This window comes from Lygodium microphyllum, chromosome 3 (genome assembly GCF_053477565.2).
Source record: "Lygodium microphyllum isolate KBCC chromosome 3, Lygodium_microphyllum_v1.1.10, whole genome shotgun sequence".
NCBI lineage: Eukaryota > Viridiplantae > Streptophyta > Polypodiopsida > Schizaeales > Lygodiaceae > Lygodium > Lygodium microphyllum.
In genome coordinates, this window is record NC_141137.1 from 119,338,893 (window position 1) to 119,410,981 (window position 72,089).

Sequence of the window (72,089 nt, forward strand, 5' to 3'; positions counted from 1 at the left end):
ACATAAAAGTTCGTCCTCCAGCACATCCACATAATAAGATGTAATTTCTTGAGGCATATCCACTACTTTATGATGAGAAATAAGCTCTTCCCCCCATTTATCTTCCCAATCTATCATTGTAACATAACAAGAGACAATTCTGCCATTCGAAGGATCATCGTTATCATCTTTACAAGATAGAGATTGGAAAGACCTACGACTCCTATTACTATGGGTTTCTTGTATTCTCTCTCTCCAATAATGGAAGTAGAGCCATTGAATAGACAAAGATAATTAATCAAACCCAAATGGAATCTCATCCATCTTTATAGGAGCAAAGGTAGTAGTAGGTGGAGTCTCCATTACCATTTCATTAATCTCCAAAAATATTGTAAACTCTTCAGTATATGTTTCATCACCTATCTCCTCTATTTCATCCTCTGATTCTTCTTCTTGTGTAATGATTCGAGAATTAAACTCAAAGAAGAAATCGTAGAAATGATCATTCTCTTGTATTACATTGATAGTTGAGCTTGTACACTTATCCCTCACTGAGCTTCCAACATCAAGGCTCAAAATCTCCCATTCTCCAATCTCATTTCCCTCATCCAATGAAAACTTCCAAAAGATCGGGTAAAGCATTATCAGAAGTAGTCAACTAGTTAGCTATATCACTATCACTATCATCTTCTGAAGAATAGCGCAGAGTATTCCCCCATTCCTAAGGGTTTTCCAACATTCTTTTGGTGCACCATATTGACTATTGTCTTATCCCCATCTAACGAGGCTCAATGACGCAGATCCCTATATAGCCAAGCATAATTTTGCTCATTCTTTTGAGCTCTCATTAATTTCATCCTCTGTATTCTAGGGCCATCAAATTGATTCGTATCCATTCTCTCCTCCATGGGTTCATGCAAAAACTCCCTCGCCACAACTCTCAATTGTACCTGATCATGCTTGGGTCCTATCATTATAATACCTTTGTGCAAGCTTTGGTCGCACCAGGACTACAACAACCAAGGTCTGTCCAAAAGAATTGGGTATGAAGTAGCTCCTTAAATAGGTCGCACTACTAAAAAGTTAATGCTAAAGTCTAACCCTACGATCACAATCAGAATTTGATGTAAGAGACCTAAGAGTATCACTTTCCGTTGATCAACTAAACGTAGAACAATACTTGTAATCTCCTTCTTGTCATTCAACCCTAATTTAAGCATCGTTTCTTCTGTCATTAAATTCATTACTGATGGATGTGATCCCCACCAGACATACATAGAGCTCCACCATCCAATCAAGCCCCAAATATCACGTGCTTCATCACTTCCATGTCTACAACTAGAGCCCTTGGATCCAATAATAAATCCACGATTCTTACAGACTGAACACCTTTATCCATATTAGAAACTTTTGTATTTGGTGAGATAGTCATAGGATTGCTCGTGTTAGCCTCGCTTGTTAACCCTTAAACGAAACGGAAGACAAAGATGCACAAGGAGAAGAGTCTTAAATAAGGAAGAAAGGCGCACAAGGAAAAGCACAAGTCAAAAATTTTGTAAAAGAGCGCAAGTGCATCATGGTTTAATTCAAGGAGCGTCGGGCTCTCACTCGTGCAATTTGTAAATGTAGATGGGCGGTGGAAAGGAAGCTAGGAAGATAGAAGGACAATGGGAAAAAGAGCCTAGGCTACAGCCGGCCATGTAAAAAAGGGGAAAAGGGGATGAGCACCCAAAAGGGATTTAGGGTTTTGTATGTAAAGTTGAAAAGTGAATGAGAAGCTCATTCTTTTGTGTGGCCAAAAGTAGCTCTCCTCTTCTTCTTCTTCTTGTTCTTGTTCTTGTTCTTGCTTGCTTAAGCTTGTGCTTGAGAGAGGGAGTGAGTGTGTGAGGGTGAGGGACCGGGGAGGAGAAGCTCTCCATCTTCTCCTCTCTTCTTCTCTTCTCTTCTCTTCTCTTGTCTTGCTCGCGGCAATAAGCCCACACTTTCCTAGAAAAATCATCAATGAATGTAACAAAGTACTTCGCGCCACCCATAGACATACACGGCATGGGCCCACAAACATCTGAATGCACCAAAGCCAAGGGCTCACTCATGCATGGCCTACCCGATTTCTTATGCGTAGACCTATTCTGCTTACCATAAAGACAATGATCACACGAGTCAAAACGTGCATAGTCCAAAGGCGGAAGATACTGCAAACCAGATAACATTTTCATTCCCTTCAAAGACATATGCCCCAAACGGGCATGCCAAAGTGATACATGTGGGATAGAGCCCACTGCCAAAACATGGTCTACAGAAGACCCAGATACAACAAGAGGATAGAGGCTGCCAGCCTTGGTGCCTCTAGCAAGCACAAGTCTGCCTTTGGTAATCTTCCAGGCAAAATCCCCAAAACAGACATGAAACCTTGCATCATCCAACTTTCCTGCAGACACAAGACTGCGCGTAAGCGCAGGTACATGACGTACATCCCTAAGCAAAAAGGAACTGTCAGTGGAAAACTACAACTGAATATCTCCACAGTCCACAGAGATCGTCATCTCCAAGTCTGACTGATCCAGATACAGTACGGTAAGAGTGAAACCACTCACGGTAAGGCGTCACATGGAAGGACGCACTTGAATCCAATAACCAACACTGTGCATACATACTAGGTGTCTCAGTCAAGTGTGAAGCATCATAAGAACTAGCTGCAAGTATGAACTCATCACTACCATCGGAATCCTCCGTCTGCATGACATTAATTTCTTCAATCTTGACGCTGGACTTCGTAGGTACTATGTTGCGATCAGAGGACTTCTCCTGCACTTTCTCTTTGCCCTTATCCTTGTGCTTCTCATTGTGCAACTCATGACACTGTGGTCTGATATGGCCCTTTTTCCCACAATGATGACAAGTGACATTAGCGTTGCGCCCACATGACTTCCACGAGATTTAGACCGACCCTTCTGCGAGTCACGGCCACGGTTATTACCACGATCATTCCTGTCATTCCTGCCTCTAACTGTCAAAGCATGTGAAACACAAGAGGTGTCCAAGTTTTTGCGATTAACCTCTTCCTGCAGAAGAGCACTCTCAACATCATTCAGTTTCAGAGTAGCACTAGAGGCACATAGGGTAGTGCGGAATACATCCCATGACTCATTCAGAGTCCCAAGCAAGAAAAGAGGAGTTACTTCCTCTCCAAAGGTGATATCCTGCGAAGTCAAGTTCTTCAGTATAGCATGGAACTGGCTCAAGTGAGCAGACATAGTCGCATTATCCTTCATGCGCAGATCCATAAGCTGCTTCAACCAGTACATCTGACTCGCCGGACTTTTCTTATCATAAAGATTCTTGATCTTATTCCATAGATCCCATGCACTCTGTGCTTCCTCAAATACATTATAATGTACCTGTTCAGTGAGAGACAATACAATCGTGGACTTGCATAGCTCATCAAGTTCAAGCCAGTCATCATTGTCCATAGTTTCAGGCTGCTCCCTACTCAACCGAAGTGGCTTAATCTGAGATTTCTGCACCAAGACCTACCAAATTTGACTCTTCCAATAAGAGTAGTTGGTACCATCCAACTTTGTGATGTTAAATATGGCATTATCAGTCGAAGAGGACGCCATAATGCAGGCTGAAAATGCACAGACAATGTAAAACTGTTGGCTGTTTTACTGCAGAAAATGCCCAAAATCCACTGAAATGAGCTCCAAATGGTGAGAAAAGTGTGCCAAAAGATGCTGCCCACTTAGTACTAGGTGCGCTACACCAAATCAGGATATTTCAGCATAAAAAATACTGGTCAGTCCACCAATAAATGTTTGCTGTAATAAATTTCAGAATTGCAATAATGAGAGCAAACTGTCCCAAAACTGGATCTAATGTCAACTAAACAATGCTAGGTCCAAAGCCGGCATAAAGAGGACAAAGCAAAGCCAAATGACAGTGAAAATACATGAGCATAACACCGAGAGATGTCAAATAGCATTTGCTAGTAAGAGGCACACCCCAGACAATCTGGGCAAAATATAGAACCAACTGCCAAAACCTGACACAAATAGGTGTCTGCTCAAAAGAAAGCAAATCCAAAATTGAGACTCAGCTCATAAGCATCCTGTGAACCAAGACATATACTCAATGCAACATCCAATTGTCAGAGTATAATCCCAAAGTCTCAATACATCCATAACTGCTCAATGACATAGACTGCTCCAATAGCATGTAATCCCTGCTCAAGGTCAAGTAAGCATGCAAGATGCTCCCACTGGCACAAAAGGCGTACAATCGAGTTAAGGGCTCAAGCAACCCAAGACAAAGTACCAGTGACAAGTGACCAAGTCAATGCGTCATACGCTTCCCAAGAGCATGACATACATGAAGCAACTGATGTAGCAACCACTACGCAAGACATAATCCCAATGGCAAGATCTCTGTCAAGTCAATACATCCAGTAGCAAGCCAAAGTCAATATCCCTGTGAGTCGAAAGTGCTCAAAACATCCAAATCGGAGCTCCAAAATATCTGTCAAGCATGGACGAACTAAGAGGAATCAACCACGGACCAAAGCATGTAATGCATAGAGCTTATCCGTCAAGTATAGACAATAGGCATAAGCGGCCTAAATGCTAGTCAAGGCGACCAAACTGCCAATGACAAACCAATAACAACGGAGCAAATGCGATGCTCAAAAGCATTCCGGAATCACGATCATGAGTTCGAAGTCGATCCCCAAAGTGTAATACATCATGACATAACCCATAGCATACATCCGGTATCGATAGAGAAGCAATACATGTGACAAATGAGCTTCAGCCCGCTCATATACAGCAGCTCTAAACAGTCCAAAACTGTCAATTTCCAGCCCAAAAACAATGCCAAATCATGGGCAAATCGAATGCATACATTCCCAAGACATTAGGCATCATGTAGACCGCATTTGCAACTACTCAAAGTTGTAGTCTTTGTAGGACTCCACACATCAGAATATGTCAATTCAAGTGGGTTCTTGCATACATGTTTTCATGTGGAAACACATGCCTTGCTTGCTTTCCAAATTGACATGCTTCACATACTTTATGCATCATATCAATTCTAAACTTGGGCAAGCCATTCACAATCTATTTTGACGGTATGTTTTACAACTGCTGCACATTTACATGACCAATTCTCTTATGCTAAATTTCAATATCAGTCACAACATCTGAACCTTGTGCAAATATGAAAATATTTAGGCAAACTTACATCAAGAGTAAAGAATTTACCAGCACATTTCCCTTTTGCAATCAACCTGCAATCATGTTTGAGATTTTCTACATAACAACCATCAGATGTGAATCGAACTTGCAATCCCTATTCTACCATCTAATCAATAGAAACCAAATTTTCTATCATATTTGGTACATGCATCACATCAATCAAGCTCTTAGTTTTGCCATCTTGCATACTCAAAGGAACATTTCCAACATGAGTAATGGGATGAGCTATATCATCACCTATCTTCACATTGCCCTAGAGACTTTGGATTGTGCATCTTTCTAAACCACTCTCCATAAGAAGTCATGTGGTTAGAATCACCTAAGTCTACATACCATATATCACTCTTTAATGAACCATTAGTAGTCATAATATTCATAAAGTTTTACATGACAAACAAATGTTTAATTTTTTCATCATTCTTTTTGTTATTCGATGCATAATTGTCTTGCTGCTTTTTTCCATTTCTGATTTCAATCTTTTTTTTCAAAGTAAATATTAGAATTGTGACCTTTCTGACCATAATGCTAGCACTCTCTACCACTATGACCACTAGAGTTTTTTTGCCTATTAGAATCTTCAACTTGGTTTCTTTGACTTCGCTTTCCTCAAGATTGTTCTCCTCTATTTTGTTGTGAATCATAATGTTGGCCATGGCCACCACCTTGGCCTTTGTCTCATGACCTATACCTCTACTAGTAAAGTAAAACGCATGTTTAGACTTGTTCTTTCTTTGAGAAGAAGAGACATCCAAGCCAAGGTTATTTTCCTTAAGTGTCAACGTAGAAATCAAGTCTGCAAAATCACGGATATCATCCCTCGCATTCATAGATGATCTAAAGCTATTGTATTCATCTCCAAGTCTATATAAATATGCGTGCACAACATCATCATCATCATCATCAACTACCACACCAATATATCCAAGAGCTTCCACAATACTCTTGATCTTCAAGGCATAATCATTAATGGACACATTTTCTCTTTTCACTTGGTTTAGCTCTGACTTGAGCTACAATTTTCTGGCATTGTGCTAACTTTGAACAGCCTTGCCAAATTCTTTCATGCAATAGCCAGAATTTTAGATTCCTACAAATAGCCCCATCATGCTATCTTTGACACTAGCAAACAACCAACAAACAACCAATTCATAACTTTACTCTATGTTTGCTCCCAATTTTTCTTAGTCTTTACTTGTTTTGCAATAGCACTTCATGCAGGAACCTAAGGTATTATTTCCATGTCTCCTTCAATTTTATTCCAAACATCTTTGCCCTTCAAAAAGCACATTTTGACAAAATTGAAAACCTTACAAAAAACTACAATCTACAAGCAAGCTAATACTAGATGCACACAACTAAACAGCCTTTTTCATTAACTATACAATAATAACTACGATTTGCAATGTGTATGCAAATGCCTTCATGTCTGCAACACATCAAATATTTGAAACCTTATAGATTTGAAATATGTAGCTTGTGCACCTATAAACAACTAACACAATTGAAACTATAGTACCCAAAAACTACTATCATGACCACTTAGAGGTCTAGAATGGAGGCCAAAATGATCTTAGATGCCAAAAATCACAATGAAAAAATCCTAAAGGGCTAATCTACAGTATATACACCATTCTTCCTGCTCAACAAGGTTCATTATAGTCAGAAACTACAACCCTACTAGCCTCAGGAGCCTCCTATGGCTATAACCTAAGGTAAAAGTCGAGCAAGGTGGAAGAGCTTCTTACTTGTTGCTTGCTTGCTTTCATGCTCCAATGAAATCACCTCAACCTTCAATCGAGCTTCCCGCAGTTGTGTGATGATTTTTTTTCAGGTTGCTAAAGTATCATATATTACCACTTGGAAATACCATGCCTGAGTCTCGTGATGATGCATGACATGTTTTACGAAAGCTTGGCATGGACTACAATAGCATCCATGCATGTGTCAACGATTGTGTGCTGTTTCGAGAAAAGTACAGGACAAGAAGTACAAAATCCTATATTGATGTCTTGAATCTACCATGGCTAAGGTTTCCATAAAGATTCAAGAGCTAGCCCAAGGGAAATTCATGTCTTGCTTAACATGTTGTAAGAGATGTACTCAACACTTATTTATGGGGAGGAGAATCCTCATACCAATGACACATGATTCCCCAAGTATTAGGCAACAAAACATAAGTATACGGACATCCCGAGAAGCATATATGAGCTTCTTCTTCTTTATTCTTCTTCCATAAAAATGAACTAAGTCTATAACAGGATAAAAAAACTAATATTAAAGTGCCACAATATATGTATATGTGGTCACTAAGTGTGAACCCACTAAGGAAAGAAGAGGTAGGACAATGAATGCACCATAACCAAGGATGGGGACTATGTGGGTGTAGTCCAACTATAGGATCATTGGCATATCCTCATGTCAGTCACCTAACATACCAATGATCTTGCCATATCACCAAGACACGTAGTGGAAGCCAACTCATGTAGAGCTCAACATCTCAACACAAGTATAAGGCAATGTTAATAGGAGATGGCAAGCTACCATTGTGACAAAGCTAGCCAACTCATGTAAAGCACAACATCTCAACACAAGTATAAGGCAATGTTAATAGGAGATGGCAAGCTACCATTGTGACAAAGGTAGCCACATAGCCTCGATGTGCCCTCTAAAGCAATAAGAAAAATATGATGGCAGGGTGGAGAAAAGGTCCCCTAAATTGACATTATGTAATGCTATTCACATCACCCCAGATGAATTACTCTAAATTAGAAGGCAATTGCACCCTTGTATCATTGAGTCTAATCTGCAAAGATTCCCTTGAGTAGGTGCTTTGTGGACAAAGGGTCATTGTTGATTCTATACTACAGCTGGCATAACTCTCTTTTGATAAAACATAAACTCTTATGTATCCTCACAAATGTCCTAATGACATCTCAAAGAAGTAGCATGAAATTCTTGTCTCTTGCTATGATGCAACCTCTATTTGTGTGTGTCTCTTTTCTAGCTTAATCGATGTTTAGCTACAAAGTTTTGTTTATTTCTCATTATGCTTGGTGGATGATTGTGTTTATGAGTTTTAAGTTCACATTGCATTCATATGAACAAAGTGGTGTGCCTTGGTGCAATAAATTACATTTTGTATCTAATATGACTAACATCAAGTTTAGATCTTCCTCATTGCTTGCTTGCAAGGAGGAAGCCCTTCGTGGGAGACAAGAGTGCACAAAAATAGCCGGCATTGCATAAACCCTTTGTACCTTAATGTGATTTTTTGATTATAGATATAATAGTATAGAAGATTGGTGGTAAAAAATGTTTGGGGTTTTGTGGAGTTGGAATCTAACTTTCGTTCTATGAAGGCATGCACACCACCTAAGAGTTGATTGATTTGCCAAAAATTTACATATTGTTTTCAAAGAAACTCTTATGCCATCACACATTCTAAAAGTTGCCATTCAACACCTTGCATTGTAACAAATGGCTTGACAATCTTAATGTGCATTACAAAAACGGTTAACAAAGTCCTTGGGTTGGGTGCTATGTCTTTGAGAAAGACCGTTACATCATAAGTCCCTCAAGTTGATCCTAGTGGGTTAAGGCTAAACATTCTATTGTTGTGAAGTAGACTCGAAAGTCACCTGACCAACTAAATTCATAAATCCTAAGAGGTCCAAATAGTGTTGCTCATGAAAGGCATTTAAGTGACTACCAAATATCCTCTTCCTTGGCTCTTGGCGAAAGACTGCTACATCATAGTTTGTTTATTTTAAGATAAGAAACATAGTAGGTGGTACATTTGGTATATAAAAGAAGCTATGTGACTTGTATGAGAAAGAAAGTGTTGCTTCACATGTATATTGGTTTAAGGAACTCATTGAACTCTATATGGAGAAGGGGACTTTTATATCCAACCATTTCAATAAGTTTATTTCCTTTTTTAATAAACTAATATCACTTTTCATGAGTTGATTAAGGCTATGTTATTGTTGGTCACCTTAGTTGAGGGTTGGGACATTTTTAGGATGTGCCTCATAGGTCAACTAAGGCTATATTCTTGCCTCAAAGAAGCATTCCAAATTCTTCCTACAACAAGGCTTACTCCTTGAATTCTTGGTTTATTTGAAACATAGAGCCTGAGTGGAAGCACACAAGTGGAAGCAAGAGCTATGGTAAATGGAGCAAGAGAGCAAGAAAGAGAGAGAGATGTGGGAACTCCAACAAGTCACAATGTATAACTAGCCTTCCCTTATTCAATGGTCACTGAAAAAATAAAGAATGCAGTGATAATGATGGCCACTACTACCTACAGTGTATAGGTGTGTGGTCCTAATGTGTGAAATAAATATAGGGTATCGTAGGCATAAGAGCCTTTTTTCCCCAATAACTTCTCACTTAAAGGAAAATGTGCCTCTAGTGAGGAGAGAACAAGAAAAAGTGACAAAGTACAAATGTACATAAAGTACAACATGATGAGAAATAGATGTCATCTCATCCTATGCCCATCATCTTGTTAAGGAAGGAAAAATGTTTCGTTGAGAGACTTTAAGTAAAAAGATCTGCAAGATTCTCCTCAGTCGAGATCTTGACAAAGCTTAACAAACTTGTCCTCTACCACCTCCCAAATGAAGTGATAGTGCACCTCAATGTGCTTGTCTTCGTATGGGAGACCAGATTCTTGGCCACTTGAATAGTACTCATACATAGAATTCTAATGTAATGTAGGAGTAACAATAATACCAAGGTCTGGCCTAACCATAGGGCTTCCTTACATGCCTCAATAGCTCCAACATACTCTACCTCAGTAGTGGATAAGGCCGTGCATTTTTGCACCTTGGACATATAAGAAATAGCACCTCTAGCAAAAGTGAAGACATATCTAGAGAGGTAGACTCTCTACTATCTGCATGTGCTGCATAATCAAAGTCAGTTAACCCACAATCGTAATATCCTAACTACCATATCAAATGCTCATATCTATAGTTCCTTTCAAGTATCTCATGATACTCTTCATGGTGTTTCAATGTCATTGGCTAGGTGTAGCCATATAGTGTGCCATAACTTCCACTACAAATGTTATATTAAGGAGCAAGTGGCTATCATGGCATATATCAAACTGTCCACTACGGATGGATAAGGAATCTTAGCCATCTCGGCCTTCTACTCATCTAACTAGGGATAATCTTTGTGAGACTGACCTTCACATGGAGAGGTAAAGGACAATCAATGGGCTTAATATATTGCATATGGAAATGCTCAAGGACCTTCTATATGTACTCCTTCTATGACAAGTAAAGGAGTCCCTTAGAGCAATCGTATGTGATACGCATCCTAAGAATATGTGAGGCCTGCCCCACATCCTTCATCTCAAATCTCTCATTGAGCTGAGTTTTCAAAGTATCCAATCATCGTCGTGAGCTCTCCCGATAATCAACATATCATCCACATGAAATACTAAGATAATAAGGCTACCATCACGAGTCTTCTTCGCATAGAGACATGGATCCATATCATTGTGGGAGTAAGACTGCAATCACATAAATGCATCAAACTTGCACATTAGGTGTTCCCTACCCTTTTCCTAAAAGCCCCTAAGTTACTACATGTAAATCTCATCATGCAAGTCCTCATGTAAGAAAGCCATATTAAATTCCATCTAATAGAGATATAGATCTAATTAAGCAACCAATGCTAATACTAAGTGTAGTGTACTCATCTTAAAGATAAGAGCTATGGGGCAGTCAACATATACTTAATACCCCTCTTATCATAAAATCATTCAAATGCTTTAGAGACATATTTATCCCCATTATCTAACCTTAGGTATTTCACTTTATATCCAAATTGATTCTCAACAAAACAAGCTAACACTGAAAGGTAGCCAATACATTTGATTTCTAATTTATGGGATTTACCAAGACCTTATGCAAATAAGTAACAATGAGAGTCACAAAGTACTTCGTGCAACATAGTGATTGAGAGGGCATGGGACCACATACATCAAAATGAATAAGAGCGAAAGGCTTACCCATGCATGTAATGTTAGACTAGAAGATATTGTAAACAATAAAGTATTTTCATTCCTTTTAAGTATATTTGTCCAAGGCAACGATGCCATAAAGGTACATGTGGTATATCAAGCACATCCAAAACATGGTCAATAAACTGAGGTATAAGCAAGGGATAGAGACTACCAACCTTGACATCTCAAGCAAAGACAAGATTTCCATGGGTAATCTTCCACACAGAATCACCAAAAGATACATGATATCCTACATCATCCAACTATCCAACAAAGAGTAGGGTTTTGGTCAAAACTGGAACATGGTATACATCATGCAAAACAAAAGTACTGCTTGAAGCAAACTACAGTCTAATATCACCAATGCCAAGTCATTTCCTAGTCTCACAAAACCTATCATGCTGCGATAGGAATGAAACCAATCCCTATGCGGGGTAACATGGAAAGAAGCTATCAAATCAAGTAGCCAACATTGAGAAAAAGTGAACGAGAGCATCAACAGAAGAAGCTGCCAATATGTAATCATCATCAAACTCAAGCTCCAAGGCATTTATCTCCTCAAATTTCACATTGGATTTATTAGGAACAATGTTGCGATCATTAGAATTATCTTGCAATTTGCCCCTGTATTTCTCCTTGTGCTTATTGCATATCTTATGGAACTATGGCCTAACATGACCATGCTTCCCACAATAATCACATGTAAGAGAGGCCTTACGACGACGGGACTTATTGTGAGACTGCTTGCGAGACTAAGATCTTTGTGAGTCTCTACCACATCGATCATTATCACTTTTACCATCATGTCTGCCCCTTATAGTCAATGCATGAGAAGTACAAGCTACATCCATATTTTTTCTATTTATCTCCTCTATGAATAAGACATCCTCAACATCTTGGAGTTTCAAACCATCCTTAGGTATATCGACACACATGGTAGTATGAAAAGTATCCCATAACTTAAGAAATGTCATAAACAAGAACAAGGGAGGAAGTCAACTGGTTGAAAATTGAGTGAAACTCATTCAAATACATGGACAAACTAGTCCCTTCCTTCATGCAAAGGTCGATGAGTTATTCCAACCAATACATCTATAAAGTAGGACTTTGCTTGTCATAAAGATTGCATATATTTTCCCATAATTGCCAAGCATTATCTTCAAGTGCCACACTATTTAAATAAGATTGTTTAGATAAAGATAATATAAGAGTGAATTTACATAGCTCATCCAAGTATCCTAATCAATTCCTTCAGGCTTTACACTCTTGGTTTTCAAAGGACTAACCTACTTCTTTTGAACCAGTACCTACCATATCGCATCTTCTAATAGGTGAAATTTGTGCCATCGAGCATTTCAATATTGAAAGTAGTACTATCATTGGAAGAACTAGTCATAATGATAGTATATCAATGTAAAATCCAAGAGAATAGGCTATTGTAAATTATTGCAAATTAGTCCACGAAACTCAACCAAAATTAGGGTAAACTAGAAGGGAATACCAAAGTATAGAGCTATCCAAAGACTATCACGAACTCAAAGTGTTAGTAAACCATACATCATGTAAGCATTATACATCACTGGCAAACTATTGACAGAGGTAAGTGCTAGTGTCCAAAGCATATAGAATCAAATCATCCCACAAGTGGAGGTAATTGTATCCAATAGCATACAAGAGAGCATACACATGAACCAAGAGTCCCATTGTCTCAAAGAACCAAGCTCAATTGCATAAAGAATCCAATGCTCTAATGCCAATAGCAAGTAGCTCCCACTGAAGCAAATCCGAATGCCAAATAAGAAATACAAGCTCTAGACATCAAGTACATGACCATCTAGAATCCAATATACATCCGGGAGTATGGAACCCAAATAAGACTTCAAACCTGCAATGTCAATGGCTAAAGCAAATGAAGCATAAAGCCAAAGTATAGAACACTTAAATCTAATACCGTGTGCAAAATTTATGGCCAAAATATGAAAGTGTTGTCAAACTACTGTGGTTGTCCACATGACTTCTGAAGCATGCTTTGTATCCACTCAAAATGGATAGAATGGCTACTCTTCAGCTCAATAAGCACTAAACAAAGCTCAATTAAGCCCTAGGAAGCTTCTTGACAAGCCAAAAGCAAGTTGAAACAAGCTGGAAGAACGAAAGACTCAATGCATACCTTTGGAGGAAGAAACAATGGCTGCCATGAAACCTTGAGTTGAAGCTTTGAATCTAGGCTGAAAAAAAGGATGAAGAAGCTCCTTGAATGGTTGGCTCTAATACTAGTTGAAAGGTAGACCCCAAGTAGAAGCACACATGTGGAAGAAAGAGCTATGGCAGACAGACCAACAGAGCAAGAGAAATAGATAATATATGTGAGAACTCTAGTCACAATGCGTGGCCAACCTTCCCTTATTCAATAGTCACTAAAAGAATAAATAATAAAGTGATAGTGATAGGTGCCCACCACATATAGTATACAAGTGTGTGATCATGGTGTGTGAAGTAAATACAAGGTAGTGTAGGGATAGGTGCCTTTACTCCCAACATTATTTTACTAATGGGTCTTGGGCTAAAGTTATGAAGTCAGTAGTACACTTGATTGATAAGTATCCTAGTAAGCAATTGGATGGTATCACATCTTACAAGCATAAAGGCAAGATGTTGGATAGTCCTCTTCTTGTTTTATAAGCTTTGACCTACCTTAGAATCACTACCTCTCACATAGTTACCTACACTCTCCCTCATATCAATTATACATCCTACTTTCATACCCCAAAAGCAAGAATGAAGATTGATGATGAGTTGAAGCAAGCTCATCTTCTTACCTTATGTGTTATAGTCAAGACTCAAAAGATTCAATGATGGCTCCACTACTTGAATGGTACCTGTTTGAGTTGAGCCACTACTCCATAGACTCCAAGAAGAGGAGGAAAATGATGGACATGAAGCAGAGCTTCTCTTGTTGATTTCACACACACACACACACACACACACACACACACACACACACACTCTCTCTCTCTCTCTCTCTCTCTCTCTCTCTCTCTCTCTCTCTCTCTCTCTCTCTCTCTCTCTCTCTCTCTCTCTCTCTCTCTCTCTCTCTCTCTCTCTCTCTCTACACAAGTGCAAAAGAGGATAAGCTAGAAGCAAGAGTAGTCAATCTCAAAATTGTACACACAAAAATGAGCTTTTTCATTCACTTTTTGATTTTTATACATAGGGTAAGGTTAGGCACCCTACCCTTCTTTTTGGCCCGTGATGAATTCTCCTCTAATTTATGCAAATCCATTGGCTAGTTGAAGCCTTATGCTCACAACCACATGAAATAATAATTATGAAAGGCATATCAAAGTGCATATTACTTATATTTAGAATTATAATAATGATTTCATCCACCCGTTCCCCCCCCCCCCCCAAAAAAAACCCAAAACTGGGCACTTTTCTAGACCTTGTTTGTGGAATTTGTGGCTAGAAAGCAACTCAATTGCTTTCCATGGCAAATATTTTGATGAGTATATGGATTGAGGTTTGATTTATGGCCATGTGTACTAAAGAACAACGATGCAATCATTAAGGAAGAGGGAAGGAGAATAACTAAAAGTCTCAAAACACTTTCAAATAGGAGGAAAAAGAAAGAATCTTAGTTGGCAACTAACATGCTTGTGAATAATCGTCTAAATAAAATGTGGATGCTTTAGATCTAGGATGTACTTAATGACAAATTGGATATGATAGAAACTATGTTTTATGAAGGTTATGTCTCCCTTTCTTGTTGTTAGGTTCTACACTTGACCTAAATATTTCCTGTTTCTAATATAAATCACATTAATGTCCTCATACAAAAAGATGCACCTTAAGCTCTTGCACAAGGCTCAATTTCCCTTGAGCCATCAAGTTTATGAATGATATAGTGCATATTGATGAATGATCAATAATTGCCATATGAGGACAACAGTGCATGCAAAGAGAAGAAGTAGCGATTGGAATATAAGAGATGCACATGCATGGCAACAAATCTACACTTCTACATTAGATATTGTTGCTTTTGGAGGTAAAATGAAAACGATGAAGACGAACATTGCTAGAGACCATAGTGCTTCAATTGTCATCGAGAGAATTTAGTACAATGTCAGTGCTCCAAAAGCTCTCAATATTAGAGGGAATATTCAATACAATGATTAGTATTGCATGCAACGATGATCGTTGTACCCGTGCTAAGTTTGCAAGTTCATTCTAACAAAGAAGACTATTCTAAACTATTATTTGTCGTTGGCATTATGTTATCATTATGTTTGTTAAATTTTTATCGAATTTGGTTTTGAAATGGTTATGTACCCCATCTTTAACTAATTCTAATGTGTGTTTTGTATGTCATTCCAAATAGAAAACAAATCATGAAGACCAGTGATATCTCAAAATAATGGCGATAATGTGGGATAACATCTTCAATGCACGTGATAATTGATGCACACATGTTATGTGATGAAGCCCTACATAGAAAAGAAGGCTTTTGTAGATGACTTGCAAAAATTAATTTTAATGTGTTGCTTTTATTAGGCTTTACTCATGTCTAGTTTCCCATTGTGGCACTTCATTTTTGACATTGGGTCTTAAAGGACTATGATTTGGTTAGTGAGAAAGGTGTATTGAAGCTTCACGATGATACCAACAACAACAAGTCAACTAGACACATGCAAAGGGCACCCTTGTCTGTCACCTTCTTAAGTCAACATGGGAGATTCCTTGTCCAAAAGTGGATAGGGAGTTTATGAGTTTAGCATGCACAACATGTCCCCAATGTGTAAAGGAGAGTGGGCACTCAACTGCTAAATAAACATTTTGATCGATTAACATCTTGTAAAGTGAGTGACTGTTTGTCACTTGGTATGTAACTAGCCTAAGGTTGGTTTTAGTCTCATCTAGAGGGATGGGCCTGAAATGGTGCGTCTCAATCAATTTAGCAAATGCTAATCTAGTGCTCAATACGAAAAAGTTGTCTGCATGTTGTTAAAAGTGGGTAGCTCGAATACGGTAGTCTAGAGGCCAATTGAGTTTTGAACCATCGTGTGTGTGTCTATCCCTTGGCATGTAACTAGCCTAAGGTCAAATTCAAACTCATTTGGATGGATGGGTCTGAAGGGCATGCGTTAGTTGATTTGGGAAATGTTGATTTGGTGATGAATATCAAAAAGTTGTCCTCATGTCGTAAAAAGTGGGTGGCTTTTATGTCATGCTCAAGAGGCATTTTGAGTTTTGAAACACCATGTGGCTAGTTAGGGTAAGGGGGCCAATAGATTGCCATGAAAATGTGCCCCCCTTGATCATGTGTCTCTCTACCTTCCATTACTTGTTGACCACATAGATTTTGATCACAAGCTTCATGGAGGGTTGCAAAATTTATTAGGGCACTCATGATGGAGGGAAGACATAGATCCAAGCATAAAGCTGCTACATGACAGATGAGATCCAAAAGAGGAGCATAGAAATTGTTATGTCAGATCAATCCAAAAGCATTGTTTTCTGTGTGAGCCAATTATAAGCGAAAGAATTTGCTACTCTATTGGGGCTTCACCTGTGGCTCTAGAGGGAGCTGACCAATGCAAAATCATTATTTTCTGTGTGAGCAAAGTACATGCGAAATATTTTGCTACTCTATTGGGGCTTCATCTCTCACTCTATTAAAACCGAAGTGTGAAAGCGTGCCTGGACAATCTCATATAGACTTGTCCGACGAGCAGGGTGTGAAACGGGCCTAATAAGTCTCCGCGGAAACAACCCGCTCAAACCCGAGGGCCAAACGTCCTGCCCGAACGAACGATTCATCTGTCTGTGTGGATTGCAGAGAAAATTTCCGCTCCGAGCTTCCATGGAAAGACAATCACTAGCCATCCGCCACGGACGATTAATCCGACTTTGCTGAAGGTTTGAGCTCACGGAAAGCTGCTGTCGACACTACAGAACCACAAGGATGTTTTAGGAGATCGTGTCAAACTGTCCTTAACACTACATAGTCAGAAGCATAATTTATGGCTGCATTGGCTATCATCAAGCTCTTCTGTTGGCAAGCCGTGTATCTTGCTTTCTCTTTGTGCTCTCTTTTTTCCTGTCTCTTCTCTCGTCTCAATTCTGCGTTTCTTCTCTCACCACTCCGCAATCTTCCCCAAAAGCTTCCTTCCCACATCGCCATTGTCATCGACAGTGAGGACGTTAATAGGAACAAGTGCAAGATCGTGAGCTTGCTTCGTTTTCTCGTGCAATCGGGTCTCCAGCGCGCCTCTCTCTATGACACTGAAGGTGCTGTTTGAATGTTTTCTTCTATATTTTACTCACTTTAATTGCTCAAAATCTGCCTAAGTCATATGTTTATTTGTTAATTTTTCCTGTCAGCAAGCTGTTGTTTTTGAAGATATGTAGCGCTTTTAGTTCTTACATAAAACGTTTCAGCAGCATTGCAACCCCTCAAGTTCAAATGTCTACATGTTGTCATGTTACCTCTCCAGTTCTAACGGATCTCCGGTTACTTTGAAAGGTCTCTGAATGATTTTTCTGTGAATCTCTAAGATCAGTTTTGCATGCCTATTCCATTCATTTTTAAATGAGGTTTTCTCTGCTAAGTTAGTCGGTGAGGTAAAGCTGTCCATTTAGAACGTTGGCATGCTAAAATAATGATCATGATGCTTTCTGAATTTCGTGCTTGTTCCTAAATTTTTAGCGGGTTCTCTGTCGCCAGCAGGTATTCTGAAATCATCAATGTCTGATCTGGTGGATGCATTTCAGAAGGACTCAGCTGTCGAATTTCACGTGCATAATCTGGTGCAATATCCTTTCAAACTTGTAAGTTTGTTAAACACTTGAATAAATTTGTTCTGTAGCTGATTGGACTTTTGACGTACATTCCTTGTTCTTTGGCCCTTACATGAATCAAGATGCAAAAATATCTAATGCACATTTGAAGAAATAAGTACAGATACTAGCTTCTATTCTGATAATTTGACCCGGATTAAGATGCCACCAACCTAGAGCTCCAAATGAACTTAAGAGGAAGGTTAAACGACAGTATCTAGAAGGATTAACTGCATGAGTACAACCTTTCTAGACCGTTGCTGGACCACTACATCCATAAGGTGACATCTGTGTAGCAGAGTAGTTCGTCCATGTTTTTTGGCAATAACTAAATGCTAACTACTTTATACAAGGACCTAAAGAACATGCAATTGCTTAACACCATGGTCTGAGCTGAAGGGAAAGCTCCGCACTAGGTCTGGACTCACCTCGCCGTTGCTGGACCACTACATCCATAAGGTGACACCTGTGCAACAGAGTAGTTCGTACATGTTTTTTGGCAATAACCAAATGCTAACTACTTTATACAAGGACCTAAAGAACATGCCATTGCTTAACACCATGGTCTGAGCTGAAGGGAAAGCTCCGCACTAGGTCTGGACTCACCTCGCCGTTGCTGGACCACTACATCCATAAGGTGACACCTGTGCAACAGAGTAGTTCGTACATGTTTTTTGGCAATAACCAAATGCTAACTACTTTATACAAGGACCTAAAGAACATGCCATTGCTTAACACCATGGTCTCAGCTGAAGGGAAAGCTCCGCACTAGGGCTGGACTCACCTTACATTGAACAGGGGGATAGTAAATCCAACAAGGGTGACACCTTGTGTTGAAGAATGTGCCATCTTGCTAGTGGTGTAAATGGCTGTGGAACTGATCCCAAGATCCTTGAGAGCGTGGATGATGGAACTACACCTGAACTAGAATAGCAAGCACTGCCGCATGTGAGAAGTAGTGGACCTTAGATTTTACTTAATGGGGAGTGCTTGCAATGCTAACCACAGCGCAAGAATTCTTCAATGCTTGTGGTGGTTTTCATGCACTTTGGTTTCACAGAGAAGGTGGTGCCTTGAAATGGCAGATTACCAACAGAAGGGTCCCCAAATGATGGATCCTAGACATAATGGCAGACAACCAACAGGGAAGGTTCTGCGTGGGGAAGCTCGAGAGGCAGTGCATTGTGGTCTCCGAACACATAATACATCTTTGGCAAACCTTGTCCTCTTGCATCTGAACCAATTCATTGGCCACTGAAATCCAATCGGGATTGTGCTATGTGTATTTTCTTGTGAATGATTCTCAATCAATTATATAGAAAACCTCATTTGTCAAAAGCATGCCTTGGATAGCATAGGACAGTAGACAACATTGCCAACATTGCTGCTATTGATTTGCATGGGGAACAAAAGCAGTGCTAACATGTAAAGACTCTAGTCTCCTAATCCCTCAACTCAAAGAAGATAAGAGAATCCAAAACCAGAAACGAACTGCCTATTAACTTTATTACAGCAGTAATGTGGATGTGCACAAGGGTAAAGGCTGCCAAGGATTAATGATGAATCCACCTCACCCTCCAACCCCACAGTGCAATCTTGCACTATCACATGCTTGTAAACCTCAAAGACAACTTACTACCTTGTCTAGAGCATAGAATTCTGTCGCTTGCACTCCTTGATCCATGTGCACCCTGTCTCACTCATGCCCTTGCTGTTGTTGCTTGAGGATGACCTTGATAAACAATCATCTGATCCATTCTCTATTGATAATTGATTGATGAGAACCAAGGGTGGCTTTAAATAGCCCAAAATTCTTGAAACCACTTTTGACCATTAAAACAATTGTCTTGGAAACATATTTAAGAAGATGATTGCTTGTGTTATCAAGGATGTTGCCACATCATAAGTGCACTTTTTTCTCCCAATCTAGAGTTGCCATTGTCCTCAATTGTGCTGCACCTATCTAAATCCACCCAATGTGCAACTAGCCTCTTGAAGATTGGTAGGCGGTATGTAAATTTCTCATTGTTGCCTTCTCTGTTGAAGTGTTCTTGTCCTTGAGTATGTGCCATTGCCACCATTATTGTTCACCATGACATGCTCATTGGCCAAAAACCCCAATCACTTTAAGCAACCAAAAAACTTGAGAACTACATCGTGTGACGTCATCAATCCAATGCCAAAAGAAAGCCTTTGAACTACCAATTGGAAACAACCCGATTAGTGAACCACCTCTAGATCTTGTTGAGGTCTACTTTGAATAGATGTTTGCAATTGTGGACTAGAGAATCATGGTTCCAAAGCACACATTTGGTCTTTTTATTGACACTCAATGGCTGGTGCAACCAAATCATGGGTTGTCTCCTCCACTAGATGAAGCATGCCCTCTAAAGAGTTATCAGCGGCTCCGCATACATGACTGATCCCCCCTTTGGTGTATTGTGAAGTGAGATGAATAGCTCATTGAAAGAGATGATGTGCTTAGAAGCACCACTATCAATACCATGTATCCTTGGGCAAGGATCATAAGAATATTGCACAACAAATGCATAAGGATGTACGTCCAAGCGGGCCATGTGTGTTGCTGCATTCTTCACATTGGTTGAATTTTAAGATATAGTCATACTTGATTGCTTCCTTTTTTCACTAGTCATGTACTTCTTACATTCCTCAGTGACATGCTCTTTTTGTCTATAGTAGTTACATAGTTTTGTCTTCTTATTGCCATCCTTGCTACTTTTAGAGCAAGGTAAAAATTAGGGACGAATTTTAGCCCAAAGGCTGTTTTTCGAAGGCTTTCTTGGTCACTAGGCTAAAATTTTAGGCTTAGAAACTCAAAAAATAGCCCATATTTACATAAATTTACATATTTGGCCTTGAAATTCGCCCAAAAAACATTTTAAAATAGGGTTTTCTTGTAATATTTGCCCAATTTTCTATACTCTCTCACCATTGATCACTCAAACATTCGCCCACCTATCTACAAACCAAACGTTAGATCCCTTAATTTTTACCCTGTTTTAGAGTCAGAAGAAGGGGCTGCCTTGCCATTTCCCTTAGAGTGAGACTGCTGCCATGTTTTCCCCTTGCCTTTATGGCTGGCTGGAAATGCTTGTTTGTCCATGACCATGCTCGAGTGGGTAACCCGAGACTACTCTTCTTGCAATAGAAAGGAGACCAATTCATCTAAAGAGTATAAATCGACATAATCTCATTGATATTTGCAAACTGTTCTTTGAAATCCTTGATGCAAGTAATATATCCATTGATAGACTTACCTTCAATTGTGTGCTCAATCTCAAGCTACTTATGCAAGTGAGCAATACATGCCTCATTAACGCGCCTGTTGGAGAAGCAAGCTTCTCCCGTTCTCGCTTGATTGTAGTGCATGACTGTATGTGTGGAATAATCTACTTCTTGCATGAGAATGCAATTAAGGCTTCTGCCTGAGCATCCCTTCCTTCCCATCTCAATTGATCATCTGTGGAGGAGCTAGAGTTGATGATCCTGTAGTAACAGTGGATGACTTGGATGCTCTGTGTTTCTTTGAACCATTGGACTTTGTGGCTTAATGAAACCATCCTTCCTTCTCGGAGAGGGTGGTAATGACCCAATTAATCAACAATTATAGTGAGTATAAACATAAACTGAAAATGTACGTGGTACTACTTAATCTTGGACATTGGACACTAGGTTGGGCTCAAAATTGATGCCTCTTGCGTATTTATTTAACTTTTATTGCAAATTGATGGAGTACAATTGAGATCCTCTAATCTCCTCCACTAAGTGCCTCTTGTTGTCAAAATTGACCAGCAAGTCTTCAAACCAATTTGCCCCTTGGTTTGCTTGGGGATTGGCCTTTACCCTGCTCCTTGAAGGACAAATTAAGCTCTAAACTTGGTATGGGTTGGCTTGCCTCTTGAATCTCACTGAAATTCTTTAATTTCAGCTGTTGGAGTTGAGGTCCTAAGCCCTCAATTCGAAGTATGCATCCCAAGGTGGTTTTTTCCTGTAAATTAGGGTTTATAGTAGAGATTTTCCAGTATCTCCATCTTTGATGACTCAAATGGCTAGATTTTGCTAAGATAACTTGAGAGATGACTGCAGGGAGAGAGAGAATGTTGTAGAGAGAAGTTTCAGAGTTTTATTGCGAGAAAGGCTGAAAAATTGCTGCTACAGCCATGGAAGTTGTCATTTACAGCTTGGGACCACCAAGAAGGCTGTTATCTAGCTTATCTAGCTTATTAAATTAATTAATATCTAATTTAAGAATTATTTAGTGACCAAGAAAATAATTCCACTAGCCAGTAATTAAATTGGCTAGGCAAATTTTTCTTCCAAGTATCCTTGAGGAGTTATTACCCCTTAAATTGGCATCAATTAATTAATTAATTAATGCCTAGTCTCTAATGTTGCCATTGACATGAGTGGCCAATAAATTGGTTTAGCCCAAAATTTGACAGTGGGTACCACCTAGTACCTGTCAAACATAACTTATTACAACTTTTGCCTTAGGCATCAATCGATATTTTGGGGTCCTAGGTCCCAACAATCTGAAATAATTAATTTGCACCTCACATGTGCAAGTCACATTAGCACATTTGATTAACTTTTAATCAAATGCTAAACATGTTTAGTAAGTCATTTTGAGTTGCCATTGGTTGGTGTACATAACTAATAATGCCAACTAGCTACTGACCAAAGAACTTTTGTAGGTGCAGCACAAAGAAATGCAAAGAGGAACTCAAGAACTTACAACTTTCAGCTGAATGAGGATGTTGGAGCTGAAGGTTGAAGAGGATACTAACAATGGATGCGAAACTGGTTCTAATGTCCCTGAATGTGCAGGTAGGATGATGAATTAGGCCTTAATGTTGATGAATTCCAACAAAATTTATAGAAGCCCCAAATTTTGGTTAAGAAATTTCAAAGAGTTCTTGCTCAGAAATAAAATCCAATTTTGTTTTTATGAAATTGGGGTTCTCAGCCAAAAGTCCCAAATTTGGGATGGAATTGGTGCAAGATTTGATGTCAATGTAACAGCAGTAATACAAAAGTGGAGGGGTGTAGCAGCTGGAGGTGGCGGACATGGCAGAGTACAGCTGGTGGGCAGAATAGACAGGCTGAGCAGCAGGTGGCATGAATGCAGGACAGCTCACAGGCAGGGATAGCTGCAAGTGGCGCAGCTGGCAGGGAGGCGGCAGCAACTCCAGGTGGTTCATAGGGAAGCTGGCGGGGAGAGCTGCAGCCTGCACATAGGGCAGTTGGCGAGCAGCTCTAGGTAGCATGAGTGGTGCAGCTGGGAGGAAAGAGCTGCTGGTCAGGCAGCTGGTGGTGGCAGTGCTGGACAGGGATGAGGAGCTGAGCTGCTGGGTGTCCTGGTTGCAGCTGGGGCAGCGGCTGAGATGAAGAGTGCTGCTGTTGCTGATGTAGAAAGGTCTTGAGTGTTGAGAAAGCAAGTCAGAAAATTTCCTCTACTTCATTCCTATTTTTGGTTTCCATTTAAAGCCCCAAAAAAGCTTTATTTGGATCATTAGTAGTGTCTGGGTGCCACTCAAGAGAGCCAAGGCGCCACCTAAGAGTGAGAGACATTAGTGGGTGCCACTCGAGAGAGTTGGGGCACGAGTCGAGACAGTTTGTGCTTGTAAATACAGCACGGACTTCCCTCATTCTTCATCCCACACATTCATTCCTTCTGACACTATCACTCTCTTCCATATTCTTCTCTCCTTTCTCCATTCTCTCCATAGCCGCTCACACCCCACAAGGAGGACATTATGGTTTGTGGCTTTTGCATCCATCTCCACTTGGTGTTTTTGTAGCCTATATCATTTGCCATCAGCCCTTCTCTCCTGCATCATGTAGCTTGTGTTTGCAGCAGTTTCAGGCCATCCATAGTAGGTTACACCCTCTTTATCAACCCCACATCAAATACCTGGGTTTTTGTGTTTTCTTCACTCCTGAAGGGCTGCTCAAAAGTCACCTATTTGCAGCCACTTACATAGAGAGATCTTCATTAGATATTCTTGCATTTTCTTCTCCAATTGGTTGCCCATGAGTCGCTTTGATAGCAGCCATCATCTCGAAGATATTTCAATATATCCTTCATTCTTGAGAGCTCTTGAAGATTGCATTTCACTCCTTCTAGTGCTGCCCTTCATCTTCTAGTGTCTACTTTTAACATTCCACTGCCTAGAGGATTGTGTTTCACTCCCTCCATAGAGTAGCTCCTTCCCTCATGACCCCTTTACCTGAATGAGTGCGTTTTGCTCCCTTTACAGTGTAGATTTCTTCTAGGTGGTTGTTGCTGCTTGCTTTTGGGGCCATTTCTCAGCCATTGAATACCATTTTGGTAAAGACGGTTGCATACAAAATCTCATCCAACTCCTCAACCTCACGCTGAATTTCGGTGGACATTTTCTCTAGCACGTCACCATGAAAAGGCCTCAACTAATTGACATGAAAAGCATTGTGTATCTGCCAATGTGGACGTAATTTCAACCGATATGCTACATCACTGAACTTCTCCAATGCATGGAAGGTCCCATAATATCTCATACTTAACTTTGGATACAATCTTTCTCTTTCTTTCATATTTTTCAGCCTTGTCTTTTCAAAATGCAGCAATACATAATCACACTCAGCATACTGCAAAGCACGTTTGTGGCGATCAGTTGCCCTCTTTTGCTTTTCTTGCGATCTTTGATAGTGTATATTTTATCTTTGCATAGGCTGCATCCAAGTTTTCCACATAACGATCAACCTCAAAGATCTTATCCTTAGTTTGCAGAATAGGTAGTACCTTCTTGCCACCCTCAACCACCTTAAATGGAGCTTTACCCGTAGAACTTTGCACTATGTTGTTGCAAGCAAACTCAACCAAGGGTAAATATTGCTCCCATTGTGTCTTGTGGTTTGAAACATAGCACCTCAAAAGATCTAACACTATGGAATTTTGTTCCTCAGATTGAACATTTGTTTGCGGATGGAAGGATGATGAGAATTTCAGTGTGGTATCCATATTCTCAAACAACCCCTTCCAAAATAAACTAGTCATTCGAGGGTCTCGATCACTAATGATCGACTTTGGCATACCATGATACTTAAAGATGTGTTGCAAAAACAATCGTGCCATATGATTATCCTTTATTTTCTTCCTTATCGGAATAAAATGGTCTTGTTTCCTAAACTTGCAGATGATAGTCCATATTCCATCATTGCTTGTAGCTGTCTTTGGAAGCTAAAAAATAAAGTCCATTGCAATGCTTTGCTAAGGCTTATCTAGAATAGGCAAGGGTTGTAAGAAACCCGATATATTTTACCTATCATGCTTTACCTTTTGACAGACGATGCATGTCTTAACAAAGTGTTTTACATATGCCTCAAAGCTAGCCAATAAAAAAAAAATGCTCCACTACCTTGACTGTGGCATAAATACCTCTGTGTCCTGCATACGGAGGAGTACGACTTTCAGTGATAACTCTGGCTCTTAACTACTTTGTGATACATAGTCATCCATGGATCATAAAAAATCCATCTCTTAGCACGAAGTGTTCATGCCTTCGATCATTGCAAAGCTGATCATAAACATTAGCAAAGTCCGAATAAGCAAAATATTACTCTTTCATGGCATCCAACTCAATGTGATAAACCATGCGGACGACTGAAATTTGTGGCTTACGTGATAATGCATCAACCACAACATTATTTTTACCATCAATATGTACAATCTGAAAGTGAAACATAGAGAGAAAATTTGCCCATCTCATATGCTTCTTTGACAACTTTGTTTGTGTTAGAAAGTACCTCAAAGTTTGATCGTTTGTCTGTATTGTAAAATCAGTAATGTTTCCATGTAGATAGTGCATGAATTACAGCCAAGAGCTTTTTCTCATAGACTTGCAAATTCTTTTCTGCACCGTGGATAATTCGGCTCTCATAAGCCACAACTTGTCCGTCTTGCATAAGAACAGCCCTAATGTTGTTACCACATGCATTACATTGAACTATGAATGGCTTTCTTAGATTGGATGACATAAGCATATGATCTGAAGTCATCTTTTCCTTCAACTTTTCAAATGTAAAAATTTTCATTGTTGTCTATCTAAATGACATATCCTTCTTTTGCAAAGCGTGCAATGGAGATGCAATTTCAGCAAACCCACATACATACTTCCTATAGTAAGAACATAAACCCAAGAAGCTGCGGATCTCATGTAAATTCCTCAAAGGTGGCTATGATCGTATTGTCTCAGTCTTTGCAGGGTCCATGTGAATACCGTCAGTAGATACAATATGTCCCAAAATGTGGATTTCATTCAAGAAGAATTCACTCCTTCTTGTCATTGATAACCAACCTATGCTCATGCAGTTCATTGAACACAATGTCCAAGTGTTTTCTATGCTCTACCTTGTTCTTTGAATAGACAATCGTATCATAAAGAAAGTGCCCACAAATCCTCTATGTGGCTTGAAGATACGATCCATCATCCAATTAAAAGTGGCAGGAGCATTTGTAAGTCCAAAAGGCATAATAAGAAACTCATACAATCCAAAAGATGACTTGAAAGCTATCTTAGGCACATCTTCCAGTCTAATGCGTATCTGATGATACCTACTTTTCAAATCTTTATGTTGGAATATGGCTGCCCCTTGCAATCTATCCATAACATCATTGATTCGAGGAATTAGGAAACGACTCTTTATCATGATCTTGTTTAGAGCACGATAATCAATGCATATATGCCTTGAACCATTATTTTTCTTTTGCACCAAAAGCATTGGAGAACAAAAAGAAAATGAGCTGGAGTGAATCAATCCTTTTTCTAACAGCTCATTCACCTGACTCATAATCTCCTCTTGTTGGGCTATACTAACTCTATAGGGTGGCTTATTAGGTAGGCTACTTCCAGGGATAAGATCTATGCCATGATCTTCTGGCCTTTCAAGTGGTAGCTGCCCTAGAAGTGATTGCGAGAAGCAATCGCCATATATTTTCAGAAATGACACGTGATTCTTCTCTAACTTAGACATATTCCCAACATTCTCACTATCATCTTTATCCTTAGTAAAAACCAAGTACGTTGAAAGATGATTTTTCATTACTTTAGAATTTAGAAATGGTAGTTGCAGATACAACAAGGACAGATTCGCCTTTCAATTTTACGTCAAGTGTGGATATCTTTCCCTTATGCTGAATAGTGATATTTTTTGTACGAGAATCAATCACTGTATGCATACGGTGACACTATGGCATACCGAGCAATACATCACAACCCTCAAGTGGAGCAATAAAGAACTCTTCGCTGTCCACATATCCTTGTATATGCAACCGAAGATTTCCAATGAGTGGTGTGATAGGCTCTGCATGGCCTTTACATGCCATTCCAACTTCCCCCATGGGTTCCATCTCATCCTCTTTGATGCCTAGACTAGGCTGCCATCTCAATAAAGATGAAGTGGCTCGTGCACCATTATCAAAGAAAATCAATCCATGTCGACCCCTAATTTTGCCCCATGCTCTGCATAACTTAGTAGCATCATCATTGGGCTGATCACTAACAACATCAGGCATCAATTCCACTGATGTTTTGGGCTTCTTTCCTTTAGAATCTCCTTGATTCTTTGTCCAACTTATTGCCTATTGGGACAGTTCCTTGTAATGTGACCCTCTTGTTCACAAATAAAACATTTATTTGCAGCCATTAATTCCCTTTGTTGTGCCAATGTTTTCGAGCCCTTTTTTTACCGTTTAGCCTCTTTTCAGGCTTATTTTCAGATCTGCCCCTTTTCTTAGCCTTAAACAACTTTTTATTCGGCTTTTCCTCACTCTCTGGGAAGCCGGAATCCTTTCCACATAGCAAAGCATTGGCTGTAGCAGCAGTCTCTATGAGCTGAGACATGCTAGACACGGTGGATTTAATTCAAAAATCCTTGATTCCTTTGGACAGCCCACAAACATAGTTTTCCACTTGCTCATGATGGGGTATGGGGCAATAAGAAGTAATCCCAAAACTTCTTATTATATTGCTTCAAATTCTTACATTCTTTAGCATCCAGCTTATTCTAAGCTATCATGATGTCCACCTCAAAGGTACTTGTTAGCCAATTTGATGCAAACATTTTCTTGAATTGTATCCACGTTGACGATGCTCTACCTTGCATCAAAAGAGTGGACCATCACTATAATGCATTCCCTTTTAAGAAAGTGGCTATCTTTCGAATCTTCGAGGACTCCATGAAGTTCCCTCCTGAATAGGCTGCATCAAACTAATGAATGAAAGTCAAAGCTTTTAGCCTATCTTGTACACCATTGAAGGACTCAAACCTCATTGCTTTTCCATCCTCATCATAGTCTTTTGCTGCTCCTTTGGGTGTGAAGTTGTCATATATTGGCTGCTGCAAAAAGGATGCATTTGCCGAATTTACATCAAAACCAATGCCAAACAGAGCATTTGCATAACCAACATTCATTCCTTGAGTCCCATAAGCGTTCGGGGGTGCAGATGGAGTACCAAATATGCTACTTTGTGCCCCAGGCATCAAGCCAATGTTGCCATACATAGGGTTTTGCATATTTCTAACCATACCCGAATACATTGGGCCTTGCACACCATGCATTGGTTGCTGCATATCATAGGGATTTATGCCATACATTCCCGTATGCGGTCCTTGTCCAACCATAGCATGAAAAATCATGCGTCTACCATAATATCCTGGCTGCCCCATCATAGCATGTATGCCCGGTTGTCCAAAATCCATTGGATTGACACTTCCTTGATGGCCTTGCTTGTCCCATGGGTACCAATTGTTTTGTTTCATTAGTATCTTTGGGAGCTTCAAATGAAGGGTTTGGCATTATCTTCTGTCACAAGAGTGTGACAACTATTACCTTTTTGTTGATTTTTTTATTACATATTTTATTTGGTTTTTCTTTTTGGAAGGATCCCTCTTGAAATCTAAACGCCCAAGTTGCATGGCTAGTTTGTAAAACGGATAGGAATGTCTAGTGAGTCAAGATTGGACAGTTAAGGTCCAGTATAAGTCTGGAAGAGACTGATGGCACTGTAGATTGACAAGTCTGGAAGAGACTTGTGAAAGTGTATATGGACAAGTGTGTTGAAGAACTAGCCTGGAAGAGACTAGTTCAAAGTGAAGATGGACAAATCTTCAAGAGATTAGTCCATGTGGGGTCATCAGTGGAAATTCACTTTCAGTTGAGCTACATTACAGATTTGGATGTAGCCATAGTCTGCAAAGATGGTCAGAAGACTAGTGGGGATGCAATGGAAGCAACTCCTAAAATTTAGGGAGTTACTATTTTTGGACCTCAGAATCTGTTCGCGTCATTATCTTCGTTTTTGCACGAGGATTAATCCTCTGGTCTGTGCCGAGGTCAAATTTTGAACAGAGGATGGAGAATTTTAGACCGAAAGGTTTAAACAGGAAAATTGTTAAATGTATGCCATGTGTCACAATTTGGGCATAAATTCCCAAAAGAGAGAGAGAGGGCAGCACAAAAACGAGTTTCAATGCATGGGGGGACTCATTTTGTGAAAGGGAGATGGATTGCTGCAGATGGAGAGCTCTTGAGAGCTGGTCTACCTTGTCTATGATGCACAGAGGGCTGAGCTTGCTTCCTACTCTCTCTCTTTCTCTCCCTAACAGTATGGTTATGCTGCAGAATCAAGGGCCTTTCTTCTGATTCAGGTACAGCTGTGTGGAATATGTTGTTTTTGCATGAGGCAAGAGCCTCCTTTCTCCAGGAATAGGAGCAGTTGTATGCTGTCTCAGCAGGGACGGTGAGGGTGGTAATCTCACCAAGTAAGTGACTGAAACAGCACTAAATCAGTACTGTTTTTGGACTGTTCAGAGGTTATTTCAGAGGCCAATTGATGTCAGAATCAAAGGGCACTTGGCCCAGATGATGCAGGACAGTGCAGGGAACAATATGAGCTGAGAACAGGTGTCAAAACAGGTCTGAACCAGTGATTACAGTGGGCTGAATAGTGCAGGGAACAGTATGAACTGAAAACAGGTTTTAGAACAGGTCTGAACTAGTAAATACAGTAGGCTGAAATGGTCAATTCTGCACTCCAACCAAAAGTTTCAGACTTGGGCAGAGTTTCCCCTCCTCGTCAGCTTATTTTGGGTCAATAAATGTACTGCTATGCTACCAAATTTCACCCAGAATAGGTGAAAGATAGCCCATTGTACTTTCTCTCTTTTTAAAAATAAAGAAATACCGCAAGGGGCGCCTAACTTAGGGGCCAATAGGGTGTCTGTGTGGCAACAGGAGCATTTTAGCTTCCTGTTTTTCTTCTTGATTCTGTGTCTTTAAGTTCAGGTAAAGTGGGCGACTGTTAAATTGGGTGAAAGCATTTATATATTGTGATTGTACACTACCGCCCTTCCCAGTGAACAGGCTTGTTACATCTTCAGTGCACCCTGTTGTCCCAAAGGTGTAGAAGATGTCTTTTTCTTCTTGCCTTTGTTCTTCTTCGGAGCATTCAAAAATCGTGTAAATTGAGGATCCTTTGTCAATTCAACAAAGAGATTTGCTATTGTCCTCATCCAATTCTTGAACTGGTTATCAAATTCCTCTTTATTTTGCTAATCATTGGCCTCTTTATGCCTTGAAGGCCTTGCATCTTACCCAACAGCAACATTTTCAGCTTGCTATCCATGGTTTGAGCCTTGTCCAAGGTCAGACATTGCATGCCCTTCATTCCCATTTTAATGTTCATACTGAGAGGTAGTATTAGAGCTTGATTGCATCTCACTGTATGAAGAGATATTGCTGTAATTTCTTAATTGAGAGCAAAAATTAGCACTAGCACAAAGCTTTGGCTTGCAATCAGGTGCCTTGGGCCCACCAAATCAAGGGATTGAGTGGTATCCTGGCAATGGAACCATGAAACTAGCTTTCTTTCCGTGGATGGGTGGTAATTCCCTAATTACAACTTAGTTACAGTAGAAACATTTATTATAAAATTGAGAAATGCAAAATAACTTACAATCTTGGACAGTGGATACCTTGTTGGTCCCAAAATTGGCAGCCATTTTGGCTTTTCTTTTACTTAATTGAAGAAAAAGTTGATGTCATCAGAGAAATCTGAAATTTCTCAGTTTTTGGTATCTCAATGTTGTAATCTTCGGAGCAGGGTTGTGGAAAGGCTGGGAGATGAAAGAGAATACTGAGGAGAGAGAAAATTCAAACTTTCTTTGCAAAGAATTGAAGAAAATTAGTCGTTTACTACTGCTGCTCTGTCCCAACAGCTTGTAGAAGCAAAGAGCTGAAGAAAATTAGTCATTTGCTGTTGCCTTGTCTCAACAGCCTGTAGATACTGTCAGCTGCTATTGATTGGTCTTCTCTTGCCCCTGGCTGCCTCAAAAGGTCCTCCAATGGCTGCAAATCAGAGTATCAGCATCTCCTCCCTCTCTCTTGAGATTGAATGCACTAAAATGCCCTACTCCAGCCTCTAAAGACATTTTTTAGTCTTGCATGGGTATTTTTGATAAGTGGCAGTATTTCCAAATGATTTTTTCAGCATTATCCATAATTAAATATTAATTCAATCTTTAAATACTGAAAATTAATCCAATAATTGTTTTGGTGCCCATAAAAATAATTAGATTGGCCAATAATAAAATTGGCTAGGCAACTTCCATTTGCGAGTGTCTCTCTACCATCTTTCACCATTAGATTGGTGTTAGTACCATTAAACGCCACTTCTCTAGTGTCACCAATTGACACTTATGGCCAAATGAATGAACTAGACCAACAACTGGCACTAGATACCACCAAGTACTTGTGTGGCATAACTTAAAGCAACTTTTGCCTTTGACATCTCGTGATTTCCTTGGGTTCGGGGCTGGTAAATTTACTCTAACCCTAGTTACACCTCACATGTGCAACATTTACTTTAACCATGTGATTAAAAATTAATCCACATGTTAAGTGAGGTTTCAAAGATACATATCTTTGTGATAGCAAACATTTGTTTGCTTTGGTTATTATGAGTAAGTAGGTGATAGACAAGTGGACACTCGTTGTAAATTGCAACAGTGTGACAAGCTCATGGACAGAGGTATGCACTAGGACAGGTGTGTCCTTGGTTGAGGTGAGGTAGAGGCGAGGTGTGTCCTTGGCAGAGCCTTGAGCGGTGATGGTTCAAGGTAGTAATTGTGTTGCTAGTGGCAGAAGCGATCGAAGGTGGTGCTGTCAGAGTGCAGTGATGCGGAAGCGTGGGACCAAGACTGAGAGAGAGAGAACGCAGAGAGAAGAGAGAGAAAGAGACAGTGGAAGATGAAGATCTGCTGTATAAAGTGTGCTGTATACAAAGATATGCAGATATGTATACGGGCGCAGTGCGCGGGACTGCGTGTCTCCACCTCGACGATGCAACCTGCTGTTCACCTCGAAGTCTGCTGCAGTCTGCACGATCTCCTGCCTGAAATCTGCGAACAAAGACAGAATCTGCATGAATCTCCAGCCTGAATCTGCGATCAGAAGTGGGAGAAGACTGCTGGAATATCGGCTGTAAATAGCCAAAAAACAGGCGCCAGAAAAGATAGGTCGACTGCATTAAATGCAGCCGACTGGTGCAGTAACAGGTCGGACTGCCATGTGGCAGTCTGACTGGGCAGTCCGACTGGCTGCCAGCGGTCAGGACCTGATCTCGCTAACACCCCCTCTCAGAGCCTGGACGGGGCAGAAGCCTGAGGGATCTAGCATGTCTCTGAAGTAGAGCTTAGGGAAGTGCCTTCGTAAACAAATCTGCAAGATTGTCCTCCGTCTTGCAGTACTCCACCGCGATAGTCTCATCCAGAAGCTTCTCTTTGATGAAGTGGTATTGGATTTCTATGTGCTTCGTCCGGGCATGGAAAACAGGATTCCGTGCCAAGGCAATGCAACTCTCATTGTCACATTGCAGCAAAGTAGGACGAGTCTGGGGGCAGCCAAGCTCCTCCAACAATCTCCGAAGCCACACAGCCTCACATGTGGTGGAAGACGCGGCCCGATACTCCGCCTCAGTAGACGAAAGGGCTACCGTGGGCTGCTTCTTGCTACTCCATGAGATAACACCTGCACCCAAGGTAAAACAATAACCTGTTGTAGACCGCCTGTGGTCCACATCACCAGCCCAATCCGAGTCACTCCAACCTGCAAGTACAAGATCTGAACCACCTGTGCCTGCTGGATAATGAATCCCTAAATCAGATGTCCCCCTCAAATACCGAAGTATCCTCTGGGCAGCGTGCCAATGCACCGTCTGAGGTTCACTCATGAACCCCGCCAAGAGACCAATAGCAAAACAAAGATCAATACGAGTGTTGAGGAGCCAAATCAATGATCCAATCAACTGATGATAGCGGGAAGCATCTGCCAAGGGAGAAGCTGAATGGGAAGTGGCCTTCTAGTTCGGATCCATAGGAGTAGAAATGGTCCAACAATCCTCCATCGCAAAAGAAACCAAGAGCTCTTGTACATATCTCTGCTGAGAGATGAAAATCTCTCTCTAAGATTGATAAATCTCATGGCCCAAGAAGAAATGGAGTAGACCCAAATCCGTCATCTCGAACGTTTGATGTAAAGCTGCCTTCGTCTCTTTGACCTTCTGTGGATGATCACCTGTGACAATCAAATCGTCAACATACAACACAAAAAGCACACAACCAGCCTCGGAAGTGTGTACATAAAGCTGCGTATCGGCCTTGGAACGCCGATATCCCAACTGTGACTGAAGGAACGAATCAATCTTCTCGTTCCATGCACGTGGAGCTTGCTTGAGGCCATACAAGGCCTTCTTCAACCTGTAGACTTTCCCAGTTGAAGATCCAAAGCCAGGAGGCTGCTCTACATAGATCTCCTCCTTCAAATCACCATTGAGGAAGGCCGACTTCACATCCAACTGGTAGACAAGCCATCTCCTATGGCCAGCCAAGGCAAGAACAGCTCGAATAGTCGCCATACGAGCAGTGGGGGCAAAAGTGTCATGACAATCAATCCCTGGGCGCTGTGCAAAACCTTTAGCAACAAGGCGAGCCTTGTGCTTGTCCAAAGAACCATTGCTAAGGTACTTGGTCTTGAAGACCCATTTGACGCCAATCACCTTTTTATTCGGGGGGCGAGGCACAAGATACCAAGTGCCATTCCTCTCAATGGTCTCCAACTCGGCTTCCATAGCTTTCTTCCATGGTGCGGACTGTAAAGCCTCCTTCACGGAGGTGGGCTCTCGATCATGCATAACACGGATCATCAAACAATAGTTAGAGCAAACAAGCTCCGTAGAATGTGCCTGGTGCCTCCGTGACCGCCGCGGACCATCCTGCGGTCCCTACTCCTCAGGGACCCCCTCGATCCTTGAATCACGGAGTGTGTCACGGGCCCAACGAGGAGGAGGCCGGATCTCTCCTCGTCTCTCTCCATCAGCTGAAGACGCTGGGATATCCACCGGTGGTAACTCCTCGGGGGTGACCGGTGGAACAGTAGACTCTGTATTAGAAACAGAATCGGAATCAAAAGGCGCGGGCTCCAAAGGAACTGTCTCGGGAGCCCAACTCTCCCTTGGATCTCCAAGAACCGCTGCTATAGCCGTAACCTCCACGAACCGCACATCTCGACTGGTGTACACATCCCACTTGACGGGATCATACAAACGATAGCCTTGGGACTGAGAGCTGTAGCCAACAAACACTTGTCTTCGGGAAGCTGCTTCAAATTTATCACGATGAGCCTTGGGAATGTGAACATAGGCATCACACCCAAAAACCCTAAAATAAGAAACATCGGGCTTAGTCCCAAAGTAGGCCTCAAAAGGTGTCATCCCATCAACGGCCGAAGTGGGGGATCTGTTAAGGATGTGTACTGCAGTAGCCATAGCCTCGGCCCACAGAAACTGAGGTGTCTGTCAGTGCTTCAGCATGGTGTGCACCATCTCGATCACACTTCGGTTCTGCCGTTCAAGAATGCCATTTTCTTGAGGAGTGTTGGTGTTAGCAAACTCCTGGTGAATTTCTTTATCGGCACAAAAACGAGCAAACTCATTAGAAACAAATTCACCACCCTTGTCGGATCGCAAGGTCTTCAATCTCCGGCCCGATCGGATCTCCTCAAAGAGAAGCCAATCCTTGAAGTGGGAGAAAGCTTCTGACTTCAACGCGAAGAAATAGACCCATGTCATCCTGCTGTAGTCATCTACGATCAACATGAAGTACGAGCTTCCTCTCAAGGACTCGTTCTTTATAGGGCCACAAAGATCCGTAGATACAAGCTCCATCGGTGAAGTAGACCGCCGCGAAGCTTTGTTGGGAATCGCATCCCTATGCTGTTTCCCACGAATGCAGGAGATGCATGGCTGCTAGCTCACCACTATGTCCGGCAACCCTCGAACAAGCTGTCCACGTGACGCCCTCCAAAGATAATCATAGATGAGGTGACCAAACCGAGCATGCCATAGCTCTGACTATGTTTGAGAGGTAAGAAGAAGAGTAGGGAGGGCGGTAGAAGACGTCAATTTGTAGATGCCGTTCTCCTCATATCCTGATGAGAGAACCTTCCTTGACCCATGATCAAGGACTCACACCGAATCACTGTCAAAATCTACCAAAAGTCCAAGGGAACAAATCTTATGAACCGGAAGTAGATGATACCCTAAACTTGGCACATGCAAGGCCTCTGAGGTATGGGTACCACCACGTCCATCTGGAATAAGTTGCATCTCACCCTGTCCTGCAATAGATACCGAAGAGCTATCTCCAATGAGAATCTGTCCATGCGAAGGTCGCAACTGGGCAACACCAACTGATGGAGTCATGTGCCGGGAGGCACCACTGTCAATGATCCACTCTCAAGCCTGGGGAGCTGTCATCGCAGCATCAGAAGCATTCGGTGTAGAGTCCTCAATGACAGCTAGATGAAGAAACGCAGCTGATGAGGGTGCAGCCACTGCTCTAGAATCCTTCGTGTCCTTCTTGTTGGTGTCCTTTTTGTCTTTGTCAAGGCAATCCTTCTTCCAATGGCCAGTCTTTCCACAAATATGACATGTGGATTCTTTGTCCTTGTCCTTCTTTGACTTGTTGTCCTCCTTCTTTTTCTTTTGGTCCTTCCTCTTCTTCTGAGAGGCTTGACCTGTCAAGGCTTCCGATTTGGAAGCATGCTGTCCCTTCAGTTGTTCCTCTTGGTCCAAGACCAGAGAAACCAGCTCTTCCCACCAAAGAGTAGACTCACGCCCCGAAGCAATAAGGGCGGAGTAGAAAGCACCGAATCGTGGCGGCAACTGGGACAAAAGTGTGATCGCCATGTCTTCGGAGGAAATCGGCTTCCCTGCATTCTGAACCTGCATCTGAAGCTGTCTAAGCTTGTTGATGTGCTCCCGCAATGAAGAAGACTTGTTCACGGACAAGGTCCGCATCTGCACCTCCAAAGAAACCCGCTTCATAAGGGTTATCCGGTTATACATTTGATCAAGCTCCAGCCATGTCTCTCGAGCCACTGTCAAGTGCTCGATGTGGGCTATCATGGCTGTAGTACAAGACAGAAAAAGAAAAGAACGAATCCGGGCATTCAGTTTGTCCCAGTGAGACTGTGCCTTGGCCAACTCCGCACGAGCATCGGAAGAGAGTTTGGACTCATCTCTCACCAAGGGCCGGTCAATCTCCTCTTGCACAAGCTCCGCCAAATCGTAGGACTCAAGGATGGCCAACATCATGACACGCCAGATGCGGTAATTGTCGCCATCGAGCTTTTGATTTGCGGGAAGAGCCGGTATGACAGGCACCTTCCGGTCCATGATCGTCTGGAACTCCAAGTCAATCTCTGTAGACATCTTCACCTGGAATGCCTTCACAAATGCAAAAGCAGCCCCCTCTGACTGTGAAAACGCAGCCTGCTAGGGCTCTTTCTTCTGCGTCCCGAACCTTCTTCACCCGCCGGAGGCGATGAAAAAGCAAAACCTGCACTTGAAAGCTGAAAACTCAGCCTTCCTCCTCTTCAAACAGCAGCAAATCCACCAATTGGACTCCTTTCCAGCGCGCCCACGCTTGCTTCAGCCTTGTTCCGAGGTGCAGCCCTCCTGCTCGCCCTCAAATGCTGGAAACGCAGCCTTGTGTCACGATGGAAACTCCTCTTCAGGTTGGTTCTTCACTTAGCCAGCCCTTCTACACTGCTCTGATACCATGTCAGAGTGCAGCGATGCGGAAGCATGGGATCAAGATTGAGAGAGAGAGAACGTAGAGAGAGGAGAGAGAAAGAGACAGTGGAAGATGAAGATCTGCTGTATAAAGTGTGCTGTATACAAAGATATGCAGATATGTACACGGGCGCAGTGCGCGGGACTGCGTGTCTCCACCTCGACGATGCAACCTGCTGTTCACCTCGAAGTTCGCTGTAGTCTGCACGATCTCCTACCTGAAATCTACGAACATAGATGGAATCTGCACGAATCTCCAGCCCGAATCTGCGATCAGAAGTGGGAGAAGACTGTTGGAATATCGGCTATAAATAGGCAAAAAACAGGCACCAGAAAAGACAGGTCGGCTGCATTAAATGCAGCCGACTGGTGCAGTAACAGGTCGGACTGCCACGTGGCAGTCCGACTGGCTGCCAGCGGCTAGGACCTGATCTCGCTAACAGGTGCTATCAGGAAATGAAGGCAGCTTAGCTACAAGGGGGTGGCAATAGCAGTACGGTGACATGTAGTTGTCAAGAGAGGAGATGAGAGAGCTGGCATGGAGGCAATTGCTCGATGTGGCAGCCGGCCGAGTGGGAGGAGCTCAATGGCAATGGTTGGTGGCGGATGGTTGTGAGTGAAAGTGGATTTGATACTATTGTTGGTCTAGGTGTGGAGTCATTGCACAATTATTTGATAGGGAATGAAAGACAATGCGAGAATCAATCAATGCAACATGGTACTCGATCACAAAATAAGAGAGAATGTATTAATGATTGAAAGAGAGTGCAACTCTCAAGGCAACCGCAATGAATAATGCCACATGCTAGGGATGTACAAAGTGTCTTTTTATATTGAAAACTAACCCTAAATTGCTTAATCGTCATATGAAACCTTGGCCCTAGTGTCACTAGGGGTAAGAACTATTAATGACAATTTAAATACCTAGGAAGCCCGGAACATGGATCAAAGCGTATCAATGCAAAGCCCATGAGATGACCTAAAGAGCTTGCCCTTTGCTCCTATTTCTAAGATCCAAAATGAAGATTAATTTTTTCTAATACTCTCTTTGAGGAAAACTAGGGGTGGTGGACCAAAGGTGGGAATTGAAGTGGATAAAATATGTACACCATCCCCTCTCCCATTGGTCCACCTCATAATCTTCTTGCTTAGCAAAATGATAAACTCCTAAGCTAAAGGGCCCTTTTGGTTCTTCGTATGGCTACGCTGGGTAGCAAAAGTTGATAGTGTACTGCTGTGATGAGAATGTAGTTTTTGCACATTTCCAAGAGAGCAGAAGACATGTTTGATCTGGGGCTGGTGGGCAGTCAAAAACTGTAGCTAGTTAGATCCTGTCTTCTGGAAGACTTATCATTCTAGTCTCAATCTGCAGCTGCTGGGATGAAACCCTGATTTTGTTAGTGGTGCTTCACATGAAATGTGAAATATGGTGATCCATGTCGGCTGGATTCCTGATGAAATGGTCCTTATATGATCGGTGTAGTATTGCATCATTCTATCAAGCCCTGCTACCTGGTGGGGTTAGAGAGGAGAGAGGGCCACAAGTATTGCACAATCCTGCTTTTTAAATCCTTTTAATGTATGAGATTTGTTTGCAATTGATGAATGCTTCTGGTAATACTTCTGTCAACTGAATAGTGGTCATTGCCTTCACAAATCAGCTCGACAATAAAAAAGGTGAGGTGTATCGAATGTTTCATTTGGTAGATTAGTCTGTATGCATTATGTATATTTTAACTAACTAGTGAGCTGAAATTGTCTTTGGCATTTGATAAAGTAACTGCAGTATAATGAATCTTCTTAATTTCTTCAGACAGGTGAAACTAGGGAGTCTTTTACTGAACTGTCTAATGGCAGCTCTCAAGATTTTCACGAGTCATTCTCATCTTACAAGACTGGACGATTGATGGTGGAAGTGCTTTCCTTACGTGATGGCAAAGCCACAATTGTGGAAGCTGCTAGGCATCTCTGTCTAAAAGCTTTAGAATCAGATACACAAGCAAACTTAAAGGAAGATGATCTGAACACAAGCTTAAAAGAAATAGGTATATTCTTCCTTGGCTTTTGTAAATGCTGTGGACTATGAAACTAGTAGAGGCATTGTGTCTGTATTCTTTTTTTTGCTTAAAGGAACTTAAGAGGACATTGCTCAGTGTCTGCACATTCATGTGCAGGTGGTGCAGGACCTGACCCTGACTTGCTACTGCTTTTTAGCACCTCACGGTGTCTATGTGGATTTCCCCCATGGAGGTTGAGGTTGACTGAAATTCAGTAAGGGAAATTTTGTCCGCCTTTTTGTCAATTTTAAATACACTTAATAGTCTATGAACCTGGGGAGTGTAATGATTTTAGAATATAGTTATCTCTTGGTTTGCAGGCACATGGGATCAATCCAGAAGATGACAGAACGCTCAATAGTTCAAGCTTTGCATGAATTTTCTAGTAAACAGCATCGATATGGAAAATAGATATGTAGTTGGTGGGTGCTTCTTGCATATTCAATATGGTGCTAGAGCTTTGACAGCAAGGTAAAAGCTAGTGCTCTGCAAGAAAACGGCCCTCCTACGAATCCATTTTAATGTGTTCATTACTATTACTTGACAGGTTGCCATTATTGTCACAGCACTGCCTTTCTATAATTCACTTTCAAGAGAATTAGTTTGTTCTTCAAAGCTGTGTGCACAACATCCATAACAGAAGTTAGAACAGCATCCCATGTCACATATCTTCTGCCCTTAAAATGTAGACACCATGCACAGAGAATCTTCAACTAATGCAAAAGGCCACTGGTTTGTGAGGCTCAAGCTTATTTGATTGATGTGACATGGGTGGGTCATTATATCTTGAAAAAAATTTGTTAGCTGTTGATTTGGGGTATTTGGTAATCTGCGGACGAGGCACTTACAATCTCAACAATGCATATTTTATTGCAGCACTTTGCATATGTAGCTTGAATAAACTTGGATAGTTTTGCCAGACTTTTTTGATTGCTCTATTACAATGCCAATCAAGTTGTTAACTCACTCTGTTAATCAAGTTGATAAACTTGGTTTCAATTGCTCAGCTGATAACCGAGTTTACTAATTACCCTCCACTGTGATGTTCTTTTTTGTTGCACTTCCATTGTGCTATGGCTCCTTTGGGTATTAGTTAGCATGCCTTACATTTGAGAATACTTCTATCAGTTCAAGGGGAATGCTTTTGAAACTTAATACCATTTGTCTATGTGAGGCATTTGTTTCTTTGTAAAGAATCATAACATTGATGTGGTGGCTTTATTATTTGCAAATTTGGATAATGTCTATTAATGGCATGCAATCAATTAAATTCCAAGCCATTAAGTGCTTTATCAAAAGACCCATCAGGTTAGAACATGCACCACTCAATGTCAAGTACTAGTCATCGAAAGGATTTCTTCAAGTAAAGATTTGAGAAATGACATTTGAAAAGCAGAAATGTTGGCAATATTGAGAAAACATTGAATAATGTTACAGTTCATGCCAACATGAAAGGATTGGCTACATATCCATGGTTGAGAGCCAAAAGTTGAGAATAAGGCAGTTTCATTTTGGCTAAATTTTCTACATTTCGGTAATGAGCGGTCTAACACATTGTTAGACTTAATCCACTTCTATGGACATGACCAAAAAACGTGGTGGTTGGACCACTTGAAAAATTGGTGAAGGGTATCTCCACTTGGGAGTGGATCCAAAGTTAATGTGCTAACCGTTTTCTTTTGGGGCTTGGGAACGTTTCTTCGATGTTATTCTTGCAAGACTAAATTGTGAGCTCTTCCATCCATATCTTGAGAGGCTTTTTGGCTAGGTGGTCTTAGTCTCAAAGCTAAAACCAATGTGTTTTTGATCCATATATTTTGCACATTTGAGGTATTTTGACCTAAGGAAGTAACAATGTGAAGGAATGAGATGCGGTAGTTCAAATAGGGTCTCTTTTTAAAGCCTATAATGTATAGAACTGTTGAAGATCCATTATGGATGCTTGATAAGAAAAATACTTGAGCTCTTGATTGAGCATTACAACTCTCCCTCTTGATCCTTAAAATGTGGAGTAACAAGAGAATACAATGATACAAAGAAACCAATGAAGTGTTAGAACCATGAATGCTATGAGCTTGCACCTAAGTTGGATTTGGAGATGAAGCATCAAATGAAGAAATAACTACCCACTGTTGAGAGTAGCTCGTTGCTGTCCAAGATAGTGTGAGAAACATTTTATGTAAGTTCTAGGGATACCATATGACAATATTTAATGGTATGTAATGATTGCATTAGATATCTTATCTCAAAGTTCCAAGAATACCATATGATAATCTTTAATGGCATGTTGTCATTGGATATTGAGTCATTGAAGAAGTTGAACCATACCCACATCTAGGGAAAGAACAAAGGTTTGATTCTTCAATAACCTCTCATGTACTAGTATTGTATTCTTGCTAAAAGATGAAATTAGTGCACTTGGATGTGAGACAAGAGAACATAGTGGAGTATATGAAATTTGTAAGTAGGTGACAAACAAAGAACACACAAAATAAAAGCTTTCATGCTTCTTAGTCATGTGCTTTTGTTAGAGAGCTTCAATAGCACTTAAGAATAAGAGAGAGCAAAGATTATGTATGTAGAAAAGCGTGGTTAAAAAGGGCCATAAACTAGTATGCAAAATAGTGTTACATGCATGCTTTATCAAGCATGGGAGAAAAACTTATCATTGAACCTATATTCAGTATTTAGCATAATGAGTCCCCCCCCTCCCCCTTCTCAACAAAAAAAGGGCCCTTGGAGAGAGGGGCTTTGCAACCCTCCACACCTCCCTCCAAGAAGCTCGGGAAAGCTATGTTGCAACAAGCCCTCTAAATAAAGACTGTGTGTAGTAATGACTACACATCCATGTATTTAGGTTGGCAATTAGCCAATATCTTCTAGGGCTTCTCTAGCTATCTTGCTACACTCCACCATCATCTAATGTTGAAACTAGGACCTACTAGGTCAATGTGTTCCCATATGGGGGGGATCACAATCATAGAGTTAGTAATTTCTACATAGTTACTTGAGGGATGGAGCATTGATCTCCGACGATATATGTGTTTTATTATTTATATTCCATCCTGAGTTCTGGTACATTCAACTATGAAATAGTGAAGAATATAGCATGTATGGAGAAAAATGAGATAACAAAGCATATCTACACTAGGGTTCAAACAAATCGCATGATGCCACCTTAGTTAAAACTTCTCTAAAAGGATGAACTATGGAGCTATTGCCATTGTACTAGAAAATTTTGACCTTCGTGGAAGAATCCCCATTATCTCCTAAACTCCACTGGATTGTTGTGATGCTAGTCCCAACTGAGAAGCCCCCTTTGAACATGTCTTTCCCTTTCACTTTGCATGGATCAGTCCTTAATAAGGATAAATGCAATTGCCAATTCTTAACTCATGACATGTTTACCAACAACAATCAATTTGAGACAAGTGACATTCTCTCAGTGGACTAGATGCCCTTCTCCATCCATTGTGAAAATATATGAGCATAGAACGAGTGCTACACTCAATCATAGCCTCATACAGATCCAAACTTGACATACTTGGATATCCACCCACCCATAAATGGCATTTGACCTTTGGTCATGTGATCCCCCTAAATCTAGTTCGTGCTTAGCCTAGACCACTCATCCATAAGACATCCTTTGCCTATTTAACCACTTGCACAAGCCATTATGCCTACTATATGGTCATGCATATCTTGTAGTAGGCATAGTCATTTGTGTACATCATATTGTTAATTAAAATTAGGAGAAATTTGGACTCTCAAAGGGACCCCATAGCTAAATACTAAAGAAGATAGGGTTAGTCAATGAGAGGACAAGATGGAAGATCATGATATGTCTTTCACCCAAGGCATAAACATTGTAACATTAATATTAAAATATAAAGAGGGCACCAAAACTAGCAACATATTTTTGGCATTGCAAACTTTGAGAACATGGAAGTTACCACAAACAATTCACTTTCAGCATCACTTTCTCTTCTTGGATTTCCTTTTTACCTTTGTTTCCCTTGTCACACAATACAATGTGTAGGTTACTTGTCAGCTTTTCTTTGTCTCATCATATTTACTAAATCTTTATTGTTTTTCTTTGTACCTTAGAAAAATTTGATTTTAAGAATATTGTATGTGTATATTGAAGGAAAAACAATAAAGAGCATGTCAAGGACTACTTTGAATAATTTTATTTGTTCTAAGCAAGGATCCCTTATCCATAGGGGCACCCCTTGTTCTTGTTGAGGAATCATGACAATGCAAAGGGGGGGAGGGTCCCCCATCCTCCAAGGCATCCCTTGGTCATGTTGGGGAAATACCACAAGGTGAGGGTGGGTCCCTCATCCTCAAGGGCACTCCCACTACATTGCAATAATTCAATCCCCACTATTGAGGGTTCCTTTGTCACCATGCATCTAACCTCACAAATGGTACTTCTTATAGATGTGTCTACGAAGGAAGAAAGCCTACAATATTCATTACAAGGAGGTCTTGAATGATAAGATGGTGGTGAATAGATCTTTGAGAAAAATTGCAAGCATGGATGGATTTTAATATGGAGCCTCTTTGATTCAAAGCAATGGAATGGAAGAATGGTAGAGTTCAAAAGGCACTAGAATTTTGGATATAGTGTATTGAATATAAGCCCTCATTCAACATGCCTCTATGTGCAGGGCCATTAAACCATGTGGTGATGCAAAAAGAGACATGAGCCCCATGTGTGAAATATTAAAGAAGTATATAAGTATGTATAATTGAAGTGACCTTTAAATAAGCATTAAATGTGAAACTTACTAACACATTCTTGAGGCAAACAAGGGACAACCTCCTAGAAGAACACATTGTATTGACCTAATGTAAAACATGGCAAGTAAATGGATGGCTATGATGTGGCATACATTGCACACTATATGGAGTTGAAGAATTCCTATCAACACCCCATCTTTGTAGCATTTTGAGGAAGAATAACCGAAATAAGTTACCAAAGGATGATATAATGAAGGAGGTCCAACTGTGACTCTATAAAATAGATCTTGAAGATTGGTAATGGGAAATTAAAAAAGAGCTTGAAGGTTTCCAATGGGCAATGCCTTGCCTAAAGACATTTGCTACATTGTTGTGGGTAAGAATGTACTATTGTTGAATAGTCAACAACTCAATTGGCTCATGAATAAGATAGTAATGAAACCCAATGTGCTTGGTCATTGAGTTGAAGAGTGGATTCAAAGCTAGGGGAATGCACATCTATTGAAGAGATGTGCTAAAAAGATATACTTTTGGCTTGGAGCCGGGAATAAAATATTAACTCCCATGCAAACGCATGTAGTCTATGCCACCGGCCCAATCTAAACTTCGGTAGCTTTGAAGAGTGGTGCCTTTGGTTATACCTAATGCCAAACAAAGATACAATGCAACTGCTCCATGATATATATGATATATTGATACGAGACCTTGTGATATAATCAAATCATCCACCCACAAAATTATGAAGCGCAATTGAGAATCAACAAAATGCAAATGGAGGCTAGCATCCAACCGACTTTACTACATGTAATTCTTGTGATAGAAAGCAAGGAGCAATCCTCTAATCCCATGCTTGACTGGTGCATTTTGCAAGACATGCATCCTCTTTGTTCTCGAAGGATGAATCCCTCTAGTTGTTCCACATAAACCCTCTAAATCTCCCCATCACGAAGGAACTCTTGACATCCATCTAATGAATAGACGCAAGAGCAAGCATTTGATTGTAGTCATGTGGGCAATTCGTAAAATTGTCTCATTGTATTTGATGCCCCTTATTGGAAATAGACCTTGAACATCATATTAGAGAATTTAGGAAATTTCTAAGTCCCATTTCAAAATAAGTCATAAATATTCGACCACGTGGCTAAATCTTGATCTATGTTTGAAAGGGAGATTTGGGAATTGTAGCTTATATAATATTTTAGGGTGGACTCCACATTTAAGTAAGACAATAAGATTTGACCATGTGGTCAAATAATAAAGGTATCGGGGGTTCCCAAAGTGCAAGAAAATTCTCAAATTGCCTAATATAGTATTCTTGGTACTTAAGTAGCCCTCGGGCACCAATGAGTACCACTGCAATGCCCCTTCGTCTTGAATATCCACTTCAAGTTGATAACCTATCAGGGGCAAAGGAGAAAAGAGAGAGAAGGGCATGATGGATGGCAAAAATTTATAGACATAGGAGAGGATACATTTTCTTCCATGTCCAAGTAAAAGAGTGTTGCATGCATTAATAAGGAAGAGGGGGAGATGCTTCTTTAGATTAAAGGCTAAGTACTTTTCCCTTTCTCTTCTTCTTCTTCTTCTCTAACTCTCGGTTCTCAATATCCTTGAACAATGTGGATATTTGCTATTTCTTTTTCTACCTTTTTTTCATAGTTTTGGTAAATTAGTTCTCTATTTTATTTTATTTTCTTGCACATAAAATGTCTAGTGTATTTTTGGTTGTTTGTTTCTTATTTAAGCTTTTGTTATGCTAGAATATATTGCAAGAGTGCGTCTATGAGTATAGTTATAAATATGTTTCTTCCGTGCTTATAATCATTTTTAGATTGTTAAATTTTTTTATATTTTGATAAGTAAATATATAAAAATATTAATAAGTCATTGTCATGATATTCTCGTGGTCACATCAAACCTAGAAATCCAGGCTGCCATAAAGGTGGCAAAGATTGTCATACTAAAGATCTTACTCATCCTCATTAAAGTGAAAACTAATATTCAATTTGAAATTTGTTCGATGTTTGATTACTTTCCTCCGTTCTCATTCTCTTCTTTCTTCCCCATCCTTACTATTTTCTTCTTCATTTTCCTTCTTCTTGTTTCTAATTCGCATAGTTTTTCAATACAATCTTCTAATCATATCCTTAGCTATGGATCAGTCATCCAATGATCTCTGTAGCTCTATTGAAAGACCTCTCTATCATCTTCATATTGAGTTGGATAGTGAGTATGAACCAATAAGGAAGAGAACAAAACCCATTACTATTATGGAGTCTATGAAACATATACTCAATTTTGAAGGAAAGAAGAGTCTTGATCTTTGGTTAGATGTCAGGCTATATCCCAAAGATCCTAGCGCAAATAGCACTCCACCTTTCTATAACAGCTCTTCATTGATGAGGTTCATTGGTGATGGTTCTAATGGGTTTCTAGGTTATACACTTAACTTGGTTGTAGAAAAGAATGTCCTCAGACTAGAGAACTATCTTTTATCAAAATATAACAAGGAGTTGTTGTAGAAGCTAGAGGGCTATCAATAGAGGATTCATTCATTGGAGAAACACATCAAATCTTACCAATGAAAGCAAACTATTTTAGGCCTTCAAAATCAACAAAAGGCTCTTAAGAATATTGAGAGCCTTAAGCGAGAAGGAGGTGGTCGTAGTAAAAGAATCCTCAAGAATATTGAGGGTTCAAAGGGCAAGAAAAAGGAAGTTGTATTTAATGAATTTAACAATATTTTCCTTGACTTGCCCACCTTACAATGTTTAATGATTAGATTCTATGACTTGTCACTAGAAGAGGTACAAGGAGTGACCAGATTTGTGGTTAAACTTGATAAAAATGAGATTCTAAAATGCACAAAACTAGAGAGGTTCTCTATTACCTTGATGAATAGAGCCCTTTCATCAGATCACCTACAATCACTCAATGTCATTTAGTGTTCAATCAGAACACAACATCTGGTGGGTGGCTACTAGGAGCATTTGAAGTAGATACAAAGGATTTTGATATATTGTATTGAATTTTTCATTGAACACCAATACTTGATGTTATTAAGAGACAATAAGCAGGGAAAGAGCTACTTGTTGAAGGATTTGAGAACTATAAGATTGAGTGGCACATAGTTGGTGACTTAAAAGACACTCAAATGTATGTACAATGTGTTAAAGGGATCTAACTCTAGATCTCCTTGCCTATATTGCATGTCCCTAGCCATAGAGTTGAACTCAAGCATTTGGAATAGATCTCCCTCGAGGCACAACAAGGATTCACAATTTAAGCCAAGTCTTAGATATTCCTTTAGTAAATATCATTCATGCGCTTTGCAATATAATTGAAAAGCTTGTTCATCTTTATACAGGGCTTGCACGGAAGCTGAAGCCATTATCAGCTAGAACATACTATAACAAAGATTGAAAAAGTGTTATCTGCAATTTGTCTACATGATGATAATGTTGTTATAGAACTAGATCTTCAAAAGTCTAAGGATGACAATTGTATCCCCAAAAAGCCATCTATTGGTGGAGTGAAGGCTAGAAGGTTCCTAGGCTTTCATGGGAGACTTAAAATAAACTCTAGGAATGGTGGCTCAACTATTAGATACAATCAATGGAAGTCCTTACATAATGCAGTTAAGGATCATACTAATAATGGATAAGCTAAGAATAGAAAAGCCAATGTTTGGAAAACACTAGAAAAAATATTCTTTTATTGTGATAAAACTGAATGGAATGATGATGATCTCAAAGTCTTCAAAAACCAATTGAACCTTTTTAAAAAGGCAATGATAGAAGCTTGGGATAATCAACACTTCACTCACTATATGATAAGAAGTTTGCATATGTATGTCTCTTTATTGTGTGACTCTTATAATATTTTTATTGAATTTTTTATTTGTTAACTGTATAGCATATTTTATACAATCATGCTCCATATTTTATCAAGAAATATGGATCTCTATCTATATGGTAAATCAAAGGTATGAAAAAATCACATTATCAAGTAAAAATAAAATACTTTAGATAGACAAGACATGGAGGTGGAAGATACAAAGCAAACAGTTTATTAGAGGTTTTCCAATGGCTCTACAAACAAATTTGGCACGAATTCAATCTCAAGGACACAACCACATCATGTAATACATCATCTTACTAACTGTCACCCAAAGAAAAAAAGAGGGATATTTAAACGCTTGTGCAAAGAAAAAAATTTCACAATGGTTACAAACTAGACAAAGATATGTAAAAAGACGGGTTTCAAGAAACTCTTGACATCTATTAGTTTGACTCTATTGCAAAAAAGTCTTTAGTTTCAAGCAATTCACTACTGGGACCTCTAGAGGAATATTTTGTTTCATCTCACTTAATGAGACCTCTACGTTTTAGGAACTCTTATTTCCTATAGCCTGGAAGGAGCTTCAAATTCTTGGCATTTCCTACATGGGAGAGCACATAAGAGCGAAGAAGTCCAAAGTATCTTGCTCTAGATCCACTATATCGAGGTATGAAGTCAGAAACTCTTACAAGTTCTCCCTTCTCCACCAAAATTATATTATGTGGTCCTCTATTGAAAACTTGGAATCCAATCACCTTGGAGATAGCTTTCAAAGCCATCATTGGCAAGTTTGGAGAGCTTGACAACTTGCTATGATAAATTGCAACTGTTTAATTATTTAAGCTTCCAATGTAATGACCAAGGCCTTGACTTTTGCCAAGCTTCAATGGCCTTGAGCCCTTGGCTCTTCCAAGAAAGTTACTTGTATCTTCAATTTCTATATGCACAATAAACCATAATAGTGTAAGGTCCTAATAGATATATATCCAATAATATTTGTCCATAATCCATAACATACTCTAATATAAACCATAATTGATATCTTAGAATTATCTTCCATACCTTAGGGTGTTCATCTTTTTTAAGAAGACTATCATCATAAATATTTATTGAACTTTTTGGTTTATTCTCTAATGGAGACTTCAATTTCTCTTCATATCCCATGTCATCAATACCAAGTCTTTGTTGAATTTGTAAGAACTCTTCCTTTGTAGGTAGCCCTCCCTTTTCATATACCACAATCTGATTAATACCTATATGCAAGGCTACATAGCTATTTTGAAAATTCTCTCCCTCAACATCAAGACTTACTAGCAATTCCTATTCATAACTTATAAAATTCTTATCATTTTGACGCCATGCTGCAAGGATTGCTAAGCAGTAATCTTCTTTGAGATAAAAAAGGAAGAGAATATTATTTAGCAATACATATCTCTTTTTGTTGATGAGATAATTGGAAAATGTTGGGACACATTCAAGAGGACTTGTTTCAATCTCTGTACTCAACTCTATCTCCTTTTCTTCCACTTTTGTAATGCTCTTATTTTTAAACAAAGCAGCATCAAATCATTGTACTAATTGGTTCTCAACATCCTCTTGAAACATTTCCCCCTTCTCTTTAACATCGTTATCTTTGCTTGCAATATCCTCTGTCTTCTTCTTTTATATTGAAGATATACAAGAGATCCAACATCTTTGTGTACAAGAAGACATTGATGCTGATTCTGATGAAAAGGGAAATCTACTTCCCACTTCTTGAATTTCTCATCAATAAGACTAAACCTTGTTTGCAAAGTTGTTCTAATAGCAAGTAGCTTCCACTACACCACTGTAATGGACAAATCCCTCAATCTCTAGGCCTTCCATAAAACTCCCTATAATCCTTAAGCTTGTCTTCAATGATGAATTTCTAGTTTCATGGAGAAAATCAAAGAGCTTCTCATCACAGGTATCCTCCAGATCTTCTTCCTCCATTCCCTCTAGAGAAATCTTCTTTTTAGTCATCCTAATTACTCACAGAACCAAATTCAAAAAAAAAAAGACAAGTTTAGGGATTTTACATATAGAACATCAAAACCACATTGATTTTACATATGTACAAGATTAAAGCAAGATTGCTAGCAAAATTCCATCAAACCCTTCATGCCATTTTTGTCTTTTTGATATTTTGTGAGGAACTCACTCTTAGCTTTGAAGTTTACCCTTTTGATGTATGACATGCTCATTAAGGAAACTTGAGCAAGGCTTCAATGTTCTCTTCCTCCTCTTAGACCAACAAACACAAAACAATGGGCCACAATGACAATTTATTTCATTCATCTTGCACGTCTAAATCCATATATCATACTCCACATTTGCAAATGCTTTCAAAACCTATCATACATGTTAAATTGGATGAAATAAAATAGCAGTACCTTATGAAATGCAAATTGACTCTTTGGGCAACAAAGCAAGCATGAAATTTTGTGTTTCATCGAGCATACTTAATTGTGGTTGGAGGACTTATGAAAATTTTCAAAGGTTGTAGAAAAGACATGACAAATAGGAGTTTGTTACCTGAGAAATATATTGCTTCTTGAGAATAAATGGATTTTGTTAAGAGTACATGTACTTTCGACTTGCGATGCACAAAGGATATGGTTGTGGAAGAGAAAACCAAATGCATGGAAGAAAAATTTACATAAACATGTCTTTAGAGTGAAAAAGAAGAGGCTAAAAATTCTATTTTTTACCTGAAAAGTAGTGCCATAAAGGTGTTATCATGTTGTTAGTGACATGTGGCACAAGTATGGAGGCAACAACAATCTACCTACTACACATGTCAACTAAACTGCGCATTATAACAATGACACATGTGAAGAAAGGTGATTTTAAAATCAATTTTGAACCATAAAAGTGTTTTTTCAAAGATTAAGCTCTTTTTTTGCTTCGAAACACTATCACAATGTGACTTCATTACAGCTCAAAATTCTTCAGCACCCACCATACAAGGTAAGATTTCATCACTCAACATACAACGTGCTAAATTCTAAGAAATGTAATATTTTTGAAAAATCTTGGTTAGCTCAATAGCGATGTTATTTCACAAATTACTACTAAAGTTTTCTTCGAAATATTATCTAAATTTGTTCAAATTTTCTCCAAAAAGATTTGATGTATGAATCCTGATAAGGCATAGCTCTCCCCCATGCAGAGTACTTAGTTCATGTTTCATACATCGGCAGGGGCTACACTGTTTAGTCTACCACTAAGTAACTGCAAATGACATCATATCAAAGATTTGGAGGCCTTTGGCCCAACCTTGCACTACTTTATAACTAATTAAAATAGCCTAATTGATTTGGTCCTTTTGTTTTTGAACTTCTAGCTAAGATTGGTTTGGGTGACTAAATATATTAGCTACCATGCTTCTATGTTGAAGGAATTGGAAATTTGAAAGATCTTGGCTAGTCCAATAGCAAAATCATATTCGAATTGCTAACAAACTTATTTTCTTCTCCAAATTTGACCAAAATTCCACCAAATGCGAAAAGAAATACGTCTATCTCATCTAGAGTACCTAGTTTGCATTTCATACGTCGTGGGGCTACATTGTTTGATGGAATTTCAAGTTGAAATGATAGCACAACTTTTATGAAATATTAAAAGTTTGGTTTCATCATTTGATAAAATAACTTATTGACAAATATTGAATATATAACCAACGTGGGATTGAGGCTATCTAAATAGTGTTTGTTTACCACTTACTGATTGCAAATGACATTATATCAAAGATTTGGAGATTTTTCCTAATTTGGAGTTTTTATTTATTTTATTTGGAGATTTGAGATGGCTAGAACTAAGGCCACTACAAGGAAGTAGAAAGTTGATCTTAGAGGCCTTGCTTCAAAGATCCATTAGTCCTCCAAGCCTTCCAAACGCTCGGGTAAGTTACTCATGAATATATGTATGCATCATGTAAGTTCAAAATAATGTATTTTTAAAATACCATCTTTATACATTTTTTACAAATAGAAGGGTGTAATATAAAGGGGTTATTTACATATTAAATAGAAAAGGGTTATGTTTTATTCAACAAAGAATCATAGATAAGGATATTTATAAATAGGGATTGAATGCACGTGATGTAGAGGATATACATATATTAACCTCCCCGAGTCCAAATGTACAAGGAAATCAAAGCCAAGGACAAAGTTTTCACAGCATATTAGATGCCTAAAGGAGATTAGAAGTGCAATGAAGGCTCTAGATAATGCAATTCCAAAATTGCCTTTTCAAAGGCTTATTAGAGAAATTTGTGACAAGCATAGTCTTGATAGTTTTAGATGGATAAGGGCAACTCTCAATTGCATTCAAAAGGTTGCAAAAGATTTTTTGATTGAGTTTTTTTCCAGATTCCTATATCTATGGTGCTGCTCATGCACATAGACTTACACTTATGGACAAAGACATGATAATTCTTAGGAGGTTGATATACAGGTTGTCAAAGGTCCTTGAGCTAGTCTCCCTTTGTGATGTGAAGACTTTCAATATGTTAAATGTGCCTCCATATAGAGAAAAGAAAGGTGATCTAGGTCCGAAGGTTGAAGATGTCACCCATGAAAAGGACACAAGACTATATGAGAAAGAGGAAAATGCCATAGAAGAGTAGGCAGATAAATGGAGAAAGTATAAAAGGAAGAAGATAGAAGAAAAGGAAGTAGTGCAGCTTCCATATTTTGAAGAAGAGCAATCTACCCTTCTTGAAAGGGTTGACTCTGAGAACTTCAATGTCTTTTACATTTTACTTAGTGAAATTAACAAAAGATTTGATATGGTATTTTTTTACTTTGACTGTGTTCAAATCGTTAAGAATAAAATGAGAGAAGTAAATGACTCTATTCTTCTTATTGGGAGTGAGGTATAATATACCCAATAAAAAATTACTCACTATATTTTTCTAGCAAATAGGCTTTTATGTTGATGCTCACTATGATGCCAGGAGGCATATTCCACGGTGGATTCCGTGAGGTTTTACGGTGGATTCCGTAAACTTAGATGACCGGGGCTCATACGCAAAGAGGATTCTTTGTGTGAGAAGTTGATGGGGATGCCTGTCCTTTTCGGGCGTTTCATTAATTTAGTGTGTACATGGGTGATTCCATAGCGGGTGATTCCGCAAAATGCATATTAAATTAATAAACGTTTATGAGTTTAGAGTGCGCACTCGTAATAAATTAAGGTTAGGATTTATTTCTAACCAGTTGATTTATTTATGTAGCTGAAGACTGCTAGGTATTCACTTTTGTCGGTTTAATTGTGTTATTTTACTAACGATTGTGAATGCTTCAGTTGATGTGTAGAGATAGCAGCAGTGGCGGAGGAAAGCATTGGAGTCTAGCGGGTTTTACGACCTTTGGACTATATTTTGATAGGCACCACGCCTATATTTTGTTATGTCTATAGAGACATCAATTATTTATTATTATTTTGTATGCGCTTATGCGCCTGGATATGTTATTTCTATTTGGACATTGAGATTGGGCGTGCCAAACTCTATGGGCACCGTCCATTAGCTTTATTTTCCTATTTTTGGTAGAAAGCAAACTCAAAAGCTAAAAGCTTGTCATATTTTTGTAATTGGGCTATTTTTGAGCATAAAGATTGGAAATATACATTAAATACATGCTTTGTGAAGCGCTCACACAAGGCATGGGGGAGATTGAACCCAATTTGTCTCTTGTCTCATGTCGTGCTTGCTTTTACATTGGTTTTTGTGCTAAAAAGTAGAGTACTTTGTTCTTGGGGACCTTCCGGGATTCACCACGTGAGCTATCTGCGTCCGATCTGCGCACCAGTGGTATCAGAGCGGAGCAGAGATCAAGGGCTTCCAATCGCTACCAATCTCGGGCGAAGGCGGAGCTCCAGGAACAAACGGCCTCTACAGTCAATCTCGTCGCGAACCGTCGATACAGGCAGACTTCTGGCGATCAAGAACCCCTATTTCCACTGTCAGATCGCGAAGGACCAATCTCTGCAGGCGGAGGACCACTCCCTCAACTCCATGAACAAGTCGTGATAAAACAGTAAGAAGCCATATCTATTTCTTCAAAAAGCTTAGTTTAAAAGCTTAAAAGAAAGCTTAGGAAGCTTGGTAATCAAGAAGGAGACAAATCGACTTGCAAGAGGATCAGCCCAAAATTTTCGGCGGAAAAAACGGACCCCCCCCCCTCACGATCAGAAACGGCGGCCTCTTCCACCATTAAGCCCTCTTAAAACTCTCTTAATCTTAAGTCAAAGCTTAAGACACACAATACTCTGCAAGTTCTATAGGGCAGAGAAGTCAAAATACTCCGGGTCTCGCACTACAGAAGTCAAGTTCAGTAAGTCACTTGGAATCAAGTCCTGCAAGTTCTGCAAGTCGGCTAAGTCCAGCAAGTCAACAACCCTGCAAGTCTGTTAAGTCTGCAACTCTGCAAGTCAGACTAAATCAGAACTGACTAGTGCTTAAAACTCATAGAAGACTTGTTCGTTTGCAAAAACTTTGAACTGGAAAGTTGTTCGCAGCAAGCTGTTTTACCTATCTGCAAGTTCGTTGAAGTACTTTCAGCAAACGGAGACAGAAATATTGCAGAATTTCTGAAAATTGAAGAAGAAAATACCCAAAAATACATAGCCTTGTAACCCCAAATTTGAGCTACGCTCATCCCGCTAACTGATTTTGAGTGAGAAAGGTTTGTTGAGTTTTACAGGATGACTACCCCACATATGGATGATCCTATGGCTGAAGACGATCTACCCGAGCCTACCATGGAACAAAAGCTGGATCTTATCATGCTGCAATTGGAAGAAGAGCGAAGAGCTAGGCAAGCCTTGCAAGCGCAATTGACAAAGCTACAAGGAGCGTCCACTGATAAAGAAGAACCTCAAGCTGAAGATCTGATTCGCCGTACCATCGACGCCACTCTTGAAGCACAAACCATTCGCAAGGAATCCAAGATAAGTAAACGAAGTTTCAAGTTTCGCACTTTCAATGGCATAAGAGAAGGAAAGACTGTTTTATCATTCATTAGCCAGTTTGATGACTATTTCCATGAGGAAACTTATCCTGAGAAAGATAAAATCAAGTGTGTTACTAATCATCTGATAGATAGAGCATCACTTTGGTGGACTGTCGTCCGCAAGAGTATAGAATGTCCTGCTACATGGGAAGATTTTAAGAAGAAGTTTATGCAAATTTTCTACCACCGCAATTTCATGAGAAGGCTATCAAGCAATGGGATTTACTTCAACAGCGCGATCGTGAGCCTATTCCACAGTATACAGAGCGTTTTTGGAATGCACTGCTACAGCTACGCATGCTTGAAGACGTACCAGAGACGACACATAAGCGGAAGTATATGTCTGGACTTCTTGGACATTACTACGCTGAGGTGAATATGTTCAAGCCTGCTACCCTTGAAGATGCCATCTCCTTAGCTCACGACCCTGAAGATAAGTTACGCGGAAGAGATCGACGACCACAGCCATTCCAAGCAAACGGTAATTATGGATCTAAACAATTCAATTCAAATTTCAGAAGGTTTAATCCAGGTCGTTTTTCATCACCATCTTTCCGCAAGAATTGGCCTAAACCACCCGCATTACCATCCACTGTCAATCCAAATCCTAAGCCTATTCCACAAGCAAATCCAAATGTACCCAGACTCCCAGCCATTGCAAATAATGTGACCAAAGCCAAGCCTATCGTATGCTACAAGTGTCACCAGCCAGGGCATCTCGCAGCAAATTGTCATTCAAAGAAGCCATCAGCACATATCAACTACCTTGGAGCCATGGACGAAGAAGAGCATGAGGATATGCCGGATTTCACTGAAGAAGAAGATGATCCTACTACTACTTCCGACACTTTACCAGGTATGCCTACTTCACATTCATTGTTGACTATGAAATGTATGGTGCATGGAAAAGAAAGAATTATATTGCATGATGACGGTAGTACGCATGACTTTATTTCAGCAAAATTGGTTAAGGAATTGAAATTGCATACAGTACCTACACACTATCGCATAAAAGCTGCATTTTTAGGCACTAGGTACAATGGCACACAAGAAGTTCAAGATTTAGAAATTCAAATTGGTCCATATATTGAAAGAAGAAATTTCTTAGTTGTCCCATTACAGTCTAGCGACATTATTCTAGGAATGCCATGGAGACATCAACATAATCCCAATATAGATTATTCCACACACACAATGAATATTAATTTTCAAGGAAAATCTATTACATTATTTGGTATGCATGCATCTCATATGTTTCCACTGCTTTCGCATACTCAAGCAAAACGTGCACTACGCAAGAATACTAAATCATATCTCATTTGGGTGAATGAATTGCACGCAAAGGAAAATCATATGCACCCTAGGCATAAGGAATTTCTTGCATATTTTAAGGATTGTTTTGCAGAAGACCTACCACCAGGTTTACCTCCATCACGTCCAGAAGACCATAAGATTGACCTAATACCTGGCACACAACCACCTTGCAAAGCCCCATATAGGCACAATCAAATAGAGCAAAAAGAAATCCAGAGTCAAGTAGAAGAATTACTAAATAGAGGCTTAATTCGACCTAGCAGTTCTCCATTCGGTGCACCTGTGCTCTTAGTCAAGAAAAAGAATAATACTTATCGGATGTGTATTGACTACCGAGCATTAAACAAAATTACTGTAAAGAATAGATATCCTATACCTAGAGTTGATGACCTTATGGACAAACTGCAAGGATCTTCTATATTTAGTAAAATTGACCTTAAATCTGGATATCATCAGGTGAGGCTAGATAGATCCGACATATTTAAGACTGCATTCAGGACACAGTTTGGCCATTACGAATTCTTAGTTATGCCATTTGGATTAACTAATGCACCTGCTACTTTCAGTAGAATGATGAACCGTATTTTTCTAAAATATCAATATTGTGTGATTGTTTTCTTTGATGATATTTTAGTGTTCAGTCAAAGTGAAAAAGAGCATTATGAGCATTTATCATTAGTTTTTCAATTACTGAAAGAAAATCAATTGTTTGCAAATCCTGACAAGAGTGAATTCTTTAAGACAGAAATAGAATATCTAGGTCATATTGTATCAAAAGAAGGAATAAAAGTTGATCCTAAGAAAATTGATGCAATATTGCATTGGCCTATTCCTAAAAATGTACATGAATTACGCTCATTCCTTGGTCTTGCTAGTTTCTATAGGAAGTTTGTACGTAATTTCTCATTACTTGCTTTACCACTGACCAAACTTCTTAAGAAAGGCATTGTTTATCAATGGACTGAAAATCAACAGAAATCCTTTGATTTACTCAAACATGCATTGACCAATGCCCCTGTTCTACAATTGCCTGACTTTAACAGACCATTCTTTCTAGTTGTGACCGATGCTAGCGGATCAGGAATAGGAGCCGTGCTAATGCAAGACAACCATCCAATAGCATATTCTAGTTCTAAGCTGAAACCCTCTGAGCTTAAATATTCCACTTATGACAAGGAACTCTTAGCAGTTGTTCAAGCATTAAAACAATGGAAGCATTATTTAATGGGTTCAGAATTCATGATAAAGACCGACCAGCAAAGCATTAGACATCTACTTAGCCAACCCCAAATTTCTGATCGTCATATCAAATGGGCTTCATTCATTCAAAGTTTCCATCCTATCATCCAATATCAACCTGGAAAAGAAAATGTAGTTGCTGATGCATTGAGTAGAAGACCTGCAATTCACAACATTTCTATCATATCTTTTGATTCTTTGATTGCTATGAAAGACACATATCACCAGGATATTACTTTTCATTCTGATTGGCAAAAATTAGTTCAAAATAATTTCATTCCTGTTGATTCATTGTCATATAATGATGGATTCATGTTCTTTGAAAAGAGACTGTGTGTTACTATTCCATTCCGATCTTTTGTTTTAAATGAAATTCATTGTCCCCCATATCAAGGTCATAGAGGTATCATTTCTACATTACGCATGTTAACTGAAGATTTTTATTGGCCGCATATGGATGCAGATGTATCTAATTTTGTTTCTGAATGTCTGATTTGTCAAAGAATAAAAAGACATCATGGTAAACAGTATGGATTATTAATGCCTTTATCTATTCCATCTAAACCTTGGGAACATATATCTATGGATTTCATTACTGGTTTACCAAATACTAAATCTAACCATGACATGATTTGGACAATTGTAGATAGATTTAGTAAGCAAGCATATTTCATTGCATGTAAGAAAACTTTAACAGCATCACAAGCAGCACACTTATTTTTGAAAACTGTTTTTACTAACCATGGATTGCCGAAAGTGATTATTTCAGATAGAGATTCTAGATTTTGTAATAATTTTTGGATTACACTGTTTGCAAATCTAGGCACAAAGATTGATTTCTCATCTGCATTTCATCCAGAAACAAATGGACAAACAGAAGCCACAAATAGTACCATTCTAGATCTTTTACGTGCATACACTATCTCTAAACCTCAGACATGGGATACTCATTTGCATTTATTACAGTTTGCTTACAATAATACACCGCACACATCTACAAAGAAAGCACCTTTTGAAGTTATTTATGGATATAGATTATCTACACCTGTTGCCTCTTTGTCTAATAGAATACAAAGTGCCGATGATATTGCTGTTATGCATAATACTATTTTTGATGAAGTAAAGGATATGATTGCTAAAGCCCAACAATCATATACCAAACAAGCCAACAAGAAAAGACAAGCCATGAATTTCAAAGTTGATGATTATGTTTGGCTTAGAATAGAAAAGCGTAGACTGCAAAGTGTAGATAGACATCCAGTTGTTAAATTAGCCCCTAGATTCTACGGACCATTTAGAATCATTCATAAGATTAATGACAATGCATTCAAGTTAGAACTGCCATCTCATTGGAAAATTCATAATACATTTCATATTAGTTTATTGAGACCATTTAGAGGACAATTACCTATCCACCCTGTCTATGAAAACCCACCTTTACTAGAAGAAGAAACTGAAATACTTGAACCAGAAGCCATTATAGACACTGACTACATGACCACTAGAACTGGCCGAAGGTATTCTAGATATCTAGTAAAATTTAAGAACCATCCTGTAGAAGAAGCACAATGGATGCATGCTAGAGACCTAAATGCTTTCCCCACTCTGTTAGCTCCACATTGAGCTAATAGCAATTGAGGTCAATTGCTATCCCACCCCGGGGGTATGATGCCAGGAGGCATATTCCACGGTGGATTCCGTGAGGTTTTACGGTGGATTCCGTAAACTTAGATGACCGGGGCTCATACGCAAAGAGGATTCTTTGTGCGAGAAGTTGATGGGGACGCCTGTCCTTTTCGGGCGTTTCATTAATTTAGTGTGTACATGGGTGATTCCATAGCGGGTGATTCCGCAAAATGCATATTAAATTAATAAACGTTTATGAGTTTAGAGTGCGCACTCGTAATAAATTAAGGTTAGGATTTATTTCTAACCAGTTGATTTATTTATGTAGCTGAAGACTGCTAGGTATTCACTTTTGTCGGTTTAATTGTGTTATTTTACTAACGATTGTGAATGCTTCAGTTGATGTGTAGAGATAGCAGCAGTGGCGGAGGAAAGCATTGGAGTCTAGCGGGTTTTACGACCTTTGGACTATATTTTGATAGGCACCACGCCTATATTTTGTTATGTCTATAGAGACATCGATTATTTATTATTATTTTGTATGCGCTTATGCGCCTGGATATGTTATTTCTATTTGGACATTGAGATTGGGCGTGCCAAACTCTATGGGCACCGTCCATTAGCTTTATTTTCCTATTTTTGGTAGAAAGCAAACTCAAAAGCTAAAAGCTTGTCATATTTTTGTAATTGGGCTATTTTTGAGCATAAAGATTGGAAATATACATTAAATACATGCTTTGTGAAGCGCTCACACAAGGCATGGGGGAGATTGAACCCAATTTGTCTCTTGTCTCATGTCGTGCTTGCTTTTACATTGGTTTTTGTGCTAAAAAGTAGAGTACTTTGTTCTTGGGGACCTTCCGGGATTCACCACGTGAGCTATCTGCGTCCGATCTGCGCACCACACTATCTCCATTTCTTTGCTAGATGTGTAATGCATGAGCTTCCCTTTGATATACAACAAAAATTTGAGGTTCTTCATCCATCTATCTCTTACTATATGAGGAGTGAGCTTGATGCAAGTGCATTTGATCATTGGTTCAATCCAATTGACTTTGAAACTTTGGAGGTTTTTCTAATTGCATACAATGAAAAGTAAGTAATTTGATATTCTCTTAGATTTTATGTTTTTTCTTGCTAAATTATTGAAATATGATTGTTTTTAGTTCTCATTAGAGCCTACTTGGAATAGACTATGTGGAGAGGTAATGTTTCCTCATCAATTCTATGAAAGGAAGCCATGGAAATGCCAAGTTATAAGTTATATAATCCAAGGTCTCCTTAATATTTTGATCTTTTTTTTGCAAGTACTCTAAATATTTTGATCTTTTTTTGCAATTACTCTAGAGTTTATCATCTTTTCGGTACAGAGTTGTAAAAAGAAAAAAAGTCTTTAAATTTTATTTTATTTTTTTTGCATTTTTTATTTTACTAGATCTACTTTTTTAATTTTCAAGACGTGAAAGTGTCATAAGTGGAAATTGAAATGTTAAATCGAATTGGAAAGAGTGTCAATTTAGCATAATGAATTGGTGGGTTTTCTAGCCTTTCTAGCGTTTTAGTAGCACTATTTTGACAAGAAATACAATGGCTTATATCATCAAGGCCAAATACTCAATTTGTCCGATCAATTTAGTTTAGGTCATCAATTCAGTCCCACGTGTCTGATTGGTGAATTTTCGTCAAAATGAATAGTTCCATTAAATGGAGTTCTTACATATTCTGCGATATCCCCGATAAATACACCCAATAGCTTGTCCATATTGTTTTTAATTGAAATCGCTAAAGTTGCTATCAAATTGCATAGTATTACTGCTTTTTAAGACATTGAAGTGCTAGAGAAAAAGTCTCCTATGCCTTTTGATATACTTGCAACAATGCAATATAGATAGGTTGCGATAAGATCTTGATTTGAATGGTTGGAACATAATAAGAATATTTATTCTATAAATTGCCATAAACAAGTTTCATAGTTTTACTTTATATTATTAATTGTAATGTCCTCATGAGGATGGTAGTCACACTGTTGTGGTGGTTGGAGAGTAATTGCAAATGCTAGAAGATTGGTTAAGTTTATTTATCTCAATGACGATAAAATGATAAATGTAATGTGAAAGATACTAAACTTTAAGATAGAGGTTCGTTGCAAAACAGTCCATTGATGATAATAATATAGTCCATTGTAAAAAATAACAATGAACTCAAAATGTTTTCATACAAATGTATGACAATTTTGAAGGGATTGCTATACAAGTGAGCATGTTTGGTATATAAGAGCAAAGTTCATGAAGTACATAGTGGTCAATTGTATGCAACCAACAAGAATGGACAATAGTGGAGGCTTGGACATTAAAGGAGAGGAGGTGCATGTAACTGCAACAGGTGAAGCTGCACCTTCAACACCCAAGGCAACCAAAGTATCAAAGAAAGGCAAAAGGACTCCTAGAAAGGATGTCTCTTCTTTTAAGAAAAGTTCTCCAAAAAAAAAGTAGCTTTGCCTCATTACTTATAAGCCCTTTTGTGTATAAGTCATGGAGATGATCGGTTGGCAAAAATTTACCACAAAATTTGTAAATGTATTTTGTATTGATAGTAAAGATACATTTTCTTCAATATCCTTGCATTGTATATTATTCTCTTTCTTTGTTGGTATCTATAAAAAAAATGTTACAAATATTTATTAATCAGGTAGTGAAATTAAATATACACCTAAGTGGATATAATATGATATAAAAACTTACTCGTTTGTTATTAAGTTAGAACACAAATGAGCATGGTAGTTTAATATCTTCATTCTATAAATCCATCCTCACTTGATGTGGCGTAAATGATAATCTAACCTTTAGGATTGCAATAATGTCCTCATTGAACCAAACATCAAGATCCACTATAGAGTCTTTGCTAAAATTATCAAGATTTTGGTCTAAAGTAACCAGACTACCACCAACATAATGCCATCTACTATAATAAAAGCTAAGGATAAATTTTTGAGTAGCAACCATATATTTACAAGCTATATAGTCTTAATCTATCTTACATATAAATTTTCATTCTATCCTAATGTCCCATCTCTCATCAACAAATTGTATATCATGATCATATGTTAGTCTCTTCACTAAAAGCATGGCCTTTGATCTTCTTATCTGAGCATTAGAAAAGAAGTCAACAAATATATTAATAGGCATGAACAAAGTAACTTTGCCCAGCCTACTTGAGATATTAGGTTTTAACACTCTCTGTATCTCATAAAATATTTTACATCTATAGCTGTCACTAGTAGCTAGACTTGGCAAAGGCCACTCAAAGCTTGAAAACTCATGCAAAGGAAGGGGGGATATTGATCCCCATTGGCTGCACTACATGGGGACAATATAAGAATGGTCATAAAAGAATATTCCATTCTCTACAAGCTCTGTCTTCTTTCTACTTTTGTACACTTCTTCTCCAATCGTACCATACATAGCATCAATAACATCAACAATAGACTTAATCGGTTTTGCCATTCCTCAAGATTAAAGGGGTAGACATCTACAAGGACAAACAAACAAATGTTATAATGGAAAACCTTAAACCAAGTTCAAGAAAAGAAAGAATTTAAGAATCAAATTCTTACAATTTGGTCCATGCATTGGAAGTTTGAAGTTTCAGGTTCTAAATATAGCTCTCTATGCATAAACACATGTTGTACCAATACTGAGCCAATACCTCTTTTATGCTATTCTTATTTACTCCAAGCTTGAAATATCAGATTTTACCCTTCCAAGTAGAGATGAACGAGCTCCCATATCTTCATCTTTTCCCACATTTTGCCAACTGCATGGTGATCCAATTGCCTTTGCTAATGATTGTAGAAATCCATCTTCCATCTTTTTGGAATGAGTTAAACATTGATATGGATGTGATTTGGGAGCTTGGACACCTTGTTGAAGGTTGAATTTCTATATCCATGGCACGCACGCACACACACACACACACACACACACACACACACACACACACACACACACACACACACACACACACACACATGCTACCACAAAGGAGGGAAAAACACGAGAGGGATAAAAGAAAGGAGGAGAAAAATAAGTACCAAGCTTTTTACTAATGTGAATTTAGATTAAACCAGTAATTATCATTATTTTAGACATATCATTAAATAAAAGTGACCAAGACTATATGTCGTTAATGCAAAGAATGTCATAATCACGAATATAAGAGGCTAAAAATAGATATTGATAATATAAATTCGTAATAATATTATAAATATATCTTTTTGTAAAATGATTTTTTTACATTTTTCAAAACAAAAGTTCCATTACAGAGGCTTTGCTTCTATTGGTCTAAAGCACTCTCTCTATCTCCTAAAAGGCATTTTCGAGACCTTAAAAGTCCCCTGATGCCAAATCTTGAGTTTTTGAATTAAAAAAGAAATAGTGGGAAATATTAAAAAGGGGAATGAATAATGCATAAATTAGTAAAAAAATTGAGTATTTCTCCTTATATTGCACCCCTTCTCCCCACCCCCTCTTTCTTTGGGCATTTTTCAATTTTGCTTTGTTTTCCTCCCACAAAATTAGTTTGACCTAAAAATTGAGCAATAGACTCCTTTCCCTCCCTCTTCATTTTGGTGAATTTTCATTACCATTGAAGCTTTGCGGTGAGAATACCATTCGGCCGCATCTTTGTAACTATTAATGTGTATTACCCATGTGTTTATGCAATGCATTGACTCAAAATAGACTCTATTCAATATATTAAATTTTCTTTCTATGAAATTATTTTTTTGAGTATTTATATGTTATTTGTTTCATTCTATTTCATGTAAATATAATGATTAATGTGATGGTTTTGAATTCAATCCATATTTACATTAGTGTACATATGTATGCATGTTTCAATTTTATTTGGGCCTAATTACAAAAGGACTAATGTCTCTTGATGCCATAGTTAATTTGTATGGAATATTTGTGATTATTTGTCATTTTTAAAATGCATATCATTTAGGGTTTGACATACAATTCATTGCATGCATTGCCTAAGTCATAATATTAGAGAGAATAATGAGCATTTCCTTAATAGAAGTGCATAATAGGGCCATGTCATTGATTTCTTTGTGGCGGTTGATATTTGTTATTAAAGTACTTACTTGTATTTAGGACTCAATGTAGTAGAGGGCTATATCAAGGCATTCATTATTGATATTGCAAGCCTTTTTTTCTTGTAATCAACCATATGTTTAATATGTCTCTTTCTTATTTGTTTAGGGGTTAAGTGGTTGTTGATGCTATAGAGACATTTTACCCTCGACAATGTCTTGATGTGATGTGCTCAACTAAAGAGTCTTCAATGACATGATTTTTTAGTGGTCCATTAAGAGATGTCTCTAAGCGATGATGTTCGAGACTCCTTGTTGGGATACCATGGATTTTGTTGTTTGGACTCACCTAAGTCTACCTCGCACCTGAAGGTTCTGGCCATTCCCATAAGAAACAACTTGAATTTGGTTCTTGCATGAGCTATAGTCACCTAACAATCTCTTAGCATCAGTATTCGAGGGTTTGCTTTGCACAAAGCACTCCAATCAAAGGGGATCCATGTCACACTTGGTTCAAGGGGAGTAAGAAATGAGGGGGCCTGTAGTACATCCTCAATCCCTTTGCTGGTAGGGCATAGACTTACTCCGGTCCCCTAAAATGACATGAAGCCAGGGTTCTACTAGATTTTCAGATTGGGCCAATGTGTGACTTCCTAATTAATGTAAGTTTGAAGAAATCTCTCAGCAAATCGAGATCACCAAGCCTTAGGACACGAATCGATCAAGGGCTCTATCCTTTCGAATTCCTTTTGGGAATTCTTTAGTTTTCTAATTACCTACCACATTTATGCGAATACATAAAAGAAACTTCTTTAATTATCCTTTAGGCACTAGGTTCATTTATGTAATTTAAATCATAGCACAAATAAGTAAAACAATCCTTTTATTTATCTTAAATATTTATCTTATTACAATATCCCTTCCCCATCCATAAGGACAAACTTGAAGATATAATCCACCAAGCTCTTGCTTTTAGTAATAGGTCCTTCCAAGAAGACCATCCTATGCTTGTAGGGGTTACACAAGTTATAAGTGTGTAAGGAATTTATAGGCAGTGCCCCTTGGCACCCTTATCACCTCCTAACCTAACGTTTCTCCCTATAGAGAGACCTCTCACGAACGAAGTTGGTCCTAGCTCTTGATGTGGCTATCCCTCCCTCCCCTTGGTGTAGGGTTTTTGAGCCCTTGGGGAAGTTGGTATCCAATTATCCACCCCACAATGTCTCTTTTCCAAAATACACAAATATGGCAATCATCTTATCTTCAACTAGGAAACCATCTCTTTTCCAAAGCAACAAGTATATCTTAAAACATTTCATCAAAATCAAAGTAGTTTCCTTTGAATATCCTAGAAGAGAAGATACAATCCACAACTTATTCTCCTTAGATTGTAATCACATAAAGTGATACATGAAGGACCCCCTAGTGTTTAGGGTGTGATACCTCTCAAATCCCTTGCGTATTTTTCCAAGGCCATAAGCTCTCCGTTAGGACTTGCAACACTTTACCAGGCATGATCACTCCTTGATTGTATCATAAGTCATCTATTTCCTTCCCATCCTCAAACAAGGGGTCACCAAGTCCATTTAGTTTTATTACATGTTTCAATACCTAACCTTGATGACCACATTTTGTTATCAAGAAAAAAGATGAAGATTACTAATTTCATAGTGTTCTTTCTATGGATATGGACCGAGTTAGTATTATATATAGGTTGATCATAACCCCTTCTAATCAAGGGGTCACTTAGATCTTTTACAACATGACCAATCAAGAACCAATAGTACTTATATTAGGTAATATGAGTTGCTACCTGGTAAGAGAAATCCATGCACAAGTTTTTTCATTCTAACCTCATGATCAATCTTTACTTTCAATGAGTGATCATTTCACTATTTCTATGCAATAAAATTTTGACTAGGGTATTGAAGAATTGAAGTCATGGCTTATGCCATAGAGAGATTTCTTAAGAAATAACCATAGAAAATCATAATCTCAATGCTTATGGAGTAGAACCTATTATGACTAGTCAAAAACAATAAATCACAAGAGTAGGAGGAGGGACTAGGTAACACATGGAATCCTTTACATGTAATAGGATGATGCTATTGTGCTAGACCAAAACGATAGAGTAGATGTTTCGTCAATGAGCCATCTTCTAGTTTAAAGCCTTGGTTTTTCTTTTGAGCTTTCCAATTGTCCCACAAGTCTTGAGTCTTGTTCAAACTTTGTCTCTCATGCAAGAAGTCAGTGGACCATGAGCAATAATAGGCCTTCTTAATAATGGATAGAGTGAGAGAAAGGAAGATTGATGCCCTTTTCCATTGATGGAGTTTTGTATGAGAAGAAGGATAGAACATCTGTGTGTGTGTGTGTGTGTGTGTCCACCTCTCTCTCCCGCTCTATCTCTACCTCTTGGGCCATTGCACTTTTCAATGGTTTGCATGATAGCTTTGTAGTGTGATGGTGGGGTGGAGGGTGATGAAGACGACAAGAACATGACATGTAAGTTAAATGCATTGATTGAATGCCTTTTTTTTTTCTTTTATTAATTTCTTTCACCCTTAATCCTCATTCATATGTTGGGGGGGGGATATCACATCCTCCCCCCTTTAGAGGAATCGAGATGTCCTCAAGAGAAACTTAGGGGTTATTGTTCTTCAAGGCAAGTTGTTATTGTATCATAAGACATGTGGATTAGGACCCACCACACTTTCATTGTGCTACTCTAGCTCACTTCAAAATGATGTAGTGATTTCAAAGACATGTTTATTGCAATATTTTGTGATATAATGGCCATTGCAAGGAATGTGTAGTACAAATATAAGGTCAATGGGCTCTAGGTCTTCATCATTATTCAATTCTTGAGGGAAACTGAATGCTAAACTTGTGCATCTTGCTTTGTTGTTGGTTCCTCATCTTCTTGATCCAATTTAGGGCAATTGACTTAGATATGTTCTAGCTCATTGCAGATAAAGCATTTGCGATTGGGGTATATTTTTTGGATATGCCCTATCTCACTGCACTCATGATATTTCTTTCCTTGGTCCTTTGTTTCATCATAGTCTTTGTTGGTGCTCTCTAAGAGGAAGCTATCTTCAAGAAGTTGATCTCCATTAGGCTCGATCAGAGCCTTAAATCATATGAGAGCATCTTGTAAATTAGTTGGCCTTAGGGACTCTAAATAAATATCCAAGGGTTGATTCAATCCATGGAAGAATTTTGCCAAGTGTTGGGTAGCATCCATAGCGATGCATATTTTTGACGTGTTACAAATCGGGAATGGTAGGCCTCTAGGCTTAATCCTACCTTGCACAAGGAAAAGAACTCATGTATCTTGATGGAATGATAAGAAGGTGGCAAGTATCCTTGTCTTACAACATTCTTGATATCTTCCTAGCTTATAACGGTTTCTTTGGTAGCATTATTTTGGTACCATTGTTCCCACCACAAGTAAGCCTCTCCTATTGCTAGATCATAGTCTTGTTAGCTACACTTATTCTTGTTGCATCAAAAAAATCTTCAAGGATTTTGATCAAGAATTCAATATTAGTCTTGACATTAGATCCTTTCCTTGTGGATTAAGGTGACTTGATTTGCTTTAAGAGAAATTTCTTTTCTTGGAGATCAACATCTATGTTTATAGAAGGTGAGAGGTAACCAATATCACATCATTTAGGCTATTTCTTTTAGGATAATCTTTTGCTCTTGAACTTAGAAGTCTAAATGTTAAGGCAACACATGCATAGATTATTGCAAACTTATTCATTTTGTTTCTCTCTGATACCACATGTGACGTGCTTGATTGAAGTGACTTCAGCAACACGATAGTTCAGTAGCCCATCAAGAGATATATCTAAATGACACTGTTTAAGAATCCTTGGAATACCACGGAGTTTGTCACCTAGACTTGCTCTAGGATATAAGCTACAATATGATATTGAGACAATTATGGATACCTTGAAAGATCCTCCAGTGGAATAGTCACTCATTCCATCTGTAGATTTTCTTAATGCATTTGAAGAGGTTTACAAAGATCATGTTTTACTTGATGCAAGGACTCAAAGGGAGATTGGTGAAGTGTTAGATGCACATGATTTGCAGGATATAGTTATAATTTATGAGACAATTCATGAGCTCGAGGATATGCCTTTAGAGGATGTTAGATGCAATGCTTCATAGTTGGAAAATATTTTGGATGCTTTATTAGAGGCCTTGATAGGCAATTCTAAGATGCTTCAAGATATAGACTACTTCACTATTTTTGGTAATGGTCAACATGTGTTGGATGCAAGTGAGGCTCAGTTTATGTTTGATGTGGTACATAATTGACAGTATAAGTAGATTTTCATGTGCTAGACTTTAAAAGAGCAAGCGTGTTGCTATGTATTTGCTAATGGGTACATTGATAGCCTGTATATGGAGATTCAACAGCCTCTAGTATATGATGCACACCTAAGGCCTTATGAACCTAGAGGGGATACTAGGTATGGCTCAAGAGTTGTACAAATGCTGAGTATTTTGATCTATGATGCAGGGGGATACCTTTTTATATGCATGATAAGTGACAAGTTGACGCTATGGGTGTTTGACCCGAGTGGTACATTGGTGCCACATACAGGAGGATGTGCAGGTTTAGAGGGGGTTGGATGTCATGTCGCTATGCAAACATAGTGTGAAAAACTCTAGAGTACATCGTCATCCGACTTTCTTATTGATCTAGAGAGTCAATGCCATATTAGTCATTAGTGTCAGTGTCTGTAGTATAGATGGTAAAAAAAAGATAGGTTTTTTGACAAAACTAGCATATTTTTTATATTTTGGATATTATTTCTTGTAAATATCCTAAAAAGCTACGAAAAATTCTAGAATAGGGTGGAATGCAAAAAGCAAGTTGCTTTTTCAGCCAGTTTTTTGGATATTCCATGAAAAAAGAAAGATTGGAAAAATCGTGCGTATCGCGATCGTAGTTTACAGGAAACAAATAGCACTTCGAACTAGGAGAAGAAGGAGTGACTTGGAAGAATTCTAATCAAGTGTGCTAGTGTGTTGGGGTTTTACCCCCCTTTTGGAGCCAATGGAACCATTAGATTTGCGGTCTAAGTAGTAGAGAAGAAGTTAATATTTTATGCACGTTTTTGGGTCTACAAGGGAGCTCCAAGAGATCTAATGATTGGAGATTTCTTTTGAGTAATGCTAGACAAGGAATTTCAGGTTCTATCAATACATAGTGCTTTGTCTTTATTGTGTGTACCTCTTGTCTATTCTTTTTCTTCCCTTCCATCTCCTATTCTCTACTTCCTTCTATCTCTGATCCTCGATGGATATGACCTTTCAACTAAAACCCCTCCGACAACGCAGCCTATGAGATGTTAAGGACGTCCCTTTGGAATTGTAATGGTTCAATGAGACTTGATGCATGGTATTTTGAGGATACTTTCGTGGGATAGACATAGCTATGTATACAGAGACACATCAATATATAAGTTCTAGATTACTAGATGTTGTGGGATACAAATGGGAGAGTGTTTATAGGCCTCAGTCTCGTAGGCTAGGGAGAGCTAAAGGGTCAAGTGGGGTGGCTATTCTTTATCGTGAGAGCCTCCAATACATGTGTAGGCTAGATATATGTGGATAAGGCTAAGAATAGGGTGCCCAAGGAATCTATATGTTGCAATATATTACTTCCCACTTGCCTATTCAACATTTTCCCCTGGGGAGGGATCACCATTTGAAGTACTACATGAGGACATTATGAGGTATGCAAGCATTGGGGACATACTACTAATGGGAGACTTTAATATTCAAAAAGAAAGGGAGAAGTCAGGCTTTTATGATACTCAACATGAGATGTTTAAGGAGTTGGCATTGGATGACAGGACATCTCAAGATAAGGAGATGACATCATATGGATCTCATTTTCTTTAGGAATTGCTCATGGGTTAGCTATATTCAATGGCTTATCGAGATGGCTAGAAGTTGATGCTTTCACTTGTTGGAATAACAAAAAGGGAGACAACATTGTGGACTACGTAATGAGCTCACTAGCGTTAATTCCAGAAATTAAGCATTTAGAGATATCTAACAAGCCAATTGGTCTAGCAGCTGACCATGCATTCCTAAAATTCACCCTAGCATATGGTCAATACAGGAAACATACACATAGATAGACCCATTTCTGCACTATGAGTTTCTACAGCAAACTTCATATATCTATAGTGATGCAGTATGACATGGCTTAAGCCAACTAGACTAGCATGAACCACTGGAGGATGTCACTAATTCTCTAGTGAAAGTTTTACATACAACAACTACAGAGGCGTTCCCATGTAAGATGGGCTCTATTGTACCATGCAGATGCATTGCCCCTCAAAAAGCTTTGTATGATGATGAGTTCAGATAGACTAGACACGCCTATACAAAGGGATACTATACTAGAGCAAGGACAGCAAGAAGGCATATTCATGGTAGACAACCCCCTATTCAATTGACATCACCTATGGCATGGCATGAACATGCTAGTGCACTGTATGATGTTCCATCACAAGAGCAGATTCCCTATCCACCAAACTCTAGGCCAACACTGCGTGGATTCTTTATGGAAAAAATGGTGAGGTATGCCATTTGGAGGTTAAACAATGGGAGCGCACATGATCAAGATAGCCTTGTGGTAGAACATTTTGCACATGCATGCTATCTTGTCAAATATCTTCAATATAGATGTATGTGAGGGGTTTCCAACAACTTGGTGTGACTACACAATAGTGCTGTTTTTTAAGAGCGGAGATCCATTGGTCACTAACAACTACCGCACTATTATGATTGGCCATATGCTAGCAAAGATATATGCCTCTATTGTGGAGCATGAGTTGAGTTGGTGGGCTGAAACAAAGGGGATACGGTCTGCAAGGCAAGTTGGCTTCCACCAACGATACAATACATTAGACCATATATTCACATTGAGGACCTTGATTGAGGAGGGACGATCACGAAGGCAAAAAATCTATTGTTATTTCGTGGATTTTTGCAAAGATTTTGATACGATACCACGTGTAAGAATCATGCAGAGGTTACGAATCATTGAGGTCCCAGAGGATATGTAATGTTGTATTTATACATTGCATGAGATAGTGACAGGTAGAGTATGAGTGCCTAGAGGCATAACAAACTCAGTGTTTAGCATGGTTGGCATAAAGCAAGGTTGTTCGCTCTCTCCTTGTTGTTTGGATTGTACATTGACGAGATTTTAGATTACATACAAAGATGGGGTGGTATGGGAGCCAGCTTGGCTAGGGTATTGATACCAATTTTGTTATATGCAAATGATATTGTGCTCATCTCGAATTCATAGGAGGGGCTACAATGACATCTGGATGCATTGCATGTGTTTTGTGAAGAGAAAGGCCTCAAGATTAATCTTGGAATGACTAAAATTATGGTCTTTAACACCTCGATAGCTTGGGTGACATGCTCAAAGCATCACTTTATGTATGATAGCCAGTCTGTGGAAATGGTTAGACAATATGTATACCTTGGCCACAATTGTCATGGAAGGAGACTTCAAAGGCTAGGCTCTCATGGGCATATGTAGCTTCGGGCACTCTAGAATGGCAATGTGCACACATATAGTTCCAAGAGCCCCATACCAAATTGTGGCTCTTTGACACTTTAGGTATACCCAAGGTACTCGAGTACGTGCCAGAAGCGAGCTTTTTTGGGCAACCTCCATTTCTTGTTCCACATAGTTCACTTATTCCTCCTCTTTTCTTGTGCACATATCAAGCATCACTACCACCACTAATGCCACCATTACCACCACCACCTCTACCGCCACTGTCACTACCACCTGCACCAC

General features: G+C 39.1%; 1 protein-coding gene across 8 annotated transcripts; it reads left to right on the forward strand.

Annotated features, from left to right (window-relative positions):
• Window positions 1-16,958: 16,958 nt before the first annotated feature.
• LEW1 (Undecaprenyl pyrophosphate synthetase family protein) lies at window positions 16,959-39,949 on the forward strand. Of its 8 annotated transcripts, none has more exons than XR_015690322.1 (6): window positions 16,959-17,535; window positions 17,972-18,075; window positions 39,091-39,322; window positions 39,452-39,548; window positions 39,637-39,805; window positions 39,882-39,949. XR_015690322.1 is itself a non-coding variant. In XM_087674683.1 (6 exons), the coding sequence occupies exons 3-6, from the start codon at window positions 22,894-22,896 to the stop codon at window positions 39,743-39,745; spliced, it is 477 nt and encodes a 158-aa protein (XP_087530809.1). In that variant the 5' UTR covers window positions 17,500-17,535; window positions 17,975-18,075; window positions 22,800-22,893; the 3' UTR covers window positions 39,746-39,949. The 8 variants fall into 8 exon arrangements, 7 of the variants coding, with proteins under 7 accessions (XP_087530806.1, XP_087530808.1, XP_087530807.1 ...); XM_087674683.1 differs by adding an exon at window positions 22,800-22,932 and having other exon boundaries at window positions 17,500-17,535; window positions 17,975-18,075; window positions 39,637-39,949; XM_087674685.1 differs by adding an exon at window positions 22,806-22,932 and having other exon boundaries at window positions 17,500-17,535; window positions 17,975-18,075; window positions 39,637-39,949.
• The last annotated feature ends 32,140 nt before the right edge of the window (window positions 39,950-72,089 follow it).

Excerpts from the sequence above, each read along its gene's own strand:
- LEW1 (XM_087674680.1), top strand. The coding sequence starts at position 17,268 with ATGGCTGCATTGGCTATCATCAAGCTCTTCTGTTGGCAAGCCGTGTAT. Across the intron at positions 18,076-39,090 it reads TGCAATATCCTTTCAAACTT|ACAGGTGAAACTAGGGAGTC; the intron begins GTAAGTTTGTTA and ends TAATTTCTTCAG. Across the intron at positions 39,323-39,451 it reads CACAAGCTTAAAAGAAATAG|GTGGTGCAGGACCTGACCCT; the intron begins GTATATTCTTCC and ends ATTCATGTGCAG.